The sequence below is a fragment of the Barbatula barbatula genome, assembly GCF_947034865.1.
Source record: "Barbatula barbatula genome assembly, chromosome: 10".
Taxonomy (NCBI): domain Eukaryota; kingdom Metazoa; phylum Chordata; class Actinopteri; order Cypriniformes; family Nemacheilidae; genus Barbatula; species Barbatula barbatula.
This window is the reverse complement of record NC_136773.1, coordinates 1,179,845-1,240,792: the sequence shown is the minus strand read 5'-3', so window position 1 is coordinate 1,240,792 and position 60,948 is coordinate 1,179,845. Positions and strand designations below refer to the sequence as shown.

The 60,948-nt window shown below is 41.7% G+C and overlaps 2 protein-coding genes across 3 annotated transcripts; both read left to right on the top strand.

The window, feature by feature from the left end:
• The first annotated feature begins 414 nt into the window (after positions 1 to 414).
• LOC306899993 (heterogeneous nuclear ribonucleoprotein C-like) lies at positions 415 to 24,578 on the top strand. 2 transcript variants are annotated; one of them, XM_079466626.1, is made up of 7 exons: positions 415 to 577; positions 2,650 to 2,728; positions 16,810 to 16,860; positions 21,239 to 21,402; positions 22,035 to 22,148; positions 22,467 to 22,626; positions 22,777 to 24,578. In XM_079466626.1, exons 1-7 carry the CDS (start codon positions 541 to 543, stop codon positions 22,778 to 22,780), a joined length of 609 nt encoding a protein of 202 aa, XP_079322752.1. In that variant the 5' UTR covers positions 415 to 540; the 3' UTR covers positions 22,781 to 24,578. The 2 variants fall into 2 exon arrangements, with proteins under 2 accessions (XP_079322752.1, XP_079322753.1); XM_079466627.1 differs by lacking the exon at positions 16,810 to 16,860 and having other exon boundaries at positions 424 to 577; positions 22,777 to 24,569.
• A 13,246-nt stretch (positions 24,579 to 37,824) lies between these two features.
• uraha (urate (5-hydroxyiso-) hydrolase a) lies at positions 37,825 to 45,311 on the top strand. The gene is made up of 4 exons (XM_079465371.1): positions 37,825 to 38,191; positions 43,689 to 43,831; positions 43,980 to 44,115; positions 44,274 to 45,311. Exons 1-4 carry the CDS (start codon positions 38,063 to 38,065, stop codon positions 44,361 to 44,363), a joined length of 498 nt encoding a protein of 165 aa, XP_079321497.1. The 5' UTR covers positions 37,825 to 38,062; the 3' UTR covers positions 44,364 to 45,311.
• Positions 45,312 to 60,948: the final 15,637 nt, after the last annotated feature.

The following is a 60,948-nucleotide window of genomic DNA, read 5'->3' as shown; positions in this document are numbered from 1 at the left end:
CAATAATAGTTGTAATTGTGGAATCGAATTAAACTCCAGTTTAATCAGAAGTCAGATTAATAGCACTCAAAACACAGGGACACGTGGTCTATTAAAACCTCAAACCACAACTGTAAAAGCATTTTCAAATTTACTAGAAGTAAACAAAGCCTGTTGGGAACTGATCCATCTTCTTTAATGAATCATCTGTTAATAGAGCCTAACGTTCATATACGCAATGAAAAGTTGTTCAGGAATCCTAAGAACAAGGCTTGATATTCAAACTTACTCAAATATGATATTTCCTATATTTTGTGAATCTCTAAATCAGTGTATTGACTGGTGCAACTGCACAGCAGTCTGTAGTGCTCCATACCTCCCCGCTGCAGTTGGTACAGTCCGCTAATAAAACGTCAGCTGGGCTGTCAGTGCTTCAGTAGTAACAGAACATCAGAGCTTGCAGAAGAGTGAGACACAGTGAACCAGTCGTGCGCGCGAGCAACGGATCGAGCAACCTGAGGTGTGAAACAAAAGCATCCGCAAGCTGCTGCCATCTTTCCCATGACCCTGTTTAACAGTGAATGTCACAACCTGCAATGTGAGTAATCTATCTATCTATCTATCCATCCATCCATCCATCCATCCATCCATCCATCCATCCATCCATCCATCCATCCATCCATCCATCCATCCATCCATCCATCCATCCATCATGATCGTTCATCAATTCAAATGTATTTATCAATGCAACTTTACATATTTATATATAGATGTTGTAATCTAAGTAAAAAGATTATTACAGTAATAACAGAATTACCAAAAATTTTTATCACACTTTGGAATAGGGACCAATTCTCACCTTTTACTAACTTTGGCCTCAATGAACTGATATAATTATAAGGTAGTTTTTAGGTTTAGTTATTGGGTAGGTTTAAGGGAACCTTAAGGTAAAGTGTAACCAAAATATTAATTGATATTAAGTCATAGAATACGCAGTATTAGAAAACGTGGTTTCACTGCAATTGAAAAGGTTGTTATTTGCATTTTTTTGTTAACGATTTGAATCGCCACCTATTTAAATCTTGTAAAGTAATGTAGCCTACATCACAAGTGTGTTTTTTCATCCGTGTTTGTGTAAATTGACTAAATTTGTTAGATTGAAGAATGGTAGTTTTGGACCTGAGAATGATGAAAAGAGATTGACGGAGGAAAGAGAAACCAATTGAAAAACAGAGAATTTCATGAAGCTCATTTGGTCATCATCTAAAAATGATTCGATTACTCTCCACTTCTCTCTATTAATTACCTGTTATACCTGTTATGTTATTTTAATGACAAGATGTGTCGATTTAATGCATCTGAAATATGCATCCCAGCAGGTTTAATATAAACTTGTGAAGGGATGCAAGTGATGTCAATTATTGTAGCTCATACTCGAAATATGTCCCCTGCACACCCGAGACAACTGGAGGAGAGATGCCGTGTTGTTTCCGGATGGCACTGGGAATTAAACTGGACACCTTTGGATTACAAGCCCAATACTTTAACGATTAGGCCCAAGGCCCATAGTGTGAATTCAGGGTCGTTTGAGACTCACTGAGGCGAGAGCAGTTTTATTACAAAAACAAATAAATGAAAATACAAAAAGGCTTTACTAGACTTTGAGATAAGCTTTTATTCAATGTAATGCCTGCTCTTATCATTACGTGATTCACAGAATGTGTTATTGAGCATGTGTGTAGTGTGTGCAGAGCAGTGAATTACACACGTTGCATTTCTTCAATGTCACACTCTCTAAAATTGAAAGTATATTAAATATTTCGATAGAGGTACACACTATTCGGATATTCAATCTAACTATTATTTGAATTGTAAAAATAATAGATTGTAGTCTTCTGCTACAGTTGAATTTTACTGGCCCTATGTGGACCTAAACAAAAACTCTTACAAACTAAACGAATTAGATGACGTAAAAATAAGTTTATTAGCTTTGAGAGTTTGGTCTCTTTTGCATCATTCTTTCCATTTCTTATGCTCTGCGTAAGCATAAACCTTTTTTCTCTACTCTTTTTCCCTAAAAACAATTTGTAAGATGTAAGTGTTGTAGATGTAATTTAATTTAACAATTATTGTAAAAATGGGGGTAAAAAGCCATCACATACAGTACACTACCGCGTGATGTATATTCGATGTGTATATATAGAAAAAAGAAAAGCCCATGTTTGCACACAAATAGAGAGTACTTTGATAGGCTCCAGAATACCATTGTACACATAAACTAGCATGAGCATAAAAAAACTAAATTACGCATAATAGCTGTCTCTCCTTCTTAATGCTGTACTATTCTAACCAACCTCTCAGCAACAATGCAAAAAAAGGCCTAAAAGAATCAATCTTCCAGTTTTATGGAACACCGCCCGGAAATCACATGTCTCTCATTTCATGTTGTCTTCAATGAGTTTTGACAAGCCGGCAATGTGCACAGGGACACCGCGCATGCTGTGTTGAATGAGACGGGCCTTGTCTTTAAAATGCATTATCACTAAATATTCGTGTTAGTCTTCTAAAGACTCTCGTCTCTGTTGGTAAAAGCGCAGCAGCTTAGTTTAGAAACAATTTTCAAAACCACAATGGTTTTCTTACTCATGTGTTTGTGGTCATTTCTTGCAGATATGAGCATGGCAGATGATCAGAAGTCCACACGATCAAAGCTGCGGGGAGTCAAAAGGCCGGGCGGTGCTTGGTATGGGTGAGTTATACAGATTCTTATTCCCAGCACAGTGTTTGTAAAGTCTCATAGGTACATGTACACTTTCACTCATGCTTGTAAGCACACAAATCCCAACATTATAACATCGCTATCACATCTAAGGCCACGTACACACTGCATCTTAATTCGGTTGTCACTTCACCTTTTAGTGCTTAATCCTGTTATGTACACACCCAGTTCTCTCATTTTCGGGAGTGACAACAGCATTCTACTACCGAATGAACTCCAGAAAAATGCTCCCACGTACACACTCCAAAGTTTCAGAAGTGACAAATGCGGGAGTGAATTCACTAAACGATCGTTCCACGTGGGTACGGAACAGGTAGTCTATCCAGCATTTGTGATGACTGACACACTAGTAACCATAGCGACGTTCTAACGTCTCGCCGCTGTGAATGAGAACCCATTATCTGCAGATAAAGACTCGCTTCGCCCATCAATTTAAACGAAACTACCGTTGACAGATGCGCTGTGTTTTGTTTATGCTCGGAAGGCTGCTTTACAGAGCACTCTTTTGCAGGATTGCCTTGCTCATTTATTTTGAAGCGCTTTTATGCTTGTTGTTTGGTCCTAGATCATATAGCTCTGCCCTTTAGGTGTTCAAAAATGGAAACTTGCGGATATTCGAGATGTTTTGTTCAAGTGGAATATAAACCTTTTGGATTTTTTATGTTACTTTTGGCTTGTCTCCGTTTGATGTTGTTTTCTATTAAGATCAGTGGCCCATTTCAGAAAGAAGGTTTAGTTAAAACTCTGAGTATATTAACCCTGAAATGAGGAAAACTATGGATTTTCCTTTCAGAATGTTAGGTATGTCAAACCCAAGGTGCTCATGGAATTATTGTAAATGTTTTTAGGGCTTTGCGTTACATATACACACAGAATTACTTTTCAGGGAATATCATTAAATCATAAGGCAAAAATCTTTTGTGTGTGTTCTGCAGTAGAAAAAAATCATAGGGAAATAATAAATGCAGTAGAAAGTATAATGGCAGGTGAGTTTGAGTAAACACATTTCACAAGTACCTAAAGAAGAACAGATTGATTCAGAGCCTATATAAGCCCAATGGCTCTACTCATGCACACAGTACTGAATTGTGGGAGACGAGAGGAATGTGTCATCTTGCAATAAAATATGAGCCGGAAAGAGGCAACAGATGCTTTGATCAGGAATGTGTGCCCGAACCCTGAGTACTCCCCCCTTAACTGAGAGATACCAGCAGAGAGTGAGGCGGTGCGATGGAGAAGGACCTCATGAGGTGAGGGGCAGCTTTATAAAGAGACTTTTCCACGCTGGTTGGATACGATTTCCATGCTCCTCCCAAACTAGGTTAAATAAATTGTATTTAATGGATCATTTCTACAATCATCTTCAGCTAAATGTTTTTGCAGATTGTTGGTTTTATTGAATCTTTATATAGAACACACATTAGTCCTATGAATAGCAGTATTGAAAATAACAGAGAATGCCTTACATATTTCAACAAAACAACAGCATTAGGCCCGGATCACACAGGATGTGTTTTTGGCTGTGAAATGTGTTTTTTTATTGTTTTCTGTTGGCAGAAAGCGTTTTGCACGCTGTTTATGTGTGCCAGGTGCCTCATGTTTTTACCACCTTGCAGTTTTGCCTGAGTGCTCTGAATGTGTGAAATTGAAAAAAGAACAGAGCAGAAAACCACTTGATGTCATGTGCAATTTTCATTGTCCAATCGCATGAATGGAGAGGCAGGCCTTCCCTTATGGTGACGGAACTTTACAGTTCCTTGAAATGTCCGGAGACTGCAGTGATGAAGGAGAAACTTGTGTTGGCTGATGCAGGTTAACCGAGGAAGGTCAGAGCAAGCGCCCTCTGCTCGCGCTATAATCCTTGACTGACAGGACAGCTGATTCTGTGGTTGCCTGCCAACATGAAAAATAAAATGCTGGTCACTGCTCTTTTCAACAGGTCAACCAAAAAGGCAGTGTGATGTGCCTCACGTTTTCAAACATGAAATATGCATTTTGTGTGATCGGCCCGTACTCACCTGTGCTGCAATTTGGACACTTCGTGTAGACAATATTTGTTACTTTTCATTTTGATCTTTTTTCCCAGTAAAGATACCTTAAAATTTGAATTGTATGGCATTGTTTTCTTAAAATAAAGGAATTAAGTTAAAGAAGATGAAAAAATATTGAATTAATTATATATATATAAAAATAGTGAAGCGGCCATAACTCAGACAGTTTCTGCATATCTCATGTTAATTATACTTACAGAATAGTATCGTTCCCTTCAAATATCCGTAAAGTCTTCAGTTTGATCACATTTATAAAAGACAGGTACAGCTCTACGATTATTTTCGAAAACATGCGACACATGTGGTGGGGGAGGAGGAGGGGGTGGAACTAAAGCTCTTGTGCACACATTGCCAACAAAACACACTCACCGCGTCCGGTACATGTCCAGCATCGTTTAGGGCTGGGAATGACGTCCAAATTCAGCATTATATCCACCGTTTATATAATATTCATCATCCAAATGCAGTGAACAAACAAACACAGCTGAACTTTGCGAACGTAGTTCGCTTTCCCTTCTCGCTCTCTCCTGCACACAACTGAGAGTGACTTGTGTTTAAATTTAGTTAGTCTTGTCATGTTATTATTTTCCCTTGTTTTATTATGTTACCCACTTTTGGCTTTTGTTTTGTATTTATTATTAAAGTATTGTGTTAACCCCTTGTCCGCTGTCTGCACCTGGGTCCTCTGTCCTTGTCTCAACCACTGCGATCATGACAGTATCGAGTACATTTAGTCATTTAGGAGATGCTTTAATTCAAAGTAATTTACAAAGAGTTCAGGGAGCAATAAGCGATATGTCGTACAAAGAACAATAGTACAATAGGTGCTAATATACAAAGATACTAGTTTCAACAAAAGCCAGAACAACACCTGTTGAGAGAAAGAGGGTTAGTTTATTTTCTCATTTGTCTGTCCAGTATTCACAGAAAAGTTGTGTTTTAAGTAGCTTTTTGAAAATTGTGAGAGATGTGGTTGACCGGACCGCATTGGGAAGAATGTTCCACCAGGAAGGAGTTGTGAACAGTACAGAAATACTACGTCATACATCCAACTAGTTTTTTGAAAAGTTGACATGTTTAACATTGTAAATAAGTCAAAATGCATGAAGCACTGTTGCACGACCGCTTTAAGAGTTTTTATTGTGCATTCCGATTAATATCAATCAAACACTTCTTTAGAAACTCCTTGTATCGTCTGCAAAAGTACTGCTTTTTTTCAAGTACATTCTCTATTGATGTAAATTATGTATTTATGTTTATCCATTCTTATTGTCCAATCTTACAGTCTTGGCAGTCAAACATTGGTAGGTTTGGGAATCAATACATTTGAATAGTTAAGGATATTGAAATAAACTATTAAAATTTTAATCAAATTGAAACCAAAGATCTGTCTTTTTTTTAGCCAAAAACAGCTCAGGCTTTGTCAAGATTTTCTCAACGCCAAATGACTAATATGTGGCACGAAGTGTGGAGTTGCTAACAAGCCTTAGAACATTTGTAACAATCTGTTCATCACTCTGTATGGCCTTGTGTGTTTAGGTATTCTGTCAGAGTTTCCATAGCTAAGCTATTGTTGAGTCAGAGATTAGGCCTATGAGACTGACAAACTATAACCAGACAGTCACACATGTCAGCTGGCATTGACAGAAATATCTTTGGATTTGAAAACAACTGCTTTTGGTTTCATGTCAAAGCCCAAATCGGTTATAGAAATTCGGGATGACAGAACGATTGGAATAACTGTCTGCTTTAAAGACCGTAAGGCATTCTGTGTTTAGAATCACAAGACAGGCTGTTGTGGATCTAGGCATAAAATGCTCAAAATGCCCTTTCTTACCCAACCCACCTAAGACAATGTACAGCACAAGGAGGAATTCAGCCATCCGTAAGCCCACTTTTGTTATTGAGTATAAAAATAAACATATATTTAATCTATCTCTCAATAGAGTTCATTGACAGGGATCCAAGTCATTCCTAAACCAATCCAGAGAGACGTTGAGAGAGTTTTGGGAATACAAAGGCAAGGGAGCAGAAAAGTATGCCATTTGCCCCAAGCAGAAACAATCCATCTCAAATTGATCTTAGCGCTTTCTGCGGTCCGGCACTCTGAATCAATCTCAAATTGATCTCTGTGCCAGAGGTAAGGAAAACTTGCAGTAGACCTTATCAAACATATTGTTTTACTGAAGAAATCTGACAGGCAAACTTTTCATGGACGAGCCAAGAAAATGGGCTCAGAGACCCGCAGGCACCAAACAAGCCAGATGAACATATCCTCACACACTGAAACACATCCCAACCTACCACTGACCATACTAGACAAAGAACCCCAATGTCTGCCCTTCCCTCTGCTTCCTCACCAATATCTGTAAACATATATCTGTTATATAAAACATGGGTCTATGTGATTTCATAGCAAGGTTCTCTGAAACTCTAATATATGAATTGGCTAATACACCAGGTAATAATTTGTGCTATGCTTATATAGCACAATAGTCGTGGCGACTCTACAAAACTTCAGTCGCTATTAGATTATTAATGATAATTTTAAATCTAACTTTGTTTTTTATTTTGCCTTGTTGTACAGCACTGTCGAGCTTGTGCAGAGGCAGCAGTTTTTGCCAGAGGGGAACTGGAATCCCCTGGTTAGGCCTGGTCTCCCTCTGAGGTTTTTTTTCTCCTCCAATGGAGTTTTGTGTTCCTCGCCACCGTTTGCATACTGTTTTATACTGTTTGCCTGGCCGGGGGGGCTGCTAGAATTTGATAGTCTTATTTAATTAACTCTGCATATAGGAATTTGTTGTGTGTCTGATATTTGACCTGTGTTTTGACTTCCATAACCTTTTATGCTTTACCTATAGTCAATGTTTTCTTGTACAGCTGCTTTGTAACAATGAAAATTGTAAAAAGCGCTATATAAATAAAGCTGACTTGACTTGACTTATGTTATGCTTGCTGTATATTTGAAAATATTTACTGTATATAACTGGCATATGTTCAGACTGATCGTGATTTATACTGCACTGCGTTATGTAACTACTGTATATCTCCAGGCATTTGTGCCGTAGGATATGATTTAAAACCAAGCTGGGGCCAGTTGTCAGTGACATAAAAAGGTAGATTGGTCTAATAGAACTCTGGAAAGTAAGACCTATTATTCCTAACTGCTAGTCAATGAGATTTGTTGTTAAGAAAAGTCTTAACTTAGCAACAATGTTTATGCAACTGGCCCCTCACCCATTTAGTTTAATGGAGGTTAGTTCAGGTTTAAATAGTGTCTATTTCTGTCATTGGACGCCGACGGACCTTGTACTGCGGTCCCCAGGCTGGCATTATTAGAATCTTCCATTAATGCTTTGTGCTTTGATCCATTGGAAACTCGCATCATACTGAATGTTTGTCTGTCAAAGAAAGAGGCAGATGGCACAAAACACAACCATAGCTGTGTATCTTACAACTGACTAACCCATATTATGTGGAAACTAGAGTCATATACTCTATAGGAATGTCATATGGGTGAGTAAAAAATAACACAATTTAAACTTTGAGATGACTGTAACAAGGTTAAAAAAAAGGAAGAGAGGAAGTGTGGTGAACCCTTTCCCAGGGTGATCCCATGTACAGTTCATATATAATCCAACAAAAATGTTTAAGGGGTGATATCTTGGTTTTCCACAGAATTCCATCATCTGTACTCAGTTCGTGTCTGTATGGATGAACTGTAGGAATGTTGGGGTAATAATTTGAAGTTTGGTTGGTCCTTGTCTGATGGTGGAATCTTATGATGTTATTTTGTTTATATTCATTCATCCATGCATGAAGGTGAGGTATCACAGACCTGAATTGTTTTTATCATTAGACTGCTGTTTGTGTGGTCCTGTAGCTGGGGCCCATAACAACAAGTTTCTCTGCACAATGTACTTTCCTGCCTCATTATAATAATTCATATACTTTAAAAACACACAATTAAAGCAGTCAGATCAGGGTCTGGAGTCCAACTAAAGCAATATTGCTTACAGGGCTGCCAACCTTCACGTTTAAATAAAACAGGAACTATAGCGCGTTTTAAAAGGGAAAAACATCTGTGCAAATTTCAACTACAAATTACTTTGCTTAAATTCATTTTACTTGAAGGTGACGGCCCCATCGAAGTTCTTAGTAGGAAAAGTCTTGGTTACGGATGTAACCTCAGTTCCCTGATGGAGGAAACGAGATTTTGTGTCAAGACTGACAGAATGGGGTTTGACTTGAGAACCTATCATCTCCGATTGCACTTTTAAAAGGCCAATGAACTTGGGAAATGGGAAGTTAATTCACCTTTTGGGCTGAGGTACCTGAGAGGAATTGCCGGGGTTCCAGAACCACGTGGGAGTCGCCCGGCCTGAACTCTAGGCACTCTTTGGACACAGAGAGTGCGTACAGATCCCCTACTCTCTTGATGGAAGTGAGCGCCACAAGGAGAACCGTCTTCATCATGGGATGAGGTAGAGCGGCTTCCCCTATGTGCTCGAATGGGACCTTACCAGGCCCACCTGGACCAGGTTAAGGTCCCAAGAGGGTACGGAGCATGGTCAGGGAGGATTCACCCTCCTCACGAACCGGATGATCAGGTCGTGCTGTTCGGATATACCCGCCATAAGTGAGTGATGTGTAGCGATGGCGGCGAGCAACTCTTGGCAATTGGTATGCTACTGCAGGTGGGGGCCTGTCCAAGGCCCTAACAATGCATGCTCATTGCACACAGCACCGCAGCCGAGCAGGGAGGCGTTTGTCATACCCACGACGCACCTGGAACTGCATGACTGCCGTCGAGGACACCATAGGCCCCATGAGCCTCTGAAAAGTTTCAGTCGGACCACTGACTGCTGGTTGACGAGGGTCAGTCTTGTCGCTTTGACATGGCGTGCTCTGGTAAGGCGTGCTCATGTAACAGAGTCTAGTTCCATGCTGAGATAAGAGGTGCTCTACGTGGAGGAGAGCTTGCTCTTGCCCCAGTTGACCCGTAGGCCCAGTCAGTCGAGCTGCTGAAGCACAAGGTCCTTGTGCATAAACAACAGATCTCTGGAGTGCGCCAAGATGAGCTAGTTGCCGAGATAGTGAGTACTCACACCCTGCTCCCTGAGGGGAGTGAGGGCAATCTCCGCGACCTTGGTAAAGGCCCGGGCAGACATGGCCAGACCGAAGGGCAGGACCTTGTACTGGTATGCTCGACCCTCAGAGGCAAACCGAAGAAAGGGTCTATGCCGCAGACAATCGAGACATGAAAGTACGCTTCCTTCAGGTCGAAAGCTAGAACCAATCCTGATGTCGGACGGATGTTGAGATGTGCTTCTGCATCAAAAGTCTGAGTGGAAGCCTGTGAAGGGACTTACTCAGAGTGCTCAGGTCCAGGATGGCGCAGCCCCACACCTTTCTTGGGGACGATGAAGTAGGAGCTGCAAAATCAGAAGACATCTCGTCCAGAGGGAAAGCCAAATCGCTCCCTTCGCCCGAACGGTGGCAACCTCTGCCGAGGCATGGGAGCCTTCTCACCTTGCACCGAAAAGTATCCTGAATCTTGGGCAGGCGCCTAGCCACCGCGACAGGCTGGGGAGCTGTGACCAGGCCCCAGACACCGCAACAGATAAACTAGAGGGAAGATCTGCATTATAGTCCCCATGGGGGGAGGTTCTTTGACAGGCAGAATGGCTGGCTCGCCGGGGACAGGGCCCCAGGGTAGCGGGCGGTTCTGCTGACTTACATGGCTGTAGTCTTTGCTGCATGACGTCACATCAGGGAACAGAGGTTACATACAAAGCATCGCATAAACATCGCATAAACTTTAAACTTTTTTTTCCTTGCTCAAATGTGTTGTACGTTTATGGAAGTAGCTCCAAGATCAGTAGTGATGAAAGCCAAAATATTAAATTACACTAATGAATAGCAATCTACTTATTTGTAGAGGATTTTGACATTTGGAGCCGTGTTAGAGGGAGATACATTTGATAATTTCCTCAACACTCTGGATCTCACCAGACGCAACACACCCTTCCCCACTGCTCGCATTACGACGCAACCTACGCACACTTTCTCCCTCCCACTTTTCCTCAGAAGTCTCCACCATGCTCCCTCCCCTAAACAGCTCTCCCGACTGAATACGAAAATACAACAGAACCGACACTCTATACTCCACTCTAACATCCTGCTTGAGCAGCTTATGCCCTCCTACATCTAGACCAGCCCGTCTGCCCCCTGGTTATCCAATATTCTCTGAGAGCATCGCACCAAGCTCAGATCTGCTTAGAGGAAGTGGTGTAAATCAAATGATCCTGCTGATCAGTCTCTCCTCTCTTCTTTCTCCTATGATTTCACCTCTGCTAAAACTCCTTCTCTGCTCTTCTTTAACTGCCTGCCCCCCCTCACCAGCTCTCCTCATTTAGCTTACCAGCTCTCCTCATTTCTCACACAGAAAAACCTATTGGACAGCAACCAGTCTGTTTTTTTGAGCGGTCATTCCACTGAGACTGCACTGCTATCAGTCATCGAAGCCCTGAGACTGGCAAGGGCGGCCTCTAAATCATCTGCACTCATCCTCCTTGATCTATCTGCCGCTGTCGACACAGTCAACCACCACATCCTCCAGTTGACCCTCAAGATTATTTTTGTCTCTGGAAAGGCGCCACAGGGGTTTGAGTCTTACCTCTCGGATAGGTCATTCAGAGTATCCTTGAGAGGCAAGGTTTCTGAGTCCCAGCATCTGAGTACAGGGGTACCCCAGGGCTCAGTTCTTGGACCGCTGCTCTTCTCCATATACTCAAAGTCCCTAGGTTCTGACATTTGGAAACATGGCTTTTCCTATCACTGCTATACAGCCCCACCTGTCATTTCAGCCATTACGTGCCTGTACGAAATTTCACTCTGGATGAAGGACCATCACCTGCAGCTGAACCTTTCAAAAACTGAACTGCTTGTGATAACGGCCAACCTGAAGACTCAGCACAACCTTTCCATTCAACTAACCAAGAAACCTGGGAGATGTAATTGATGATCAGCTGAACTTCACACATCACGTTGCCAGCGCCACCTGGTCCTGTAGATTCATCCTCTACAATATTAGGAGAATTACAAGTCAAGTCAAGTCAGCTTTATTTATATAGCGCTTTTTACAATTTTACATTTAGCAGACGCTTTTATCCAAAGTGACTTACATAGCATTATCCTATACATTTTAAATAGGTATCTGCAATCCCCTGGGATCCAACACACAACCTTGTGTTATTAACGCAATGCTCTTACCACTGAGCTACAGGAAAGCTCTTTTTCATTGTAACTATTTTCTATTTTCATTGTAACAAAGCAGCTGTACAAGAATATAAGCCAAACATATAAGGTTATGCTTGTCAAAACACAGGTCAAATATTCGCCTGTCCCTAAAACCGCTACTGATTTGAAGAGTCGCCACGTCCTTTGTCCAGCTCTATCATCACAGCATTTGTCAATCATCACTGCGTCCTGCCCTCTCTGGTTACCATGGACTGCGTCCTGCCCGCTCTGGTAGCCTTGATGAGACAACCTCTGGAACAATGAGACAAGACTGGCTGAGAGTTGAGTACTGTTCTGCACTCTTTGATGCAACAAATGCATCAGTTGTTATTGGAAGTGTCCCTGGTTCCGGTTGATCTAAATAGTGCAGCCTAGATCTTTGGAATATATATATTATGATAGTGTAGTGTATGCAAGATTAAAAAGATGCGTCTTTAGTCTAGATTTAAACTGACAGAGTGTGTCTGCCTCCCGGACAGTGCAGGGAAGACTGTTCCAAAGTTTAGGCGCTAGATAGGACAAGGATCTGCCGCCTGCACTTGATTTTGAAATTCTAGGTATTACATTTACATTTAGTCATTTAGCAGACGCTTTTATCCAAAGCGACTTACAGACGAGGAAACATTGGAAGCAATTGTAACAACATAGGCAATAAAATACATAAGTGCATCAAACTAGTCCATTAAAGCCTAGCACAGTATAAAAAGCTAAGAATAGTGAGGTTAGTAATTTTTTTATTTTTTTAATAAGAAGGAAAGGGAAAAGAATTAGGATAAATCAATCAGAGACGTGTTGACAGAAGAGATGCATTTTCAGGCGTTTTTTTAAAGATGGCAACCGAGTCTGCTGATCTTGAAGCAGCAGGTATATCATTCCAACAATGTGGAACAGATCCAGAGAAGGTACGGGAGAGTGACTTTTTTCCTTTTTGGGATGGTACCACTAGTCGTTGTTCCTTTGCAGACCGCAGTAATCTGGCAGGAACATAGGTCTGCATTAGCGAGCGGAAATACGATGGTGCAGACCTGGTGGTGGTCTTGTAGGCCAGGAGCATAGCTTTGAACTTTATGCGGGCGGCAACAGGGAGCCAGTGTAACCTGATGAAGAGCGGAGTTACATGTGCTCTCTTCGGTTCATTGAAGACCGCCACCGCATTCTGCATCATCTGGAGAGGTTTAATTGTGCAAGCAGGAAGTCCAGCCAGAAACACATTGCAATAATCCAGTTTGGACAAGACAAGAGCCTGGACTTGGATAGAGTGCTCTGATAGGAAAGCTCTAATTTTCCTAATGTTGTAGAGGATGAATCTACAGGACCGGGTGGTGCTGGCAACATGACTTGTGAGGTTAAGCCGATCATCGATTACCACCCCCAGGTTTCTGGCTGTGCTGGATGGTGTAATAGTTGATGAGCCTAGTTGAATGGCAAGGTTGTGGTGAATCTTTGGGTGGGCTGGGATCACCAGCAGTTCCGTTTTTGCAAGGTTCAACTGCAGGTGATGACCCTTCATCCAAAGCGAGATGTCACTCAGGCATGCCGCGATGCGAGCAGAGACTGTCGGATCGTCCGGTTGAAATGACAAGTAGAGTTGTGTGTCGTCGGCATAGCAGTGACAGGAGAAGCCATGCTTTTGAATGACCGAGCCGAGGGATGTCATATAAATGGAGAAGAGTAGCGGTCCAAACACTGAGCTCTGTGGCACCCCCGTGTTGAGCTGTTGGGACGCTTAGACCTCATCTCTCCAGGATACTCTGAATGACCTACCCGAGAGGTAGGACTCGAACCATTGCAAAGCCATTCCAGAGACACCCATAGCACTGAGAGAAGCCAGGAGGATGTGATGATTCACAGTGTCAAAAGCAGCAGACAGATCCAGTAGGATGAGCACAGATGACATGGATGATGCTTTTGCCAGTCTCAGGGCTTCCATGACTGAGAGCAGTGCAGTCTCTGTGGAATGACCGCTCTTGAAACCAGACTGATTGCTGTCCAGGAGGTTGTTTCGCATGATAGAGGAGGAGAGCTGGTTGAACACAACTCGCTCCAGGGCTTTGGCAATGAAGGGAAGAAGGGAAACAGGCCTGTAGCTTTCTAGCAGTGTAGGGTCGAGGGTGGGTTTCTTCAGTAGCGCTGTGATGCGGGCCTCTTTGAACGCTGTGGGAAATGTCCCAGTGGTGAGCGAAGAGTTGATGATGTGGGTCAGAGCAGGCACAACCGTTGGAGAGATGGCCTGGAGGAGATGGGTGGCGATGGGATCCAGTGGGCAGGTGGTAGGGTGGTTGGAACCAATGACCTTGGAAACATCAGCTTCAGACAGAGGAGAAAAGGCGGGGAGCACACACGTGTCAGGGATGTGGGCGGGTTCGACAGGTGGTGGCGTAGAGAACTGGCTGCTGATGGCGGTAGTTTTCTTTACGAAGAACGATGCAAAATCAGCTGCTGTTAACTCCGATGAAGGTGCGGGACGTGATAGACTATAATAAGAGAGAAGTTCACTTATGTAGTGAGGAGCTAAACCATGCAGGGCTTTATAGGTGCTAGGTAACCTGTGCAAGCTTTCTGTAGCTCAGTGGTAAGAGCATTGCGTTAACAATGCAAGGTTGTGGGTTTGATCCCAGGGGATTGCATATACCTATGTATAGGATAATACAATGTAAGTCGCCTTGGATAAAAGCTTCTGCTAAATGTTAAATGTAGGTTGACAGAACCGAGCTAATATGCTTATACTTTTTTTGTATGAGTAAAATCTTGACCTGCTTCATTTTGTACTAGTTGGAGTTTTTGTAATAGGCCTGCAGGACAACCACCTAATAGTGCATTACAGTAATCTAGTCTTGATGTCATAAAGGCATGCATTAGCTTCTCTGCATCTGATGGTGACAGCATATGACATAGTTTAGATATATTTTTAAGATGGAAAAACGCAATTATAGTTCGTACAGTAATGTTTTTGTGTAAACGTGTACAGGAGTATTGTAATTCTTTGTCACTTATCTGTCATACTGCCATGTTGGTCGGAACTGCACCCAAGTTTTTCACCTACTGTTGCACTTGTGTATATGGTTGAGTGACAATAAAGCGATTTGATTTTGATTTGAATTAGACCTTTCAGGTCTGAGCATGCTGAGCTCAGGACTGCATCTCAAGAATGCAAATGGTCTTTTTTAGAAAAAGATACACAACTATAACACAGAAATCATTTTCTTCTTATTTTTTAAATCTACACAAAGACTTTTTTGACTCACTATACTTTTATCAATAACTACAGTTTGTGTGCAGCCTCCATGCTGTATGTTTGGACTGCATGACGTCCTTATTATTTCTCCAGCAAAAAGTAGATTTACTGCAAGCATGTGAAAAATCTATTTCGCTCCCCTTATGACATAGGAAGGGGTTCTTATTATAATATTACCTCCCATTAATCGTCATGTTTACACCCACGTCATGCACTACACCAGTGTTCCCCAACCCTAGTCCTCGGGGCACACCAAAATGTTTGAATTGTCTCCCTCATTAACAAAACAACAAGCTGATGATTTGAATCAGGTTGAATCTACAACATTCTGGGAGGTGTGCCCCGAGGACCAGCATTGGGAAACACTGTTCTACATGTACGTTCTATCAATAGCATGCCAACCTGAGGAAAATGTTCATCCAATGAGCCCTTTAAAGGACTAGTGTCTAACTTTTTTGCCGGATCTATTGACAGATTTGTTTAGAGGTGTCTAAAGACCTCACATAATGAAGCGTTATGTTTTTCTTACCTCAGATTGAGCTATTTTTATGTACATACACTGCGGGTCCCCATACATGGAATTCACCATGTTGTTTCTACAGTAGCCCTGAACTGAGAAACTTCCCTACTTTTTTAAATTACGTTATCTCATTTGGTAAAAGGAAGCGAAAATGTGATTCGAAACAGAGAGAGGAGTGACCGGTTGGTTGCAATTCACAACCTCACCACTAGATGGCACAAAACAATTACATACACTTTTATCCAAAGCGACTTACAAGTAGTTTTTTACAGTGTCACATTACTGCAGAGCAATCAGGGGTAAGGTGTCTTGCTCAAGGGCACTTCAGTCATGACCTGCTGGCACTGAGATTCAAACCTTCTGATCACAAGACCAACGCTCTGACCACCAGGCCACAAAAATATTAGGCCTACTGGTGTGGATCCTGTAAAAAAACAATGGTATATTTTAAGATAAAGAAGAGCTAGTTGTTTTTAGTTAAAAGGATCCCTGGCTAGGAAGCTTAGTCATGTCGGCTGACAGGGGCTGCTTATAAACTGCCCAACAGTGCGTGTAGGAAATCTTACACAACCGAACCACAAGCATCTTGTAAGTGTTTTTCTCATTATGTATACGGTGATTGATGATAATGTCTTAAATGTTGAACTATGTGTTATCTTAAAGTCCTCGTGAACCAGAAGGGCTTTCGTCTTTCTCTTCGATTTGATTGGATGTATTAAAACACCCGTTGCATTTTGAAATGGAATTGAGAGCAGTCCGACAGTTGAAGGGGAGGAGTTAAAAGATGCTCCGCCCAAGCCGTCTAAACATGTTTTAAATGCATCACATATGTTCAATGGATCAGCTGCTGTGCTATTGGCACTTGTATGTATATCAGATTTAACATTGAATATTTGAAGAGTGCTGTCTTATTTGCTCTCTGTGTTTCTCTCTCTCTCATTAGATCAGAATTTGAACTTGAATATGACTGCTACGACGACAATCTCTATGAGAGGTACTGTAACTGCAGCTTGCTGTCTGCCCATTTCTGTCACATCTACTTAACTAAAAACCCTTATGAAAAACAAACCATTTCACATTTAGCTTTATCAAAAATCTGTATTAAAATGATATTAATGGATGATAAACTAACAGTAACACACTGAATGATACAATTTCATATCATATATGGTTAATATGAGTGAACAGTGCTAACACAATAAATCCACAGATTTACATATAAAACACAATATATATTTTTTCATGATTAATCGTATTTTATGTATCACACTTTTCACAATACACATTTTCACATAATACAATACACACAATACAATTTCAAAGAACCATTACAAGACCATGCCCAGATGGGGGGCCCATCTTTTTCTTTGTCATTACATTTATTCATATAGTACTACAGGGGTTGGGATCCTTTTTTCACCAAAGAGCCATTCTTCCAGTTTAGGTTCATTCATTTTTGCAAAAGAGACTTTGCAAAAACGATTATTTAATCATATAAAAAAACATTTGAGGCTCCAGAAAATCACTTCCATTACTTATAAACAACTAATAGGTTTAATTTAGTCCTCCATTAAATGAAACTTCTTTTTATCTAACATATAACAATTAAAAAAGTGCTACTGATACTCACAAATACTGTATATGTGTCTTCTTACTTTGCATTAGGCGTGTTCGACAGATGCTGCGGACTGATCACTGTATGACATCAGAGTACAGCAAGAATGATTAGAAAGCAAATGAAGCTCTGCTCTCATGGTCTTTGATGTCATAAACCGATCGGGATGTCCAGCACCTCATGAAAGCAAACATAACTGTCGTCTTACTTATAGCGTTGTAGTTCGGTTCGTACGTGGTCAAGACACTTGCACTTGAAACACATGACTATGTGGAGCGAAACAAAGCACATCCAACGCAAACTGTTTCCATCTGCTTTTGCTCACATGATACTCTGCTGCATGGTCTGATTATTTAGCGAGGCAAAGAGATCTGTATCATACGCTGCAGAGCGCCATAGCTTAAAATAAAAGCATGACCCTCCTCTGAACTCCTCGCGATCTGGGTAGCTTGAATCTAAGCGTGAGAGGTTGCCAAAGAAACCGTGACGCCTGATCACAGCAATGTTGGTGCAGGGTATAAAACACCTGGGGAGCTACATGATTTTTGAAAGGAAATCCCAGTCAAACCCAAATGTTTTTAATCTACATAGGTGCAAGACACCTTACCCCTGATTGCTCTGCAGTAATGTGCCACTGTAAAAAAACTACTTGTAAGTCGCTTTGGATAAAAGAAAATATGTGAAAAGGTGTACAGAGTGAAGTGAGATAGAAAGCTAGAGTTAGGTTAAGAGGCTGACAACATGAAAAACGAGTTTGTCACTCCATGAAGAGATTATTAAATTGTTGTAGACAGATAGACTAAAAAAATCTCACTAACCCACACACACCAAATGCTGCTCCCCCCCATCATTTTATCTTCGATTTTTATATTTTGGTGACTATAGTATGAGTAATATGCTCAGCCGGAGGGCCGTCGCTAGAGGGGCCCCACAAACTCCCCGAGGGCCCCACAAAACCCAACATTTATACTATAAAGTCACCTGTTTTGTGAAAAGATTTTAAACACAAATTTTATATATGAGATCTAGAAAAAGCAAGCAATTTGGCGAAATGTTTTTCTAAATAATTGTAATTGTGATTCTTGCGTAATTGTGAACTCAGTGTTGCCAGACATAGCATAATTATTGTTTTTGTACTATAATTGTGACCTCTGTACGATCAATAATGAAAAAAACATTCATTATCTGACAGTTCTGAGCGGTTGAAACATTTCACCAAAATTTGTCCTGTGCCTTATTTGGGGTAGAGTGATGAGTTTAACTGACAGTTTGACCATTCAGTGGAGTTACAAGCTTTCATCACATACACATTATATACTAAACACAGACAAGGGTGACAAAAACAAATCTAAACATGTTGTTATGATGAGGGGTGGTTAGATGTTCCCCTTTAATTAGAGTGTGGTGTAGATATCCGCGACGATAGTGAAATTATGATGGAACTCCATAAAAGAGCAAAGAACACAGGTAGTAGCTCTTTTAATAATTTAGTTGGTATGGGGTCTAATAAGCAAGTTGTAGGTTTAGAAGTTGCGATAAGTTGAATTAAATCTTCCTGTTTTATAGGTGAAAAACACTGGAGCCTTTGTTTTGGAGCGATGGTTGGTGCTAATTCATAGGACAGATTTGGAGGTTGAGTTTGTACAATTTTGTCACGAATGTTTTCGATTTTCTCTGTAAATATATCATGAATTCATTGCTACCGAGGTGCGGCGGAATAGCCAGGTCAGGTGGTGTCTGTTTATTTGTTAATTTAGTGACTGTGCTAAATAGAAACCTTGGATTGTTTTTGTTGGTTTCTATGAGGTTACGAAGGTGCTCAGCCTTTGCTGCTTTTAGTGCCTTTTTATAACAATTTGCACTCTCTTTCCACGCCATTTTAAAGACCTCTAATTGCGATTTTATCCATTTGTGCTCTAGTAGATAATTCCTGCCAACACCATTCATACAAACAACATTTTTAATATTTAAATAAAATTTACATCCATGTATTTAATTTATTCAAATCAGCTAATATGATGTTTAATCTTAAATCATTCTTAAATAAACAGTTAATTAAAATACATACGTTTTAACTTTTGGTGTGAAATATTTTTTTGTAAGTGTAGTGGAACTTAAGTTAAGTCAGTGAAATAATTTTAGAAAATTGAAAATTTCCTTAAAGATGGCTCAGATGCGAGACATCCAAAAGCACCATGTTTTTGGATGTTTGTGTGCATTAAGAAAGCATTTTTATATATTTAGATATCATTGAAGTGAAGAGAAACAAACCAGCTAAATACCCAGCAAGGTTTGAGTGGCAGCATCTGCAATTTATGCCTACGCAAAAAAATCACAAAACTACATGGCTGCTATTTCCAAGTGCCAATGAGACACAGTCTGTGTACAGCCTGTTTTTAAACAATAAAAAGCTCAAACCTCTCTAGCCCAGGGATCTGAATCCCGAGAAAACCTCAGCTGCATGTAGCTGTAGTAATCCTGAAGACACTGTTTAGCTTGTTCAGGTGTTTTTGATTTAGAGCTGGAGCTCCAATACCACATGCAAAGGCAGAGGTGGTCTTAACATAAAGGCATAGGTAGGCAGCTGCTTGGGGCCCCCTACCAGCGGGGGGGCCCCAACCAACCTAAAAAGTAAAAAATAAACAAAACCCTTATCATCATGAACATTTCAAAAGCATGTTAAATTGTATTAATATTCTTAAGAAATACGTTGAAACTTTAAAAGGTCCCCTTCATGTTTATCTGTCACTACACACATACACCCCCTTCTTTCACAATGAAATGGACTAGTCCGTAACCGTGTGCGATGCGCGGCGCGAAAGATAAACACAGAGTGACAGGAGGACTGGGAATGTACACAAACAGAGACGATTCAAGACAAATATAAACGCGAAAATGAAACGATCTTACCCAAGCGGCTTAAATTAAAGAAAAAAGCGAAAAGGCAGCGATAAATACTTGGCAACACCAAGTGCTGTGCTTTGATTAACATAAATCTGTTAATCAACCTGGATTTTTTCTCTTTTATTGCCAATTATATTTTTCAAAAAATGAAAAAAAACACACATAAAATGACTTATTTTCAATATAAAAAGTGATTGTGGACTGGATTTTTTTAACCTTTTATCAGCATCAGATAAAATGTTTTTCTCCCTATCATGTATCATGTACATAGGTTTGTTTGTAGAATGTTTGAAAGTTTTGTTTGTAGAATGTTTGAACTGTTCAATCTCAAATGTAATGTCAATTCACTGAGAATATCCTCTATCTTGTATATGTTATATTGATATTGATTTGATCTTAAAAAAATAGTTTTCCTGGTATTTTGGCAAAGACGTGTTATCTAAAACCTTATTCTCTATTGGGTTCCATCGCGTCCCATTGGTCATTAAACTTGCAACACTTTGAAGAACCGCTTCCAACAAGTTGTATTTTCAATGTCCATTTGTGGGTTAGAAGCCTAAGGTGTTTGTTTGACTCTTTAAACCATACTTTGAAAAAGTATGAGTTATGACACTGTATAATTGCCTATGTATATTTATGCATTGAGTGTACATCCTACAATACACCAGAAATAATTTAACGTCAGCTTCCAAATTCCAGGAAATGGTCATGGTCAAGCTAATGGTCAAAAGGTCATGAACACACATACAGATAAAAACGTTTTAGATGAAATATGACTAAAAAAACGTTCGCAACACCTGGATGTTTTGATAATGGGAGAAATCTTAAAGCTGGATTTTTTCATGTTCTTCAGGGTATACGACCACCAGCGTGTCCCCTCCACTGTGTCTCCACTGCCATATGGCAGTAATGGCAAGCAGCTCTGCTCTACCTCATCCTCCTTATCCAGCCGCAGATGCAGTCGTGAGCATCTCTCGTCCCGGAGCTCCAGACCTCACTCGTCCAGCAGGGCCAAACGTACGAGACCTTGAACACACATTCAAATCTCCTGTCTTAGCCCAGTATCTGTAGGTCTGTATTCGGCATCAATCTGAGGATATACGCTGTCCTTTGTGATGCGTGTGGAAGCATTTACTGTATAACACGATTAAAGATGCTTACAGGATTCCAGATGGCTTTTCATGAGACCGCCTCGACCGTCTGCCATTCAGCTATATCACAATCATTACTCTAAATTAACAAAGCAGAACCTATAAGAACATCTTTATAGAGGTTTATTTCTAGCTGCCATTTCCTAAATACCAGCATGAGATGTTTCCTCACAGACGACTGAATTTCTACTTTACTCTGGTTTTGTTGTAAATCCAGAGGTATCCAACTATGGCTGGTTTAAAAATAGTCTGATGTTTCCTTTCACGTCCACTTCAGGGTAATACAGCCAATGTGTTTTCAGGAATCACTTTTCAATGCATCCATTAGTAGTCATCCTGGAGTAAAATGGCATTCTTCCAAGGTTTCTCTCTTAGGCTTCAGTAGATTTTGCTTCAAAAACCATGGTTAAACCATAGAGTTGCTAATTGCAGAAAAAAATGTCTGTGTTAGTGTAGGTTGCAATGTTTACCTCTCTCTCTCTCTTTCTCCCTGTATAGTGAAGATGGAGGAACTTCAGACAATAAAGCAAGAGCTAACTGTTATAAAGATGCAGATTGATGGTCTGTTAGACAGTCTGGACAGGATGGACAGACAAAGACAAGAGTCCACAGGTCAGAGAACAGTAGAGCAGACAGAAAACCTCAGCTTTCACCAAGGTGGTGTGGTATGGCTATGTTGCCCCCTAGTGGACAGAAACAAACTGAATTGTATTTTTATGAATCTAGTGCAGGGAGCAAAGACGCCCCTCCTGGAGAGCCAGTGTCCCGCAGAGTTCAGATCCAACACTAACGAAACAAACCTGAGCTCAGCTCTTTGGAATTGCTCAAAGCTATCAGGGGAGGTGTGTTGCAGCTGGTTGGAGCTGTGCTCTGCAGGACAGTGGTCCTCCAGGAATTGAGTTTGACACCCCTGACCATTTTTTGTTTCAGCTTCACCATTATCACAGAATGACAGTTTGGGAGGGTCACTGTCACATCCCTCAGCCAGCAGTCCAGAAGTGTCTCCCGGAAGTCTCAGCCCACACTGCAGGATCCAGAGAGACAGTCCTGAGTTGGGGGAAGCCAGCGATGAAGACACTGTCCACACACTGTAAGACACCTACATTAACTATGCGACCGTAAGAATGGGCCAGAGAAATTGCTTTTATATTCATGTGGACAATGCTGCTAGTTTAATAACACATACCTTACCCCGCTGGTCTCTGTTCATATTGTATTCTGTTTTCTTTTGGCCTGTTAGGTAACAACTTCTAAGAGACCAAAACTGCTGTTTTTGTTTCAAAGCATCAACACAGAGCAACACAAAGCGGCAAGCTTGAGTTTTTCTGCTGCTAAAGGACAGTAAAGGTTCTTAAGGATGGAGACTGCCCACCAAACAGAAATGAGAAGCTAGATGCAGTTTTCTCACTGCTTATCTGATATTAATAGTGGTTTGCATTTTTGTGTTCATATCAGTTGGACTGGAGTTTGTGCAAACTGTACCCCAAGCCACCTTTTCAAGAGGGCTTCAGACCCGGATACACATTCTGATTTGCATACTACATCTTAAAGTGAAAAAGGGAAGAGTGCTTTAATGATCCTGGCACCATTAACTAATGGTGAAAGTTGAAAGTTCTGGTACGCAACTTCATGTTCTTTGCCAAAACTGAACAAACTCCTCTTTCATTGCACAAAAACATGTGTCCAATATAACAAAGAAAGCATTACCCTCAGAAATAGTTTTCAACGTGGATAGATGGTCAATTTTTTTGACACATCTGCCAATAGCAGGTAAACTGAGAGAGATATTTTTACCAGGCCTTTTTCTTACATTTTTAAAGTTGCGCATGATTTTTATTCATACACTGAATATATAAAGTGCATTGCTATATTGGTCTGATTTAAAACCATTCTGTCTTGAGGAATTTCATGTAACGCTAAGGTAAGTTATCTTATCACTAAACACAATGAAAAGATTATGTCAAAAAATTAATCAAAAATGTTATTAACGTAACAATTAACTGTATGATTTTTACCGTGTTGAAATAAATAACTTCGAATGTTAGCTAATTTTACCCTTAATACACAGAAAAAATGAACGTTGGACAAATGTAACAAAATGACTCTCATTTGTTTCGGGCAATTCGGTTTTTTGGAAGTTGTTTGCTCTAAAGCAAAATAAGGTTTTTCCATTGATCTACTAATTAAGGAATGCAAACTGAAATGCTCTGTTGATCCCCATCTGCGCATTTATTTTTAACAGCGGATTCGGATGACGCTAGAGCTTTTTTGGGTGTTAAATAGAGCCGCAAATTCTAGTCCAATGCAGAGCGCAAACCTTAGTAAATTGCCTTGTGTGATTCATTTAAATACTCTTCAAACTTTGCGTCTGAAGAGGAAACTCCTGCAAATGCATATGTAATAAGGTCAGTCGTGGCCACGCCCTATCAGCGCTCATTTTCTCTGTGATTCTTTAGTTAATACCGACAGTCGTTTTTTTAAGCCAAAAAAAGCGTTTGCTTTGGCGCAAGCTGTAAGTAAATTTGGCCTCAAATGTGTTATTTTGCGGTTTATGATGAGAACAATAGGAGACTTAATATGTTTAGTATGTTGTTAAAGAGTTTCTGTTACATTGGTGGTTTTAAGAGGTTATCTTTGTCCAGATGAGTATATGGTATTACATTACTAATGCTTATGCCGCGGTTGGCTATTTTTCATTTATAAGAACATTTAGACTACAATATATTTTGTCTTTGACAAACTAAATTAAACATACTACAGTTTATTGATTTTACCTAAATTAATCAAATATATTTATTTTAAATTAACTTAATTGTAAAAAAAAACGTGTTAGAACTCTGAGGTAATACATGTTTTTCAGTGTATTTTTAAATGACACACGAGTTGTAAAAGGTTTCCTTTATTTTATTCATGCACATTACATTCATCAACAAGAGTTGTATTGTTCTTTAAATAAACCGTGTTATAAATTGTCATTTCTAATAAAGTCACAATACCTTATTTATGTTCGTACAAGTACATTTTACAAGTTCCAAAACCTGCAAGTCGTTTTGAGTCTTTTTTCAAATTGTATGTTGACGAAATGTTATGAGCACTATGCTGAAAGTCATTGCCTTGTTTCTAAGAAAAACAAACAGAAGGGCAACACGCCATTCTTGCTGTCATTACTCTAGCATATTAGAGATTTGTTGCGTGACAGATCTGCTCATGGAACAGAAAATCACAATGACTTGAGCTTTTTTACTCAGTGACAGACCACCACTTACAGCACTGCTGTTTAGCCTCAGCCCACACACAAAAGATAGACAGAAGCTGAGTGAAGAAACAGCTCTTTTGCTTTGTACTATAATAAGAGCCCTTTACAATTTTGTGTAATTATCTTGAAGTGAGTCCCCTACCTGCTGACACATTAAGTACATCTTGGCCCACTTAACATCTCTATCACACAAACAGCAAAGCCTCAGTTACGCTGAAAATGTCACTACATGCTGTTCCCCATTCAGCACCTGATATACTGTACCAGTGGTTCCCAACCCTGGGCGTCGGGTCCCCCCTCCAAGAATAATGCACATGCCTCTCTATATAGAATTATGGCCATTATGGCCTTGCATACACTCTCTCCGGTCTCGTCTCTGTTCCCGCCCTCTCGTCTACTTGCAATTGCTTGTTTACATTTAGGTATTTGGCAGATGCTTTTATCCAAAGCGACTTACATTGCATTATCCTATACATAGGTAAAACACTTACTAACCTCACTATTCTTAGCTTTGTACACTGTGCTAGGCTTTAATGGACTAGTTTGATGCACTTATGTATTTTGTTGCCTATGTTGTTATAATTGCTTCCAATGTTTCCTCATCTGTAAGTCGCTTTGGATAAAAGCGTCTGCTAAATGACTAAATGTAAATGTACATAGGTATCTGCAATCCACTGGGATCGAACCCACAACCTTGCGTTGTTAACACAATGCTCTTTCCTGCCCTGCTCCTGTTCCCCTCTTGATTTAATCCCTTACTTATTGCCCCTGTGTTTTTTGTCTTGTGTGGGTTCATTTTGATTCATGTGGTTGAGTTACTGTGCCTAGCCGGGCCTAGCAATTTGTAATTGTAATGAAGATTCATAAAAGGGAAGGAAGGAGGTGGCAACCGGCGAACATTCGACAAAACTTTAATAAAAAATAAACAAACAATGAACACGGAAGTAAAGCCATAAAACATAAACACAAACGTAACACATTTCCGGGCCCAGTCCCCTTGTCAACAGTCCTGCAACTTGTCCTCTTAAGCTCCCGATCTCCTCCCTTAGATGCGGGACTGGTGCACGCACAGCTGATTCCAACTATCACTCACACCACCGGCCCCACCTCAGGGCTCTCGTCCCGCCTTCCTCAACACAGTAATTCATGTCAATTGTTATCTTTAGTCTTATTAAGTTTAGCTGGTCCGTGTTCCTGTCCATCCACCATGTTTCTACCCTTGTTCTTTTTATTTTACCTCCTGTTGGGTTTTTATTTTGTCTTTGTAAATAAATGTCTCGTTAATCTTACATAATCAGTTTGAATTACATAATCAGCTCCTTGCGGGCACTGGACGCCCTCGTGGTCGAGGCTCCCTCTCTGTTTACTGGCAACCAGCGTGCGAAGAGGCCTTTCAAAATCTCAAGCGAGAGCTGTTGCCCCAATTATGGCGTATGCTGACTTTACTCAACCTTTTATATTATACACGGATGCGAGTAACGCGGGGCTGGGAGCAGTGTTGGCCCAGTGACAACAGGGGGTTGAGAGAGTGATCGCTTATGCAAGTCAGAGCCTTCACCCTGCCGAACGGAATGTGTCGAATTACAGTTCCTTTAAGATCGAGCTCCTGGCGATGAAATGGGCCAAGGCGGAAAATTTCAGGGATTACCTGTGGGGAGCCAAAGTGAAGGTAGTTGTGAGAATCCAGAATTCTCTGTGTCCGATCTGTTTCAACATTGCAAGTACAGATATATGTTTTGTCTAACCGATCTCCATTATGACGGCGTGCTCAGTACACGTTGACCTAACCAATGTCAGATTTATTGTGTTATCTTGTTATTGTGTGATATGTTCAGATATAAGTGATATGTTCGTCACTTCCTTACGTATGCATATATATATACTGAACCCATCTTTAGTAAACTTTGACTTTGAGTGAACTACACTTCTGTGTCTGTGTCATTCTTGGTCCCCGGATCCGGTTCCTCTGATTGCTCCGTCGACTAGACCCTTCAACTCATGAAAGCTGTATACCTAGACAAAGTAACAATCTTACAATTTGGGGGCTCGTGCCGAGAAAGTGGGAAAACCTCTTCGAACCAAGAGACTAAAGCCGAGCTGAGGCAGGCGCACCGACGATTAAAATGGTAAGTGTTTTAAAATATTTCTTTGACAAATTTTGGTTGGAAGAAATGCTCTGATATTTCTTTGACAAATTTAGATTGAAGCAAATATAACACTTATCCTGTAGGATTCTGGTGATTAATATTTCGTAGAGAGACGAAATAGGTTTAGCACTCAATGTTAGTGGGATTCAATTCCTATTGTTGTGACGTGGTTGCGCACAACAGTAATTGCCTGAAAACAATTATTAACGAGTAAGATATACATGTCATGTTAATGTATATGGTTTAGCGCTCATTGTTAGTGGGATTTAATTCCCATTGTTGTGATGCGGTTGCGCACAACAGTAATTGCCTGAAAACAATTATTAACGCACAAGTAAGATATACAAGTCATGTTACTGTATATGGTGATCGCGGTGTTAGCTTTGTCATTCAGAAACAGCTTTTGTCATCTTTTGTTATTTCAGAAATTCTGTTTAGGGAGATAAATTCATATTTGAATCATTATCGAATGTTGATAGAGTGTGACTAAAAAGTGAGGTGAATCAAAATCACCCAGGGTCAAAATACGATACATGCATTATAGTTGAAACAGTCGATTGAGCATTCAGGGTTCCAAATACTAAACCCCAATACTAATCTGTGTTTTTGAAGTGGAAGATGGGAGGTTCTAATTCGAAACGTCCGCTGCCTGGCGAAACGCCAGTTGCATTTATGTATAGAAATGATCAAGGTTTTTATATCGAACCGTATGTCAGTAATCTCGCAGGGTGGTCGAAGAAAATGAAACCACAAATTGATTCGCCGTATCCGAGAGAAGGTTCATTTTCGGATGACGGAATCGAGAGGGCAAAAAGTATGGTGAAAGACAGGTGGGGTGATCCGAATTGGGATTATACATACATGATTAAAGTTTATGCTCTATGGAAAGATTATAAAAAGGTTTGGGATGAAGGTCCTGAGAAAAAACTAATTCTTGCTTATGTAGCAAAGTAGGGTGCATCTAAAATGCCACCGTCATACAGCACTTTTTTGCCAGCCCGAAACTTTGCCGTCAGCCCCTGTGCAGCAGAAAAATGGTCCCGAGAACATTCAACCCAGCGCACAGCGCAACGCAATTGAAAACGTGAAAACTGTTAAAAACACGGAAAACAAAAAGTTAGATGACGAACTTGTTGCGTGTGATGCACCTCAGAATTCAATGGTTTGGATCCGAGCTGGCAATACCGTAAATATTAGACCGCTAAAAATGTCTGATATGGAATCAATTTGTAAGAGTCTGCCATCCCCACAAGAAGTAGGGAAATATGTGACTGTTTTAAAGACGCATACAAAATATGCACATTTTGCAGGGAGCGATTTCAGGGCAGTTTTATTGAGAACGCTCGAGGGAGATGTAACTGAACAAATGTTAGTACAAAAGTGCCCCACGTTATCATCCGACAATGATAAGATTAACGGCAGTGGTATGTCTCAAAACCCGCATGAATTCTTTTGGGAGAAGGTTGCTAATGTTGACACATTTTTCACAGAGTTGAGAGTTTTTCTTGATGAACGTCTAGGTAGCAGACCAGATTTATCGTTTGCTGCCAGCACTAAACAAAGACCGAAAGAATCTGTGTCTGAATTCTTTGTGCGTTTTCAAAGAACGTGGACCGACGATTCTAAACTTCCCATGAGTTAAAGCCTCTGTTTATAAACACAATGTTGAATAACAGGAATGCGAAGCAAGCGCAATTAATCAGAATCACCACATCGAATTTGCACGAGATGTCCATAGAGACTCTAAGAAAACGAATAAGGGAACTTGACGCATCGGGTGGTTTCACAGTTAAAATTTAAAAAAATGCCATGTTTACATATAACCGCAATCAAACTTCTTACCCACAGACAGGCACACAACAAAGGGGGAAGTCAGATATGGTATGTTATTACTGTGGAAGGAGGGGCCATTTCAGACGTCAGTGCAGGCAGTTGCAGAGGCACATGACGCCAAAGCTGACCTCGGGTGACATTCAGCCCCCATCACATCTTGCAGAGTATGACTCTGCTGATAGGAGACGCGCACCACAGCGGAGTAACGAGAACACTGGTACAACCTTTCAAACCCAATGGCACCCCAACCAAGCATAGGGGTGCCCAAAGAGTGATGTCAGTTCCGAGTTATGTATGATGACCCTAACATTAATCAAATAATGGAGAGGATTTGCCTTACTTTACCCTTATGGTGAATGGGCAGCTTCTAACATTCCTAAATTTACAATTATACCAGGTGCTCCACTAAAACTTTTAGGTCGTGATATGATGCACAAATTGGGTATGGATATTAAATTCACTGCAAAACAAGTTGTTTTCTCTTTTCTGTCCAGTTTACAGGCATTCATTGATCCATTACCAGCTCACACACGCCAGTTTCCTGTGCCAGCATGCCTGCACGGGTGGACTCCATGATTAACCCTTTGTTATGGTCTCAGTTCAAGGATGACACTGGTTTCATTGATATGGAACCTTATAAAGCAAAGCTTAAAACAAATAAACCTGTGTACATTAAACAATACCGTTTGTCAAAGGATAAAGAGGAAGGTATTAAGCCTTTGATTGAAAATTTTGTCCAGCAGGGTGTCCTCGAACCAACACATTCACCATACAACACACCAATTAACCCTGTAGTGAAAGCCGATGGGAAAACTTGGAGATTAACTCAGGACCTGAGAGCTATTAATCAATTAATCATACCACTGTGCCATACTCACACAAGTATTTTACTGTCATTGATTTGTGTGCAGCTTTTTTCTCTGTGCCAGTTCACCCAGAGACTCAGCCATTGTTAGCTTTTACATATAGAGGGCAACAATATCAGTGGAAGCGCCTTGCACAGGGCTATGTGGATTAACCCGCTGTCTTTTCAGCAGCAGTGCGCAGAACTTTGCTTATTTTGAATGTTTTGCCATCAACAGTGTGTGTGCTTCAGTTTGCAGATGACATCCTGGTGTCGGGGGAGACGCAGGAGGACTGTGAAAGAGCATCTGTGATTGTGTGCAATGTGCTTGCGGACGCAGGTTTCAAGGCCTCGAAAGAAAAACTCCAATGGGTCCAGACTAAGGTGAACTACTTAGGTCATGTACTGATGCAAGGCCTCAGAGCAATATCCACAGACAGGATCCAACTGATAAGAAACATTAAGTCCCCACGAACAGTACAGCAGCTCCAAAGTTTTCTGGGACTAGAGAACTATTGCAGATCGTGGATACCTGACTGCGCAATTCATGATAGGCACCTGAGAGGTCTGATTGATCACAAAACACTGCCCAACACACGTCTGGACTGGACGTCCGAGGCAGATGAACATTTTGATGCATTAAAAGCAGCCATCATTAAAGCACCAGCATTGGGCCTACCAGACAATACCAAACCTTTTCACTTGCATGCTAGGGAGGCAGAGGGTGTAGCCGTTGGTGTCCCGTTGCAACTGCATGGATCCACATATAGACCAGTAGCATATCTGTCTAAAAAGTTAGATAACATAGTCACAGGTATGCCAGCATGTCTTCGTGCTGTGGCTGCAGCTGCTTTGATTGTGCAAATGGCAGAGAAAACTGTTCTGTCACACCTAATGACATTGTATGCGTCGCATCAGGTCGGCGCAATTTTACACAACATGCAAACACAACACATGACAGCACAAAGACGATCAGGGTACGAGGCTATTTTGCTGGCTACGAAAAATCTTGATATACAAACGACAGCAGGCATTAATCCTGCTTTGCTGGGACTTTTGGGCATGATGGATATGGCACATTTGACTGTTGATCATGATTGCATCTTTGAACTGACAACTTCTTGTTCTTCTAGGGTCGATCTGTTGGATACGCCCCTAGATGGACGACAACACATCTATAATGATGGGTCTTGTTCAAAGCCCTGTGATGGTGTCTACCTTTGTGGCTATGCTGTGGTTTCAGACTCAGGCGAGGAGATAGAAGCTTTTGCTCTAGACTACAATTCGGCTCAAGCGGCAGAATTGATAGCATTAATAAGGGCCTGTGAGCTGATTACAGAGAAGCGAGCAACAGTTTACACAGACTCCAAGTACACGTGGAGTGTTCTTCACCATTTTGCAAAAATTTGGGAAGCAAGAAGTTTCAAAACAGCTGATGGTAAACCCATAGCACATGCTAATCTGATAGGACAGAAGCAGTTCAGCTCCCGCTCGAAGTGGCCATAGTGAAGGTAAAAGGTCATGCTTCAGGGGAGAATGAACGAACGTTAGGAAACCGCAGGGCTGATGAAGCTGCTGAGGCAGCAGCCAAAAAGCAGATTAAATCGCCATTTGACCAAAAAGACGAAACACAGATAGCAATGACCGTGGACATAACGAATATACCTGATATTGACATCAAAATCGTACAAAGTCAGCCAACACAGGCAGATTTGCAGCATTGGAGCAAAAGTGGTTGTGCTTCAGATAAAGGAGGGATTATAAGAGACGACAAGGGTAGAATCGCAATACCAAAGCTAGGATTAATTATTCTAATAAAGCACTACCATGGCTTGTCTCACACAAGCTGTGCAAAAGTTGTTCAGGCAATTAATCAATTGTATTGCATTGCTGATGTGTATAAGACCGCGAAACTTGTTTTGGACGCATGTCTAACATGTGCGCAGGTAAATCCGCACAAACCAACTAAGCATGATGCGTTGCCGCATCCAGAATCACCTTTCCAACATGTGCAAATCGATTTCACTCACATGCCGCCGATAGGTAATCTAAAATATCTCTTGGTAATTATTGATTGGTTCTCGAAGTGGCCAGAAGCATTTCCATGCGCAAAGGAAGATGCTAAGACGGTAGTTAAGATCTTAACGAAGGAGATAATACCTCGATACCTAGACAAAGTAACAATCTAACAGTACCACCCCCAAGGTAATGGAGGGTGTGAGAGGTTCAACCAGACCTTGTTGGGCTTACTGAGGACCCTGGTAATCGACCAACAGGCCCAGTGGGTGGAATGTCTCCCCGCCCTGGTGCAAGCCTTGGCAACATTGTGCATAGCATTACCGGGTACGCTCCGGCTTTCTTGATGTTTGGTCGACATATGCGCTTACCTGTAGACTTACTCCTGGGAACGGAGCCGTCCGAGGGGGCTCTGAGTATAACCGAGTGGGTAGGCTGACATCACCAACAGCTCCATTATGCCTACCGCCGAGTAACCGACCACCTGAATACAGCGGCCGCTAAGAACAAGCGGTTGTACGATCGGACAACCCGGGGTTGCCCCTTTATTACCTGGAGAGGGGGTGCTGGTACGAGACAACCAACTTCAGGGAAAGGGAAAGCTTAGCGACCAATGGGAGACTATGCCCTACGTCGTAGAATGCCAACAGAGACCAGATATGCCCGTGTACACCATGCGACCTGAAGGAAGGCTAGGCCCAGAATGGTGCACCATTGAAACTTAATCCGGCACAGTGGTTCCGGGTGACGGTCGGTCAGATGAAAGCCAGGAGCAAGATCGGCCGAGGAGAGAGAGAGAGAGTTTTAAGCGACATTTTGGGCTGAATTGTGATTACATGATTCTTGTGAGCGTTTGGGCTACTGTGATGTGGAGCTGACTATTAGAAGGAGTTGTCATTACAGAGAAGAGTGCTCTATGATTTCCCCCACCGTGGAAAGCTAGGATTTATTCGATGAGTAAGGATGAAACGCTGCACTGAAGCCATACTTGTGAGTGAAGTGATTTATGGTCTCTAAAAGTGTGTATTCACGTGTGTTTGCCTGTGTGGATTGCAGTGGGCACAATCAGTGGGGGTCTGGCCTAGTTCATCTTCCATTATATTGACTATTAAACATTGTTTCTAACCCTGATGTATCACACGCTCCTCATACACCATTGATGTGTTGATGATGAAGATTGACATTGACAAGATTGACTCTTTCTCCTCCATTCTCTCTGCCTGAGCCCCAAAGAGAACAGTTACGCTGGTGAGCAACCTACCTCCATTTTCTCTGCCTGAGCCCCGAAGAGAACAGTTACGCTGGTGAGCAACTTACCTCAATTTTCTCTGCCTGAGCCCCGAAGAGAACAGTTACACTGGTGAGCAACCTACCTCCATTTTCTCTGCCTGAGCCCCGAAGAGAACAGTTACGCTGGTAAGCAACCTACCTCCATTTTCTCTGCCTGAGCCCCGAAGAGAACAGTTACACTGGTGAGCAACTTACCTCCATTCTCTCTGCCTGAGCCCCGAAGAGAAAAGTTACGCTGGAGAGCAACTTACCTCCATTCTCTCTGGAGGAGCCCTGAAGAGCTCAGTGGTTCTGGGCCCCCCCTCTGGTTTGGCAGGAAGGCCTCAAACCATTCAGTATCCTCCCCTGAAATACAGTTTTGATTCAATAAAGATTCCTTTTATCAATTCCTTTTGTCTCTTGTCTGTCGTTTGTGTATCTGCGGTGTCAGCTCCTCACGGTGGGATGCAGGAACTCAAAAGTCTAACACCAGATTAACAGCTCACCATTTAATCGGAATTCAATGTCTTTAGCTCCATGACATGGTGGATTCAGGCCCAGCTCTTATCTGCTCAAGTGCAAGCGCCAAAAAGAACGTGCAATGACGCAAAACTAGAGGCGTAGTTGTAACGGAGCTAAGCTGGCAGCTGATTGGTCAGCTCACTGCCTCATATAATTCACTCATTGGCTCACTTACAAGTCCAACAAAGATACAAAAATAAAAGTTAACCCTTTTGTGACTTGGTCAGACAGCTAAATAGTGTTTCTCATTATTACAGCTTTTCTCAATTGCTAAAACACTAAACCCTATTGTCTGAACCAAATGCTCAGTTGCCTGAACCCACTTATTGAATCGATCACTCTTTTGGCAAAACCATAAGCACTTTTCACCTGTTTAGACACAACTTGCCAACACATTTTCATTGTAATGTACCCGTGCTGCCTAATGATGAGCACAGGTGACAAGAGTCAAACACATTTAAAGCACAGGTGTAACTACTTGAACACAACAGCTCAAATTTGATCACACTTGTGGCTAATGATGTGAGGGAACATATACAGTAAGCCAGTTCAGAAAGCACTGGTTTGTGAGGCCCTACAATGGATAGAAATATATAAATTATCTGATGAAATCAGAGCTACTGTGATTGACCATGTTATTGTCCATGGTATGAGCATGAGGGAGGCTGGACAAAGGGTACAACCAAACATCAGTAGATTCACTGTGTCCACCATAATCCGAAGATTTAGAGAAGAGAAGAGGTAATAACCTTTTTTGACATTATAGTACAGTATGTAAATGTTGACAACAATTACTGTATGACATACTATATTCTGTACCACAGTATACTGTAAGTAAATATATGTTTCAGTACATCACTGTACCAATGTACTGTAGAATTGTAATGGAGGGTTGGTCTAACTGTTTGTAGGCCTAGTATTCCATGTATATTGGATGTTCCTGGCCAACGTGGTGGGAACCTCACAATGTGCGCTGCCATCTCCAGTATGCATGGTGTCCTCCACTGTCATGCCAACCTTGGACCATACAACACAGCCCATATTCTCACATTTCTGGACAGACTTCACAACATTCTCATATCACCAGAGCGTATGAATGATGCAGACCATCAAAGAAACCGGTACGTTGCAGTATGGGACAACGTGAGCTTTCATCGTGTAGCCCCAGTCCAAAACTGGTTTGCTGACTACCCAACATTTCTCATGCAATACCTCCAACCATACTCACCCTTTCTGAACCCCATAGAAGAGTTATTTTCGGCACGGCGGTGGAAGGTATACGACCGGCAACCCTTTGTGCGCATGCCTCTTGTGTAGGCCATGGAAGAGGCATGTGATGAGATTGATGTGGGTGCATTTCAGGGATGTATAATGCACTCAAGGCGCTTCTTCCCTCGATGTCTGGCAAGATGCTGCCTTATTATTTGTCTTGCCTCTTTTTTTTACTGTAATATATTTTTTCTGACATTTTCTTTTTCAGTTTACTGTTTTTTGTAAGAATATTTGTTCAGTGCCATGTAAATATATCTGCTGTGCATATGTTGCACTGACTTGTTTACTGTAGTGAAAAAAATTATAGTTTTTATAATTATAGTTATGTTTCTGCAAATATTTCTTTGCATGTGAACAATCTGATACATATTGTAGTATTATGGCAAAGCATACTAAAGATGGCGGTGCTTTTCATTATGCCCAACAGTGTGTAGTTGGTTAGGCAAAAATCTGGTAATATGAATGAAGTGTGTGGCATTTCATGCAAACGTTTGATTTTAATAATGCTATGTGTAGTTTCGGTTGCAGTGTTTCATTTTGCAGGATATATGAGGTATTTTGCAGTTTGGGTGTGTGGTTTTGTGAATTGTGTTACAGTTTTTCTCGACTGTTTACACACAAATATTGGTACTTGAGACACAATGACCACAACATGTAACTCATGCACCAACCCCCTGAACCAATTCTGCTAAACTACAAGCACAATTCCTGCTTTACACTCACATTGCAGTTCTAAAACACACTTTTTTCAAAACACTACACACAATTCTCTGCATTTGGCACAATTTTCAGGCAGAAAAATCTCTTGTTTTCACAAGGAACACACTGCCATTCAAATATGAACACTGACTCATCACATGTGTAAACACCTGTCACACATTTTTACAATTAGCAAGCAGAGCTTTAGCATTAAAGGGCAACAGGTTAGCTCTTCTGTTTTGGACCAATGGATGCCAACAATGGAAACAGACGCAGAGCCAGAGAAGTGAGAGGAGGAGGACGAGGAGGATGGGGAGGACGGGCAAGGCCAAGGACCGTAATCTCTAATGAGATCCGAGCCACTTTGGTTGACCATGTTCCTACACAGTATTTACAGTATTTTACTGTACTATTTGTTTGGCAGAACTGAAAGATTACCTACACAAGGTGGTCGGGAACATGTTCTGTCTCCTGAACAGGAAACTGCAGTCATGAACATGGTCTTAGAGAATAACGCCATAACATTACGGCAAATACAAAGCAAAAATATTGAAAACAATGATATATTTCCAAATATTGATAGGGTAAGTATATCAACACTGGAACGTGTCTTGCGCAGAAATAATCTGAGGATGAAGCAGGTCTACAGAACTGGTGCCATTTGAACGCAATTCAGAAAGAGTCAAATAATTGCAAAATAACTATGTGCAAGTGAGTCCTATACAATCCCACAACTGATACATACTCTCAACACTGTGTAAATTATAGCCTACATATTTCAGAATTGTAATCATAATCTGCTGTGGCCAGATCGAAACCCAAGAGAAGATGCAGCATAGGTTTTTTTAGTTTTAGTTTTTTTATACAGTAAATTCTTCTGTTGTTTTGTATGTACACCACTGTATGTGCAACTTTGCGTTGGTTGGGATGTACACTGTACATTGTTTTTGTTGGAAAAATAAAATGTATGTGTTACCGTGTATTTGTGTGTTCTGATTATAAAAACTATTTTATATTTATATATATATACTAAAAATATTTTACAACACACTTATGTATGTACTGTCAATTGAACCAATTGAGAAAAACTGTAAGTATTTTCTAATAAAACCAGACTGGTTTGAAAAATTGTGTGTCAGCAATTGGAAAAAACTGTATTTGTACTTTATTTTTACATGGGCTTACTGTACACAAGTGGCAAACGCATAAGATTTCTGTTTGTTTTAACAAGTGCTAAATGCACAGGTTTCTTTTGTTTTGCAACATGCATTTAGCCTACAGTGAACAATAAAGATTTATTTCTCCAGCATCATGTCCTGAACATTGTGTTTTCTTTTTTTCTACGTAGTGTTTAGTGACTGTTCCGTAGTGTTTTTAATTTTGATTGACTCGGGGCACGATTTGACAACATAGTTCAGTTTTGTGCACCGATTGAACTGTTTTGAGGTGAAAGTTTGGTTTTGCAAGAAGAGTCAGAGGTTTTGTGAATGTAGCTTGAAAATTGGGTTTTGTGTTCACAGTTTAGAGAAAAACTGTAAACTTGGCTACACTAGGCTGTACTCTCAGTCCAGCCTCCCACAATGTTAGTCCATGGTTTATTACATGGTCCACGAATGTAGCACGAATTTCACTAGACAGATTTGATTGTCTTCTTCTTTGTGCATGTCCTACCCCCCCTCCAGGTCTCCCTCTTCCTCTTCTTGTTCTCCCTGGATTCCCCCTCTCATTTGCACTCTCCCTCTTCCTCTGGCACCGTCCATTTTTGTTGAAGAGTGGTGAACTTACCTGTTGCCTTTTTAAAGTGCTTAAACCTGATTGGTGTGTCTACAATTAAGCACCAGTGTGTGCGCACACCTGGTTGCTGTGTTTAACCAATTGGTTCATGGGTGTGTTCATTTGAAAGCATTTGCTTTGAAATTGCAAGGAAATGACATCATGATAAATGTCTGTGTCAAATGCATGCAAGTGTGTTTAATGTTTTGCAAATCACTGTGTGTAATGTTTTCAAAACATTTGTAGCTGACAATGTGCTTACAGTTGTGCAAATCTAGGCCGGTGTTTTGCTCCCTGAGTGTAAGGTTTTGCTAATTGTGGGAAAGTTTTAATTTTCATTAGGAGTTTATTGAAGCAAAAGTTGAAGTTAATGGGTTGTTATCTGTGAGAATTGGACCTTAAAATAAAGTGTGACCAAAGTATGTAAGCATTTTTCACCTGTACATAAAGATTGGTAGTGGTGGTGTGTGAGAGAATAATTTATATGAAACAATATATGTCATGACTGAATACATTTTCTGCCAAAGCAAGTTGATTCATTGTTTAGGTCACATAGACTGCTGTTGGGATCACTTTGTGAACAGTGGCCAAAAAAAAACCCTTTTTGTGTATGAAGGGTTAGGGTTTAAAAAACATGTACTTTGAACCAATGTTTTCAATAAAGGGTGAATTACCAAGAGGTCGGTGACCACAAGTAAACCATCTACGTTTAACTTTTAGGGGTGAAATAACAAAGAACACAAAACATTTTTTGCTTCAGAAAGGAGGATCTGAATAAAGCTGATTTGTTACACTGGCAAATCTTTTCATCACAAGACTTCATCGTTCATTAGCTGCTGTATACAAGAAAAGTTTTGTCTGAGTTGTGATGTCTTTGAGTTAACCGCTTCTGCTCATGTCTCTGCTCGACGCATTAATCATCACTGCAGTGTGCATTCATGTTGTAGCTCTTCTGCATAATACAGAGACACATAAGATGAACAGACTTCAACTCATCAAGGACCATATTTTATCAGGAGAAAAAGTAAGAGACAATTCATTCTTTTGTCTAAACTAACTAATAGTTTGACTGCCTCCGACTGTTTGTCAACATCTTAACCTGTAATGATTTAATACTAGCAAATAACCGATCACCCAGACCCAGAGCTTTAACTAATGAATTTTTACAACATAAAGCTGATTTTAGAAAAGAAAATGGTTTTACTAAATGCCAATGATCCTTTGTCAAATGAGCTATATGCATGTTATTTCCGCGTTTCACGGGAAGAACCCTAGACACTTTCAAGGTTGGGGTGACCTAAAGCAGAGAGAAATGGGGAAACTGAGAAAATAGTTCTATTACAGTTTTTCTCAATTGCTAAAACACAATTTCTGAAACCTTGCTCCATTTTCTGAAAACATTGAACACAAAACCTCATCTTCAAGCACTATTTACAAAACCTCTGACTCCTCTTGCAAAATGAAACTTTCGACTCAAAACAGTTTTGCCTGTGTTCAAAATCAAACACTGCTCTCAAATCATAAACAAAGTGATCAAAATGATATACACTATCAAGCAGTCAGTAAACAATACACCAATAAATGGAAAATACATTGTTCAAAACATAGTTCTCAGAGTGAAGTACATTTTTTATCTCAAAACAAAGTTTATATTTTTCCGTCATTTGTCTTTTGATGAATGAAAACATGTTCTATCATCGTAGCTCAAAATTGATCAGAAATTACTACTCTGCTTTGCTCTTTGCACTTTTTGGGGTTTCTTCCTCCTTCTACCCCTATTTTTACAGTACTGTACCCTGCATCTCATATACTTGTCCTAGTGTAATTATTGTTCTTTGTTGATATGAACCTGCAACCATTGAAAATCTATTGAGCAGTCCGTACTGTTCAAAAATGAAGAGCACAATGTTCAGGGCAAAACTATTTGTGTACAGTATACAGCCTTCAATGTACTGTAATATAAAATCAGACATCAAAAACATGAGTAAACATGTGATGATCAATGTGCTTCTTGTCTTTGGGCTGGGTCAGGCTAGAGCACTTCATGGACGTCACAAGGCAATCTTCCTGAGGCAATGGGGGAAGAAGCCTCTTGTGTGCCGTATCGAGTCCTGACATGATTCCTCACCTATATCACCACAGGTTAAATCCATGGCTTGCAGTAGATTTACTCTTGTATAGGGTTGTCTATCATAAACTTTCCATCTCCAAGAGGAGAAAAACTCCAGAAAGGCGAGTATGGAGGGAGGTCCAGGTTCATAAACTGCCCATTGATGTTACAGTAAACCATTCCCTTACCTGAACAGCTCGGTGAAAACTGACATTGTCCCACACTATCACATAGGTGGGAATGGGATTCTCAATTAGCTCTTGACCCTGCTGCCCTTGAACCTGATGCTCAAATAAAATATCTCTTCGAATTGCAATAAATCTTAGAAGAAGCTGGGTATTATATGGCCCGAGTCTAACATGGTGATGCAGAACACCATGGTTGCTGATAGCAGCACAGATTGTGACATTACCACCTCGTTGACCAGGAACTCCAGCTGGGATTGTCTTCTCACACACGAGTAAACAACTATCAGCCTTCCGATGTTACAGATATTTAAAACATATGTGACGTCGATCTCTGTTCAGGCTCCTCCCCTGCCCTGGGGGAGGCGTCCTCTCCTCTGAAACCAATCACAGCGGGACACGTTAATCTGACTCCATTTCCAGCAAACTGTTGGTTTTCTGCAAAACATGATTTGAGAACAGCCTGGCCTTGCAGCCGAATGTGATTAACGACAGGAACATTCTTTCGCCCACCCCCTCGTTATCTTACACTCAGCTTCTGCATTCCTCACAGCTCTTGTCTCTCACTTCTGCAAACTAGTTTTCAAGATTAAAAGCAAGCAAAGCATAAGCATACTCATTGGAGGTCTTCTCGGTCCAAAGATCTTTACCCGACCCGAAATGACCCGAATCACTTTTACCTGAACCCGACATGACAATTTAAAAAAAAAATGTAAAGCCCCGAACCCGAGACAGACCCGATAACGTTAGACCCGAGTCCGACCCGACCCATCGTATATTTTTTTTCAAACCCGACTAGACCTAAATGTAAACGTTATTAATGGAAATGAAATTGATATGGCAATGGAAACGTTGATCCTCTTGTTTTGCTCTGGCAAATTGCGCAAACTCAGGCTAAATAGCAAAACAGCATAAAGACACAGCTTAATCCAGTTTCCTGATTAATCCCCTGCACAGATCTGTTTTTTCGCAAGAGGAGAGTTGGTAACTACACGCACACACACGAGCGATGCGCTGTTATTGTACAGGATAGTTTGGGTCTTCCTCGGGTCAATTCAGCAAAAAACATTTTTACTTTATATTTCCCGAGACCCGAAGAACCTAATAATATACCCGACCCGTGTCCGAAGCTCCCTGTGAGGTGGCCAAGGAAGGATAATACCCTGGTGTTTATTGCTGTCGCCAGACTTTCAACTCACTACGGTCTTTGCGGTGCACTTTGTTCCGTCCTCTGGATAAAAATCTACATTAACAGGGAAATAATAAAGAAATAGGAAAATAAGTAATAAACATCCATATGTTTTACATATTTACTCACCCTTTTATCATTTCAGACCTGAAACACAAAAGAGGATATTTTGAAGAATGTTGGTAACTGAACAGCAGCGGCACCCATTACCCTTCTATTGTATGAACACAAAACCAATGCAATGAATGGAAACCAGCAACCAACATTCTTCAAAATATTGTTTTCTGTGAAAGAAACAAAGTCATGGAGGTTTGCACTGTTAAGAGGGCGAGTAAATGATGACAGAACTTTCTTTTTCATGTAAACAATCACTTACACTCTGTTTGGCTGACATACACAGCTAAGATGACAGGGGGATGTGTAAACTATAGGAAAATATTTATTGTCAATGCCACATGAAAATCTGTAATTAGCTAGGTTTCTATTACTTTTTGCATTGGCAAAAAAAGTTTTAAAACGGGCAGTATGGTGATTGCAAACCTTACAGAAATACATATTGCTCGCAGTCTTTTAATGGGTTTCTTACAAAAAAAGTAGCAATAATACTTCACCTTGCTTCTCTGAGCTCCGTCGGAAACATTTGGTTTCCTCAGCTATAAAATATTTATTTAAAAGTCACAGTCTCTCTCAGCTCTGCTGAAAACACAGCGTTACAACTTTCAAATAGACTTCCCCGGTAAAACCTTCTCCGTTCTGCGGTGGGGTTCCTTTTTCACAACGTAAAGAGCAAAGCCTATGCTGTCCCTCAGAAATGGGCAAAATAATTACGTTGCGTTTAAAGACCGCCAAATACCGTTAGGGGAAATACAGTATAGTACATCAATTTAAAAAATACAGTAAGTCACTGTATTTAGTGTTTGACGACACACAAAAATCCCACAATGCAATAGAAATTACAGTTATTACAGTAATTACAGTTAAAAATTACAGAAATGTCTAACAGTGTATATAGGAGTGGTGTTCTACTGTATTATGTTTGTAGTTGGTGCGAACACAAGCAGCATAATACTTTTTCAGATTACTTTTTCAGACATATGGTGATAAAGGGGCAAAGGTCTGACATGCAAAATTATAGGATTTTTTTCTTTTAAATGCTCTTAGAACTTTGTGATATGTTTTATTGGTTAGGTGTTTGCAAAACCCAGTGACAAACATAAAGGGTGTCATGATTGTGCCGAATCACGTTATGTTTCTCTTGGTCTAGTGGCAGGATCAGTGAGAGAACCTCGTGTTCAGTGTGGAGAGAGGCAATTATTGTTGTTATGGCTTGCCATACACTCTCTCCGGTCTCGTCTCTGTTCCCGCCCTCTCATCTCTTCATTATTGCTCATTAGTTATCTCTTGATTTGTTCCCTTATTTAATGCCCCTGTGTCTTCTGTTTGTGCTGGATCATTTTGGGATGTTGTTCATGTCACCCGCTTTGTCCTGTATTGAGATGTAAGTCTAGTTTAGTTATTTGTGGTCCTGTCTAGTGTTGTATTTAGTCTAGTCTGGTCTAGTCTAGTCTAGTCTAGTTAAGTGAAGTCAGATTATGTTCCTGTGTCCCCTTCCTGTTCCCAACCTTGCTGTTCTGTTGTTTTACCCCTTGTGGGTTTTTGTTTAATGTTGTGTATTTATTATTACAGTGTATTATTCTCGATTGTTTACAAACAAATATTGGTCCTTGAGACACAATGACCACAACATGGAGTTTAGAAGAATTGGTTCAGGGGGTTGGTGCATGAGTTACAAGCACAATTCCTGCTTTACACTCACATTGCAGATCTAAAATACACTTTTATTCAAAACACTACACACAATTCTCTGCATTTGGCACAATTTTCGGGCAGAAAAATCTCTTGTTTTCACAAGGAACACACTGCCAATTAAAAATATCCACACTGACTCATCACATGGGTCACAAATGCCTATATATATATATATATTATATATAAAAACAATTATATATATATATATATATATATATATATATATATATATATATATATATATATATATTTATATATATATATATATATAATTGTTTTTATAGTCAGAACACACAAATACACAATACCAAATATATTTAATTTTTCCAGTTTTTTTAAAGTACACAGTATTTTACAGTGTACATCCCAACCAACGCAAAGTGGCACATACAGTAATATATATATAGATATATATATAGATATATATATAGATATATATATACTACAAATATTTTACAACACACTAATGTATGTATTGTCTGTAGTAAGTGTAACACTGAACCATATAAAGAGCAAAGTCATTATGATGAATGGAGAAGTGTTTTATAAAGAGCACATCAGTGTTCAACTGGTTCTTATAAATGTCTATTCATATGATGGTTTGTGTGTGTCATTTGAAAACAAAATACCATTTTGAGAAGAAAGAACATTTTGCAGGAGAATTGAGGGGTTTTGCCCATTGTGTTTGTGTTTTTTGATTTGTGTGTAGAGTTCTGAGAGTATGAGGCATGCTTTCAGAAAATGTGTGTAAAAAATTGAGAAAAACTGTAAAATCCTTGTTTACCCTTGTCTGTCCTTGGGTCCTCTGTCCTCCTGCAACAGGATCCTGAGAAAAGGGTAAATAAAAGTAATGATTTATGACAAAAAATTTAAATAATAAGCCAAAGGCAGAAATAATGAAATAATTTCAAATAATGAAATAAGGAGATACAAGGTTTATGAAGGACAGCATTGATGGATTCTTTTCCTTTTGCTTATTGTTTTTAATAGCTTAAGTGAATTAATTAACTAAACATAAAATATTAAGTTAACATGAAATCTGGGATTGAAGCATTAAATTATGTCTCCAACTGAAGTGCATTAAGTCTGATTTGGGGAGCCGGAATGTGTTAAACAAAAGCGCCTTTCATTATCTAACTGCAGACGTCCTGAGTTTTCAAGTTGGTCTTTGTATAATAGTTGGTTATTGGATGGTTTCTAATTAATTATAATATCTACTGTGTCACAGAATATCGCCGCGCCGGCTATGCTGCCCAGCCCCCTGACCACGCATGTGCTAAATATAGCTGAAGGAGTTCCGGGAGTCAACATGACCATCAGCCTCTACCGCCTAGACTCTGTCTCATCTGTGTGGAATGAACTTACAACAGGGTAAATCCATAAACAATGCGGTTTACAAAATTTTTCAAATACTGTTATTCTATAATTCACATTTTAAGAGGATTGTATACAAATATACAAATTTGTATTAGACCAATAACAGAAGTTTCAAAATTATGACTTGATGTGTTCATTTTAGGTTAACTAATGATGATGGCCGTTGTCTAGGCCTAATAACAAAGGAAACTTTCATTGCTGGTGTGTATAAAATGCGTTTTGAGACTGGAAAGTACTGGGATGCCCTCGGAGAGATAAGCTTTTATCCATTCGTTGAGGTACTGTAAAAACAATAAAAACATAATTTAATAAATCAAATAATTTTTATATAAACTATTTAATTTTGCTGTGATTTTTTAAGCAATCCATGGGACACACACTAATTCTTAACTTTTGTGTTGTATTGTAGGTGAATAATGCCTATTTTTGTTTTCAGGTTGTTTTTACCATCACTGATCCTTCACAGAAGTACCATGTTCCTCTGCTATTGAGTCGTTTCTCTTACAGCACATACAGAGGAAGCTAGAGATTTTTTTCACTTTTACCAACCTCAAATGACTTAATTTACTAAATAAATCCTGTACATCATTTGTTTTATTGCTGCTGCACAGATCCATTGGATTAGAATGTCTAAAATAATAAACACTAAAATGTTGCTATTTATTTAAAACATACATACAGTTTACTTTTGATTAACCGTAAACTAGATCATGCACGGTAAGACTTTGCTGGGTAGATCTGCAGGAAATAGCCTAACTGGCAGAAGCTTCGCCTTCACAGAAATAGTTTTTACCATGTAACAACCAGCCTTATCGGAGGATCACAAATAATGTTAAAATATGGGATCAGATTATACTGTGAGAGATCTTTTAGTGTTAAAAGAATGACATAAAAACGTATTAAACAACACGTGTGGTATTTGTATTTACAATCTTCATATGTAACTCTCAAACAACACAATAAAACTAGGAAAACTCAGGCCATTAAAAGGATACAGTCCAATGCTCCATACCATAAAACAGTCCTTGAATCCTATTGTGTCGTAAAAGTCCCAAGTGTGAGTGTCCACCAGTGTTTATACAATTAAAGACCAGTGAACGCATGAAAAGGTGAATCCACAAGATGATAACTCCACAATTCAGGTCAGTAGTAATATGAGAATCTTCCTTGACCATGCTGGTTTCAGTATATACACTTCCTGCTTCAGATGACAGGCCAACCTAGAACATCTTAAAGACATACACACTAAAAAGGTTAAGAGAAGAAAACATGTAAACCAATTAAATTATATTTGTCTCTATAATACATCAAATAACTGTAATACGTAGAGCGGTAAAACATGCGGGACAGTGTCACAACTGTGTGTAGAAAACAGTGTAATACTCTATTCAAAATGTGTCAGCTGTGATTTCCAGCCTATTTTGTTTGGGTAGCCTATTGCCTTAATCTATTAAAATTTCAAAAGATAAGGTTCATCTGATGTTAGTATAGTGAGTGTTTTTCATTTTTTCCACACAAAACAGAACTTTGAAACTTGAAACACACAATTAACCTGCAAACACCTGATAACAACAATGAATCCTCAAGTTCAAGTCAAGTTGTCATTCCGCTACATGTGTGGACATACAGTGGAAAAATATGTTGTGTCTCACAGGAGTGCAGTGCTACATAAGATCAGACATACAACAGTTGAGTATAAACCTATACAAAAGGTGTGGGTTAGGGTTAGCCCTCTGCTGATATATACGATGGGATGTTCCTCACCCTCCTGAGTCTGGGACAACACCGCAACTTCTCCCGTATCTGAGGCGTCTGTCTGGAGTGTAAAGGCAAGGCAAGGCAAGGCAAGTTTATTTGTACAGCACATTTCATACACAATGGCAATTCAAAGTGCTTTACATAGAAGAAATTAAAAATATCCATTTGATAAAACAGTTAAGAAATAAGAAAAATAAAACTAACCAGTTAAGAATAAAAAATAAAATAACATAGTTTAGAAGAAATAAGAAAAATAAAAATTAACCAGTTAAGAATAAAAATAAAATATAGTTTAGAATAGATAATAAATAAAATAAAGTACAGCACAAACAGTCGGAGGCACAGTGGCACAGTGGCACATTAATCAAATGTAAAGTTAAACAGATGTGTTTTGAGTCTGGATTTGAATGTGGCTACTGTGGGAGCACATCTGATCTCTTCTGGAAGCTGGTTCCAGCTGCGGCTCGCATAATAGCTAAATGCAGACTCTCCTTGCTTAGAGAGAACCCTTGGTATTTCTAGCTGATGCCATCCTAATGACCTGAGTGTTCTTTTGGGTCTGTATTCAATGAGCATATCTGCAATGTATTGAGGTCCTAGGCCATTGAACGATTTATATACCAGTAATAAAACTTTAAAATCTATCCTATATGTAACTGGTAGCCAGTGTAAAGACCTGAGGACTGGTGTGATATGATCATATTTTCTGGTTCTGCTCAGAATCCTTGCCGCAGCGTTCTGTATGAGCTGCATCTGTCTTATGGTCTTTTTGGTGAGGCCAGTTAGGAGTCCATTACAATAATCCACCCTGCTGGTGATGAAAGCATGCACTAGTTTCTCTAAGTCTTGACTGGAAACAAAGCATCTAATTCTTGCAATATTTTTCAGATGATAGTATGCTGATTTAGTTATTGCTTTGACATGACTACTGAAGCTAAGGTCTGACTCTAGAGACACACCGAGATTCCTGACTTGATTTTTTGTTGTTTGACCTTTAGAGTGAAGGTACGCATTCACCTTGAGAACTTCATCTTTATTTCCAAACGCAATGACTTCAGTTTTGTCTTTGTTTACCTGAAGAAAGTTTTGGCACATCCAACTATTTATTTCATCAATGCATTTGAGCAGGGAGTCAATGGGGCTGTAATCGTTAGGCGATAGGGCTAAGTATATCTGTGTGTCGTCTGCATAGCTGTGGTAAGCAATTTGGTTATTTCTCATTATTTGGCTCATTGGGAGCATGTACAGGTTGAACAGGAGAGGCGCAAGAATTGAGCCTTGGGGGACTCCGCATGTCATGGATGTCCACTCAGACTTATGGTCACCTATACTCACATAATAACCTCTTGCTTCTAGGTATGACCTGAACCATTTTAGGACTATCCCAGAAAGCCCCACCCAGTTTTCCAGCCTGTCTATAAGTATGTTGTGATCGACCGTGTCAAATGCAGCACTGAGGTCGAGTAGGACCAGCACGGATGATTTGCCTGAATCAGTACTTAAGCGAATGTCGTTTACTATCTTAATGAGCGCTGTCTCTGTGCTGTGATGCGGGCGGAACCCAGATTGAAAATTGTCAAAGTATCCGTTTGAGCTTAAGAATTTGTTCAGCTGGTTGAAGACAACTTTTTCAATTATCTTACCTATGAAGGGAAGATTTGAGATCGGTCTATAGTTGTTTAATATGGTCTTATCCAGATTGCTCTTTTTCAGGAGGGGTTTGACAACAGCAGTTTTCAGGGAGTTTGGGAAACTTCCAGAGAGAAGTGAGGCGTTTACCACATCTAGGAGATTTGCTTCTAAACAGTTCGACACACTTTTGAAAAAAGATGTGGGAAGTGCGTCAAGGGTGCAGGTTGTTGTTTTAAGGTGTTGAACGGTTTCTTCCAAATTTTTGCCATCAATTTCTTCAAAATCAGACATTGTCAGAACTACTTTCTCAGGTTGTGGTGTGATCTGCCCGACCCCAGCGCTACTCAAGGATGTGCTGATCACCTTTCTAATATTATTGATTTTATCAGAGAAGAAAGATGCAAACTCACTGCACTTGCTGTCTGAGAGCATTTCACTGGGAATCTGGCTTGGGGGGTTTGTAGTCTGTCTACAGTAGCGAAAAGAGTCCGGGTGTTGTTTAAGTTGCTGTTTATAATATTTGAGAAGAAAGTCTGCCTAGCTTTGCCTAGTTCCATATTGAAAGCATGGATGGTGTCTTTGTAGATGTTATAATGGACTACAAGTTTTGTCTTCCGCCACAAGCGCTCTGCTTTTCTGCATTGTCTTTTCATATTTTGCACCGCTGTTGAGTTTCTCCAAGGTGCTTTTTGTCTACCACTCTTCCTGACTTTCACAGGGGCAATATCATCAATTACACTTTTAACCTTCGAGTTAAAAGAATCAAGGAGAGAATCAACAGAGTCAGCAGATATGCTTGGTATTAAAGATATGGCCTTCATAAATAGTACACTAGTGTTCTCATTTAAGCATCTCTTCTTGACAGACACAGATCTAACTTCAATGGCAGGAGAGATCATTATATCAAAGAAAATACAGAAATGATCAGATAGTGCTACATCCTTAATAACAATAGATGAAATGTTTAGACCCTTACTGATAAGTAAATCTAGAGTGTGTCCACGATTGTGTGTGGGTCCATGTACATGCTGAGTCAGGTCAAATGTTTTTAAAACAGTTTTGATTTATTTTGCCATATTGTTTTCTGCATTATCTATGTGAATGTTAAAATCTCCGGCAATAGAGAAACAGTCAAACTCTGAGGAAATTGTTGATAACAGTTCTATAAAGTCCTCAGCAAAGGATGAAGAGTATTTTGGAGGCCTGTAAACAGTGATTAGTAAAATGCGAGGAGCACCTTTTAGCACAATACCCAGATATTCAAAAGACGTGTAATTTCCAAATGATATTTGCTTACATTGATAGACATCTTTAAAAAGAGCAGCTACTCCCCCACCTCTCCTAACTGATCTGCAGACACTTATTAAGTCGTTGACTAGAAGTGATTTGTTTTTAAGTGAGCAGATGTTTAAAAGTGCTAACTTAACAGTCTTGCTTTTTGCCCCCATAGCAATCTTGGTTTGACGTGCAATGGGCACCAGATTAGTCTGGTTTGATCTACGACTATCGTGTGATAGCACAGCAATAGAAAAAGATACAGGCACACTGGTTTCCCGCTTGTTCTGTAAACATTTGATAAAGTTACTGTTATCATAGCGGGGACCCGACACATATCACTTAGAGCTGGTATTAGTTGTTTTTGGTTGACCTCGAGGAGATGGAGGAGGGTGTGGGCCCTGGCGTTGTGGTAGAGGCCGAAGAGCTCACACAGGAGGAGGGTGAGGGCGAGCTGGGTCCGCAGGCTTTGGTGGCCGTGGGGCTTGTCGTTTTTTGGTCGATATTTGGGGGCTTGCAGCAAGTTTGGTTCCAGCATACACCAGTTTTTCCATTTTCTCTGAGAAGCACAGAAGTGGAGATGCTGGGGAGAGAGATAACGTGTCTGGTGAGACGGGCTGTATCTCTGGTGTTATCAGAGGCTGTAATACGCTGTCCTGGTTTCCCTGGCTGTTTTCCAGGATGTCGTCCTTGGGTGCTGAATCTTGGAGCAGTTCTAATATGTCACAGTCTGTCTGTGTGGAGCTCGGTGGGCAGGGCTCAGCTGAGATGGTGTCCATGAACTGAGTGGTGTTATTATTGTGTGACGTGTCAGCCGCATGTCCAGCCAGGTGCTGAGGTGAAGACATGTGGTCATTCACACTGTGTTCGGGTGTGTGTGTGCCATTCTGGTTGAGTGGATTGGCAGAAGGATGACTGAGGGAGAAGAAGATATTGTCCTTAAGCACTCTTGAACCCAGTTTGTTTGGCTGGTGGCCATTTTGTTGAAACAGTTGCCTCTGACTCCAGAAAATATTGAAGTTGTCAATGAAGTTCACTCCTTTTATATTGCAGGTTTTTTGCAGCCATGTATTAAGCCCAAGCAAACGTGAAAACCTGTTTGTTCCTCTTGCTGGGAGTGGTCCACTGATGAATGTTTGAACATTCAGTGTTTTTAGTGTTTCAATGAGTTCATTGAAGTCCTTCTTAAGAAGTTCTGACTGTTCTTTATGAATGTAATTTTTCCCCACATGAATGATGAGTCGATTTACAGTCTTATGTTTCATCAGAATGTTCTGAAGTTCCCTGTTTACATCAGAAGTTGTTGCTTGTGGACGGCAGCACGTAGTTGTATCCCTGCTACTAATGTTTCTGATTATGGAGTCACCCACTATCAGAGTCTTGGGCTCAGCTGCGCTTTGAGCTGAGTGCCGCTGTCTGTTCGACCTTGAGCACCTGTTAAAATCAGAGTTAGCTGCTGGCTGATTTAGTCTGTGTTCAGACACATTCATCAAATTTGGGGATTCCTCATTGAATAGTACTTCAAATCTGTTCTCAAGATGTATGGGCGGTGTTCGGAGACCAGTGTTTGCAATCCTTGTAGCCGTATTTGGGGTAGAGGATGCTGCTGCGGCAATATGTGATACTCGTGACAGTCTGATGTCTCGAGTGCCTTTAGGTCTCGCTCCCTGTTTATGCCATCTATTTGTAAGTCGATCGGCTTGTTTCTCTACACTCAGAAAGGCCGGTCGATGAGTACTAGATTTATGGGACTCACCGGCTGTGTGCTGAGGGCGTCCATGACGGAGCTCTGATTTGTGTTCCGTCTGGATTGGTGGTCCCACAAGTAACTTTGTTTCAAGAACTGCAATCCTTTGTAAAAGTTTGTGGCAGTTTATGCAGCAAGTAGATTCCAGAGAAGGCATTTTCTCTTATCCTTATGAGTGTAGACAGTTGTGTTTTCTCTTCCCCGGAATGTAAGCTTTCAGTTGGAGGCTGGTCAAATAAGATAATTCATATTTTTGTAGTAATACTTTGAGCACTGTGCCGAAGTTAAAATTAGGTGATAAAAGGAGATAAAATATAAAAGTATAAAAGCGACAGAGTAAGCGCAGAGAAGTAAGCAGGAGCGTCCGACTGCGACTTGACTCCTCCTCAGAAGATTTATTACCCATAAAGGGGCAGCCATAGTCCGGGGCGTACAACACTGGGGACGCATCTATAATATCCCGCCTGCCCCATGAAAGCTCGTACCTGGGTCTTGGTCTGTGGCTGGGGGGCATCCCTAACTGCCTCCACCTTCCTACTCTGGGGCTGGATTAGTCCTCGTCCAACGCGGTATCACAGGTACTGAGCTTCGTCGAGCCCTAGGTGGCATTTCCGAGGGTTGTCTGTAAGTCCTGACTTCAGTAGGTCGATTAGCACCCTCCGTAACCGATCAAGGTGGTCCTCCCAGCTCTCCGAGTGGATGACTAGGTCGTCAATAAAGGCTGCCGCACAGGCCTGATGGGGCCATAAGAGGACATCCATCATCCTCTGGAAAGTAGCCGGGGCCCCATGCAGGCCGAAGGGGAGGACCATGTACTGCCCATGGCCGGACGGGGTGCTGAATGCCATCTTCTCCCGGGTGCCTACCAGTACCCCTTCGTCAAATCTAACTTGCTGATGTACCAAACCTTCCCCAGGCGGTCCAGGGGTTCATTCACTCAGGGCATGGGGTATCCATCAAAGATGGAGACTTCATTCAGACGTCGAAAGTCATTACAGAAGTGGAGGGTGCCATCCGGCTTCGGGACCATCACAATCTATCACCCCTAATTTCTTCATGCGGGTGATTTCCTCCTCTATAGCCAGCCAGCCGGCAAGCATCCGGGACCCGGTAAGGACGCTGACTAACCATGGTTCTTGGGGGGGTCCGGATCTCGTGTCTGATGATCCGGGTCTGTCCAGGCCTCTCGGAGAAGACATCCTTACACTGACTGACCAGAGATCAGAGATCTTGCTTCTGTATAGCCGCCAGTTGGTCGGCGAAGGCAAATATACAAACAAACAAAAAAGATGGCGAAAATTTTTGACATTCGAAAGTTTTCCTTACATTGAAGCTCGTCAATAACGCCAACGACAAAGTTGTCCCACCATCTACTCGTCCTCCCGGGTCTGATCCAAAAGCGCTGTTTAAAAACCCTTCATCGCCGTAAAGGAGTGCTAAGATTTTGCTATAGATAAATAATTAGTCTCCGCTGGCGGTTATAGCACTGGTGTAGTAAATCTACACTTTGCTGGAGAAGTGTTAACAAACCATTGCGCAGCACAAAAAAACCCCATGTAATCCGCCATTGTTTAATTTGTTTCTTCTTCTTCGTTTACACGTGCACACCACACACCCACACCTAATACGATTGCGCACGATGCCGTTTTCTCATTCTTGTGTACTTTTACAAGGAAATGCGAATGCCGTGGTTTTCAAAAACTTGCACTTTGTCTGCATCCTTGCAGCCTATGGATGAAACAGATTCCGCTGACTGGACAGTGCAAATTAGGTTATTTTATCTAAATGACCAGAACAATGTGTCAAGAACCAGAGAGAATCAGCATCTGCTTGGTTGCCTCTGTACATCATTGTCTCCTGCCTGTTTTGAGGCTCTATTCCGCAACACAATCTCTGTGAACAACTAACTAGCAGCAGTCGGTTAAGCCGGTGTGCGACAGCAGCCACAAGTCATTGATGACAAGCCGTCCACGCTCAAAGAACCGTTGACCCCGACCTTCAGATCAGGGGCCTCATTTATAACCATTGCGTACGCACAAAAAAGCCACTGATATTTATAAAAACAAACTTGAAGGGAATATTTGCATACCTGCACACAAACTGTGACCATGCGTACGAACATTTTTGGAGACGAAGCAGTTTTGGCGACAACCGATGGTGAGCTGAGGGATTGACGGTAGATTAATGAAATTAAACACATAGAATTTGAAAAGTATAGACCTATCCATAGAACCATAGACATATAAATCACTTTTAATCCTCATTATGCGTCCTAATCATAAAACACGCATGTCCACAAAACCAATTTATATAAATAAATGGTAATAAATTACCAGATAAAAGTGCATCAATTTAATTTATTTTACTTTCACTTGCTAATGATCTTAGGGTGTGTGTATGGGTTTACCACTCATTGTCTGATTGGTATGACAAGGTGTAAAGCATTGAATGTGATCGCTGTAAACATAAATACTACGGTGACACCCTTCATTTACGGCATGATGGATCCGCTGGCATTGCTGGAGGACTATGCCATTGGCAGACTTAGGAGGGAAAAGGTGTTTAGAGACCGCAAAGATTTCATATCCCACGATGATGACTGGCTAATAAGCCGATTTAGATTCCCTAGAGTCATGCTTTTGGATCTGTGTGCTGAATTGGGGCCAACATTACAAAGGCAAACTACACGAAACCGCGCCATCCCAGTACCACCCCAAGTCCTGTCAGTTTTAGGATTTTTGGCCACCCAGAGTTACCAGCGGGAGTTAGCCGATAGGCAAGTTAACAATATGATGATGCAGTTTTTTTTCTGTGCAAAGCTTGATGTGGAAATTTAAAATTCTGTTAATTTGACATAGGTCTGGGATTTCACAGCCATCACTGAGCTCCTGAATGCCTGCTGTTTTGAAAGGGATTATTAAAATGACAGATCGATACATAAAGTTTCCTTACACTATTGGGGAACAGGCCAATATCAAAAGGCAATTTGAAGCAATGTCCAGATTCCCAAATGTAATTGGCGCAATTGACTGCACTCATATTGCTATAAGGGCTCCCTGTGAGAACGAGTTGATTTATATGAATCGAAAACATGTGCATTCCATAAATGTACAAGTTGTTTGTGAGGCCAACATGATTTTTACAAACTTTGTGGCGCGATGGCCTGGTTCAACACATGACTCGTTTATTGTAGTGCACAGAAGTGTGGGAATAGACTTGAGGCAGGTGCTGTGCTCGATGGGTGGCTTCTTGGTAAGTGAAAACTAAGCCTAATGTAAAATGTATCTTTTATACTGGTAGGTGACAGTGGTTACCCCTGAGACGTTGTCTCCTCACAGCATTTCCAAACCCTCAGAGTGCCGAGCAAATGCATTACATTTAGTCATTTAGCAGACGCTTTTATCCAAAGCGACTTACAGATGAGGAAACATTGAAAGCAATTATAATAACATAGGCAACAAAATACATAAGTGCATCAAACTAGTCCATTAAAGCCTAGCACAGTATAAAAAGCTAAGAATAGTGAGGTTAGTAATTTTATTTTTTTTGCATTACAATGATGCCCATGCTCGTGCCCACTCGGTATTTGAGAGAGCCATTGGCCTCCTCAAGTGTAGATGGTGTTGCCTTGATGTTTCGGATGGTAGAGTTTTATATCAACCAAAAAAAGTCTGCCAGATCATCATGGCATGTGACATTCTACACAACATGGCACAGAGGAATGGTGTCGCTCTCCCCCCTGAAGGAACAAAACAAAGGTTAATTTGTTAACAAGATATTTTAATGTTTATGCAATGTCGCCCAAAACAACCCTTATTTGTTTTAGCTAATCTGCTATAACTGTAATTAGGTCAATAGTGCCTCAGTTAACACCCGGCCACTTCCAACCGTGCCATGGGGTCTGGACGCGCTCCTGCTGGGGACCTCCGAGTCTGGACACTCCACAGTCTCCTCACCACCCTGTGCTCCCATATCCTCTGGAAAAACAATACCACATTAAACTATTGTGCTATAATTTATTTAATTGTGCTAATGCATTAAAATAATTTACCCGTTTCCACCATGTTTGTGTCTCCCCCCGTGTCAGGCAGAATACCACATACACTGGTTTCTCCAATTATAGAAGCCAGCCGGGTCTCCAAGGGGGACAGATCGGACGTCCCAGGACCCCCACCAGTCCCAGACACACTCTGTTGGTGACAGGCGAGCCTTTTTTTTTACTTCGGGAACCGTCCAGTTAGTTGAACCAACTGCATTTACAGCTGCAGTCACATGCTGCCATTCCACCCTTTTTTTTGTTGGTTACACCAATACTATGGCTACCAAACAAAATAAATTTCCTTTCCTCTACCTCCGTCGCAAGAACCTCTTCTGTGAATTTTTTTCTCTTAGTTTCAATTGCTGCCATTTTTATGCATAATGAACCTCTAGCTCCTTTATATTGATATGCACGGCCATTCATGAGGTGATTTGCATGGGCTATATATGGTTGAAAAGGGGCGGGTAAAGGGCGGGATTATAAGATTATTATGCGCAAATTATAAGGAAGACTGTGATTTATAAATGGAAAATTGCGTGCAGGTGAGCCTGTTTTGAGGCTCTTGGTTTTCCTCAGCTTGTTGCGACTTTATCGTCAGCCCCCGCTCAGATAGACAAGTGGAGAGTCTTATGCGATGCTCTTCAGATGCGTGTTGTTACTTCGCTTTTTCTGTGCCTGGAAACAGTTGATGTGCACATACTCTCCAGGTTGGGAGGCCAGCGCTGCGGTCTCCCATATGGTCTAGCGGTTAGGATTCCTGGTTTTCACCCAGGCGGCCCTGGTTCAACTCCCGGTATGGGAAACCAAGGTTTACTTAGCTGCCTTTTCATTTGGAAATACCCAATTGTTTCACAGTGAGGCTCTGTCGTGTCAGCTGTGTAGCAGGTCAAACAAATAGCCATTGATCACGTCTATCAGACTTTCTGGGCTCCTTCTACTTTTAAGCCCCGTCACACGATCCGAATTCAAGAGAGCATACAGTATTTGCCTTCTCGAAAATCACAGAAGGTACTGCTGAGATCTTTTTTACGACACGTCTTAGCGTCCTCTGCATGCATCCTCTACATAGAAAAAATCTTAAACATCCAACAGCGTTGGTGTGGACAATCACACAAAAAACTCCAAACTTCTTAATGCGCAAGACAATCTCGGAGACCGACTAACTAGCAGGAGTCGGTTAAGCCGGTGTGCGACAGCAGCCACAAGTCACTGATGACAAGCTTTCCACGCGCAAAGAACCGTTGACCCCGACCTTCAGATCGGGAGTCAGATGCGCGACTTCCGGGAAGCCAAACCAGGGTGGGCTCGATCCCAGCAAACAAACTCCGCGTTCGGGGGTCACCTACACGCCCAACGTGGGGCTCGAACCCACGACCCTGAGATTAAGAGTCTCATGCTCTACCGACTGAGCTAGCCGGGCGTTTCGCTGCATGTGACACACTTTTCCGATGGTTGTAATGTGTAGTCCATGCTCAGAGACAACACAAAATTACACACATGCTCCCCGTCGGGGAATCGAACCCCGGTCTTCCGCGTGACAGGCGGAGATACTGTCCACTATAATAACGAGGACTGGCTCGTTGTTGCGGCGGCGGGCCGTGGCCAACCCGCACCATCAACTCAGACTCAGACATTAACTGAAGATAAATGCAAGACTTTTTTGGGGTATCAAAAAAATAGAATAATGGTAAGTGCCCAGCTGGCAAAACGATCCAATGGAGTGCTATTCGGGACTTGGGATGTGTGCAGAAGCAAGGCTGAAAGGTGGGCCCATAAAGAGTGTTGTGCACACTTTCCTGAACCTCCTCTGGTCCACGGTGGGATTCTCACCAGATAATCACACTTTAACCTGTTGTCGAAAAGGAATTCAGTGGAGGAAGAAGGGGGCCTTACCCTATCCTTGTTCTGCTTCAGCTGGAGTTGCCAGAGATTGAAGATTTTTTCTTTGTTTCCTGGGCAGATCCAGATCAGAGCACCTGTGGTCGGCAGGCTGTTAGCTTGAGGAACATTTCTGCAGAGTTGGCGATTGGAGTAGTCTGTAAGTGGAAGAGAACTTCATCTATTTAGCCCTTCCCAGAGGGAATGATCAGGGAGGAGACTGCACCAAAGATCACCCCCTTGAACGTTGCGGCGCGACATAGGAAGCACACTGGTTCGAGAGCTGGTGGGTGTAGCTCGAGCTTCTCTACGTATACATCTTCCACCTGTTACCAGAGATTTCCGTGAAGTGAAACCGCCGTGTGTTCAGTGTACTTTTGCACGGCTCCGCTCACAGCGGGTCGCCGCGAATGTGTCAAGAACCAGACAGTTCAAGAATTAGCCTCTGCTGGATTGCCTCTGCACATCGTTGTCTCCTGCCTGTTTTTAGGCTCTTGGTTTTCCTCAGCTTGTTGCGACTTTATCGTCAGCCCCCGCTCAGATAGACAAGTGGAGAGTCTTATGCGATGCTCTTCAGATGCGTGTTGTTACTTCGCTTCTTCTGTGCCTGGAAACAGTTGATGTGCACATACTCTCCAGGTTGAGAGGCCAGCGCTGCGGTCTCCCATATGGTCTAGCGGTTAGGATTCCTGGTTTTCACCCAGGCGGCCCGGGTTCAACTCCCGGTATGGGAAACCAAGGTTTACTTAGCTGCCTTTTCATTTGGAAATACCCAATTGTTTCACAGTGAGGCTCTGTCGTGTCAGCTGTGTAGCAGGTCAAACAAATAGCCATTGATCACGTCTATCAGACTTTCTGGGCTCCTTCTACTTTTAAGCCCCGTCACACGATCCGAATTCAAGAGAGCATACAGTATTTGCCTTCTCGAAAATCACAGAAGGTACTGCTGGGATCTTTTTTACGACACGTCTTAGCGTCCTCTGCATGCATCCTCTACATAGAAAAAATCTTAAACATCCAACAGCGTTGGTGTGGACAATCACACAAAAAACTCCAAACTTCTTAATGCGCAACACAATCTCGGAGACCGACTAACTAGCAGGAGTCGGTTAAGCCGGTGTGCGACAGCAGCCACAAGTCACTGATGACAAGCTTTCCACGCGCAATGAACCGTTGACCCCGACCTTCAGATCGGGAGTCAGATGCGCGACTTCCGGGAAGCCAAACCAGGGTGGGCTCGATCCCAGCAAACAAACTCGGCGATCGGGGGTCACCTACACGCCCAACTTGGGGCTCGAACCCACGACCCTGAGATTAAGAGTCTCATGCTCTAGCGACTGAGCTAGCCGGGCGTTTCGCTGCATGCGACACACTTTTCCGACGGTTGGAATGTGTAGTCCATGCTCAGAGACAACACAAAATTACACACATGCTCCCCGTCGGGGAATCGAACCCTGGTCTTCCGCGTGACAGGCGGAGATACTGTCCACTATACTAACGAGGACTGGCTCGTTGTTGCGGCGGCGGGCCGTGGCCAACCCGCACCATCAACTCAGACTCAGACATTAACTGAAGATAAATGCAAGACTTTTTTGGGGTATCAAAAAAATAGAATAATGGTAAGTGCCCAGCTGGCAAAACGATCCAATGGAGTGCTATTCGGGACTTGGGATGTGTGCAGAAGCAAGGCTGAAAGGTGGGCCCATAAAGAGTGTTGTGCACACTTTCCTGAACCTCCTCTGGTCCACGGTGGGATTCTCACCAGATAATCACACTTTAACCTGTTGTCGAAAAGGAATTCAGTGGAGGAAGAAGGGGGCCTTACCCTATCCTTGTTCTGCTTCAGCTGGAGTTGCCAGAGATTGAAGATTTTTTCTTTGTTTCCTGGGCAGATCCAGATCAGAGCACCTGTGGTCGGCAGGCTGTTAGCTTGAGGAACATTTCTGCAGAGTTGGCGATTGCAGTAGTCTGCAAGTGGAAGAGAACTTCATCTCTTTAGCCCTTCCCAGAGGGAATGATCAGGGAGGAGCCTGCACCAAAGATCACCCCCTTGAACGTTGCGGCGCGACATAGGAAGCACACTGGTTCGAGAGCTGGTGGGTGTAGCTCGAGCTTCTCTACGTATACATCTTCCACCTGTTACCAGAGATTTCCGTGAAGTGAAACCGCCGTGTGTTCAGTGTACTTTTGCACGGCTCCGCTCACAGCGGGTCGCCGCGAATGTGTCAAGAACCAGACAGTTCAAGAATCAGCCTCTGCTGGATTGCCTCTGCACATCGTTGTCTCCTGCCTGTTTTTAGGCTCTTGGTTTTCCTCAGCTTGTTGCGACTTTATCGTCAGCCCCCGCTCAGATAGACAAGTGGAGAGTCTTATGCGATGCTCTTCAGATGCGTGTTGTTACTTTGCTTCTTCTGTGCCTGGAAACAGTTGATGTGCACATACTCTCCAGGTTGGGAGGCCAGCGCTGCGGTCTCCCATATGGTCTAGCGGTTAGGATTCCTGGTTTTCACCCAGGCGGCCCGGGTTCAACTCCCGGTATGGGAAACCAAGGTTTACTTAGCTGCCTTTTCATTTGGAAATACCCAATTGTTTCACAGTGAGGCTCTGTCGTGTCAGCTGTGTAGCAGGTCAAACAAATAGCCATTGATCACGTCTATCAGACTTTCTGGGCTCCTTCTACTTTTAAGCCCCGTCACACGATCCGAATTCAAGAGAGCATACAGTATTTGCCTTCTCGAAAATCACAGAAGGTACTGCTGGGATCTTTTTTACGACACGTCTTAGCGTCCTCTGCATGCATCCTCTACATAGAAAAAATCTTAAACATCCAACAGCGTTGGTGTGGACAATCACACAAAAAACTCCAAACTTCTTAATGCGCAACACAATCTCGGAGACCGACTAACTAGCAGGAGTCGGTTAAGCCGGTGTGCGACAGCAGCCACAAGTCACTGATGACAAGCTTTCCACGCGCAATGAACCGTTGACCCCGACCTTCAGATCGGGAGTCAGATGCGCGACTTCCGGGAAGCCAAACCAGGGTGGGCTCGATCCCAGCAAACAAACTCAACGATCGGGGGTCACCTACACGCCCAACTTGGGGCTCGAACCCACGACCCTGAGATTAAGAGTCTCATGCTCTAGCGACTGAGCTAGCCGGGCGTTTCACTGCATGCGACACACTTTTCCGACGGTTGGAATGTGTAGTCCATGCTCAGAGACAACACAAAATTACACACATGCTCCCCGTCGGGGAATCGAACCCCGGTCTTCCGCGTGACAGGCGGAGATACTGTCCACTATACTAACGAGGACTGGCTCGTTGTTGCGGCGGCGGGCCGTGGCCAACCCGCACCATCAACTCAGACTCAGACATTAACTGAAGATAAATGCAAGACTTTTTTGGGGTATCAAAAAAATAGAATAATGGTAAGTGCCCAGCTGGCAAAACGATCCAATGGAGTGCTATTCGGGACTTGGGATGTGTGCAGAAGCAAGGCTGAAAGGTGGGCCCATAAAGAGTGTTGTGCACACTTTCCTGAACCTCCTCTGGTCCACGGTGGGATTCTCACCAGATAATCACACTTTAACCTGTTGTCGAAAAGGAATTCAGTGGAGGAAGAAGGGGGCCTTACCCTATCCTTGTTCTGCTTCAGCTGGAGTTGCCAGAGATTGAAGATTTTTTCTTTGTTTCCTGGGCAGATCCAGATCAGAGCACCTGTGGTCGGCAGGCTGTTAGCTTGAGGAACATTTCTGCAGAGTTGGCGATTGCAGTAGTCTGCAAGTGGAAGAGAACTTCATCTCTTTAGCCCTTCCCAGAGGGAATGATCAGGGAGGAGCCTGCACCAAAGATCACCCCCTTGAACGTTGCGGCGCGACATAGGAAGCACACTGGTTCGAGAGCTGGTGGGTGTAGCTCGAGCTTCTCTACGTATACATCTTCCACCTGTTACCAGAGATTTCCGTGAAGTGAAACCGCTGTGTGTTCAGTGTACTTTTGCACGGCTCCGCTCACAGCGGGTCGCCGCGAATGTGTCAAGAACCAGACAGTTCAAGAATCAGCCTCTGCTGGATTGCCTCTGCACATCGTTGTCTCCTGCCTGTTTTTAGGCTCTTGGTTTTCCTCAGCTTGTTGCGACTTTATCGTCAGCCCCCGCTCAGATAGACAAGTGGAGAGTCTTATGCGATGCTCTTCAGATGCGTGTTGTTACTTCGCTTCTTCTGTGCCTGGAAACAGTTGATGTGCACATACTCTCCAGGTTGGGAGGCCAGCGCTGCAACCTCCCATATGGTCTAGCGGTTAGGATTCCTGGTTTTCACCCAGGCGGCCCGGGTTCAACTCCCGGTATGGGAAACCAAGGTTTACTTAGCTGCCTTTTCATTTGGAAATACCCAATTGTTTCACAGTGAGGCTCTGTCGTGTCAGCTGTGTAGCAGGTCAAACAAATAGCCATTGATCACGTCTATCAGACTTTCTGGGCTCCTTCTACTTTTAAGCCCCGTCATACGATCCGAATTCAAGAGAGCATACAGTATTTGCCTTCTCGAAAATCACAGAAGATACTGCTGGGATCTTTTTTACGACACGTCTTAGCGTCCTCTGCATGCATCCTCTACATAGAAAAAATCTTAAACATCCAACAGCGTTGGTGTGGACAATCACACAAAAAACTCCAAACTTCTTAATGCGCAACACAATCTCGGAGACCGACTAACTAGCAGGAGTCGGTTAAGCCGGTGTGCGACAGCAGCCACAAGTCACTGATGACAAGCTTTCCACGC

Bases quoted from the DNA above. Each gene is read 5' to 3' on its own strand.
- LOC306899993 (XM_079466626.1), top strand. From the start codon at position 541: ATGACCCTGTTTAACAGTGAATGTCACAACCTGCAAT. The intron at 578-2,649 runs GTGAGTAATCTA...CATTTCTTGCAG, and splicing joins TGAATGTCACAACCTGCAAT to ATATGAGCATGGCAGATGAT. The intron at 21,403-22,034 runs GTACGAGACCTT...CTCCCTGTATAG, and splicing joins CTCGTCCAGCAGGGCCAAAC to TGAAGATGGAGGAACTTCAG.
- uraha (XM_079465371.1), top strand. From the start codon at position 38,063: ATGTCTCTGCTCGACGCATTAATCATCACTGCAGTGTGCATTCATGTT. The intron at 38,192-43,688 runs GTAAGAGACAAT...ACTGTGTCACAG, and splicing joins ATATTTTATCAGGAGAAAAA to AATATCGCCGCGCCGGCTAT. The intron at 44,116-44,273 runs GTACTGTAAAAA...TTTTGTTTTCAG, and splicing joins GCTTTTATCCATTCGTTGAG to GTTGTTTTTACCATCACTGA.